At 44.2% G+C, this 72,089-nt stretch overlaps 2 long non-coding RNA genes across 2 annotated transcripts; one reads left to right on the top strand and one right to left on the bottom strand.

Moving 5' to 3' along the window:
• Positions 1 to 39,443: 39,443 nt before the first annotated feature.
• LOC133577462 (uncharacterized) lies at positions 39,444 to 42,286 on the bottom strand. Its single transcript, XR_009811733.2, has 4 exons — positions 41,848 to 42,286; positions 41,731 to 41,769; positions 40,436 to 40,558; positions 39,444 to 40,247 (listed from the first exon to the last, which is right to left on the bottom strand). It is a non-coding gene; the product is annotated as an uncharacterized lncRNA (long non-coding RNA).
• A 3,690-nt stretch (positions 42,287 to 45,976) lies between these two features.
• LOC133577391 (uncharacterized) lies at positions 45,977 to 56,736 on the top strand. Its single transcript, XR_009811725.2, has 6 exons — positions 45,977 to 46,147; positions 47,615 to 47,710; positions 48,077 to 48,316; positions 50,525 to 50,673; positions 50,795 to 51,070; positions 56,219 to 56,736. It is a non-coding gene; the product is annotated as an uncharacterized lncRNA (long non-coding RNA).
• The last annotated feature ends 15,353 nt before the right edge of the window (positions 56,737 to 72,089 follow it).

Genomic DNA, 72,089 nt, shown 5'->3' with positions numbered 1-72,089 from the left:
AATGTATTATTTTGGTTTATTTAATCCGAAAAACTAAAGTCAAAACAACAGAAATTGCATGCATCCGGGCAACTTCTTCCACCCCCGTCCTTGCACGCTACACACCTACAACAAAGATGACGGAGAAAAGACGCTGCCGAAGGTGAGCCACGTAAATAAGACCGCCCACAAAACGGCGCATCCTGAAGCGACTGTCAGAAAGCGACTTGAAGTTGGTCTGTAAAACATAATCTATGCAACATTTTGACCAAGGAACCACCATTACATGTTATGTAGACCACAAGGAAGTGTTTTCAATTTAGAAAAAAAAAATTATTATATGACCCCTTCAATGCGCCCTATAATCCGGTGCGCCTTTTGTATGACAAAAGGTCCGGAAAATACGGTACATGTATGTGTGCATGTCCCTGAATGTATGACAAATTGTTGGGATACAAGGCAACACACACGCACACACGAGTATTGGTGTGTGCAAATCAGAGGGCAAAAAATTATTAGCTAATGTTGCCAGACTGATGATCGATGTTCTAAAAGCCCTGTGCAAAACACACGCCCTGTGCAAAACACACATGCAAAACACACACACACACACACACACACACACACACACACACACACACACACACACACACACACACACACACACACACACACACACACACACACACACACACACACACACACACACACACACACACCACACACTTTCCTTTGCAAAGTCTGTGTTAGGATTTGGTAGAGTGGATCCCAAGGATGCAGAGACGTGTTGTGTACAATTGTTCTTCCTTTTATTTAGGAGGAAGCACAAAGTAGCAAAACAAAGGCGATGGTAGATAACACACAAAACTAAAAGCGCTAGACAAGGCTAGGAAAAATACTTCATGAAAGAAGTTAATATAAGGACAAAGTACAAACTAAAAACGCTAGACAAGGCTAGGAAAACATACTTCATGAAAGAAGTTAATATAAGGACAAAGTACAAACTAAAAACGCTAGACAAGGCTAGGAAAACATACTTCATGAAAGAAGTTTAATATAAGAACAAAGTACAAACTAAAAACGCTAGACAAGGCTAGGAAAAATACAGGCAAACCTTAGATGAATGGCACACGACGAACTAGTGAGTTCTCTGGCAAGATCAACAGGTTTGCAAGCAGTGACAAAGTTCCGGCGCTCACAGGCCGTCAGCAGCCAGGTTAAATAGGCTGCTTCTAATCTAAGTCAGGTGTGTGCTGCTGCCTTGCGCCAGCTGCACTCCATACTGTGGACGAGAGAGAGAGTGAACATGGTGTGCAGACAACAACAGAACTGAGCAAGGAAATTTCAGATTACCACAGTACCCCCCCCTTCAACGGACGCCTCCTGGCGGCCTACCTGGCTTGTCTGGGAATCGAATGTAAAAATCCTTGATCAAGTCTTTGTCAATAATAAGCGATCTTGAAATCCATGACCGCTCCTCCGGGCCGTACCCCTCCCAGTCTACCAGGTATTGGAATCCCCTGCCCCTTCTTCTCACATCCAAGATGGTGTTTACTGTAAACGCTGGGTGACCCTCAACCAGCCTGGGTGGAGGAGGCGGTACCTCAGGAGGACTGAGCGGGCTGGATGCGACAGGCTTGATGCGAGACACGTGAAAGACAGGATGGCATTTGAGAGATCTTGGGAGACGGAGCTTGACTGCAACACGGTTGATGATCTTGACAATGGGGAATGGTCCAATGAACCTGGGAGCCAGTTTCCTAGAGTCGGTGGCCAATGGTAGGTCCCGGGACGACAACCAGACCTTCTGTCCCAACTTGTAGTGTGGGGCTGGTGTGCGATGGCGGTTGGCTAAGAGTTGGTTCCTGGCCGATGTTCTTTTTAACGCCGCCCTGGTGTTGCGCCAAGCCTGGTGAGCCCGACGCAGGTGTGCCGTTACGGATGGTACGTCGGCATTGGGTTGGGTAGAAGGAAAAACTGGGGGTTGGAAACCATAGGCGACGTGAAATGGAGACAGGTTGGTGGCGGAGCTAATGAGGGAATTGTGAGCGTATTCTATCCATGGGAGATTCTCAGACCAGGTTGAGGGTTGCTGATGACAAGTGCACCGGATGGCCGCCTCCAGGTCTTGGTTGGTCCGCTCGGTCTGTCCATTGCTCTGTGGGTGGTAGCCGGAGGATAGGCTAGGGGAGGCCCCCAGAGACTTGCAGAATGCCCTCCAGACAGCCGAGGAAAACTGTGGCCCTCTGTCGGATACCACATCAGTGGGGATGCCGTGCAGCCGGAAAGCGTGGAGCACTAATAGTTGGGCTGTTTCAAGAGCCGAAGGCAGCTTGGGGAGGGCCACGAAGTGGGCCATTTTCGAGAACCGGTCCACAATGGTCAAGACAGTGTCATTTCCTTCGGAGGGGGGAAGTCCTGTGACAAAGTCCACCGCTATGTGTGACCACGGGCGGGAGGGGATGGGTAATGGGTGTAACAGTCCTGCTGGGGCCTGGTGGGATGCCTTGTTCCGGGAGCAGGACCGACATGCTGCCACAAACGCCTTCGTATCTGCCAGAATGGATGGCCACCAAAAACGCTGGGAGAGGACAAAACTGGTGCGACGAATACCTGGATGGCAAGCGATCTTTGACCCATGTGCCCAATCCAGAACGCTGGAACGGAGCCGAGGAACCACAAACAACCGACCTGGTGGGCAGCCCCGAGGAGATGTGTCCGACTTTAGGGCCTCCAAGACTTGCCGCTCGATGTCCCACTGGAGTCCCCCAATGATGTGGGTATGGGGAACAATTGGTTCAGGTGAGGAATCCTCAAGAGACGAAGAGTAGAGACGGGAAAGGGCATTGGGCTTCCCATTCTGAGAACCAGGTCGGAAGTGATGATAAAGTTAAAACGGGTCAGAAAAAGTGCCCACCTGGCTTGGCGGGGGTTCAGTCTCTGTGCGGTCCTTAAGTAGGACAGGTTCTTGTGGTCCGTGAAGATGATGAATGGTAGCTCCGCCCCTTCCAGCCAATGTCTCCACTCCTGAAGGGCCAAGATGACCGCCAGAAGCTCCCTGTTGCCAATGTCATAATTTTTCTCAGCAGGGGATAGGCGACGAGAGAAGAAAGCACAGGGGTGCAACTTCTGGTCGGTGGTAGATTGCTGGGAGAGTACGGCCCCTACACCTGAATCAGAAGCGTCCACCTCAACAAAAAATTGGAGAGAACGGTCAGGGTAACAAAGCACAGGAGCCGAAGTAAACAATCTTTTCAGCCTCAAGAATGCGGAATTGGCTTCGGGTGTCCATTCAAACGGAACTTTAGTAGAGGTTAGCCTTGTAAGTGGCTCAGCGACGCGACTAAAATTGCGAATAAATCGCCGATAAAAATTAGAGAAGCCCAAGAATCTCTGAAGGTGCTTCTTGGACACCGGAGTGGGCCAGTCTACTACTGCTTTGACCTTAGCGAGGTCTGGTCTGAGTCTACCCTCCTCAATGATAAATCCTAAGAAGGGAATGGAGGATGAGTGAAACTCGCATTTTTCCGCCTTGACGAACAGTTTATTTTCGAGCAATCGTTGAAGGACCAACCGAACCTGCTGCACATGTTCGTCAAATGTCGATGAATAAATTAATATATCGTCCAGGTAAACGAAGAGAAACCGACCTGTCATGTCCCGAAAAATATCGTTAATGAAGCCCTGAAAAACGCCAGGTGCATTAGTAAGTCCAAAAGGCATGACAAGATACTCAAAATGTCCGAGAGGAGTGTTGAATGCGGTCTTCCATTCATCCCCCTCTCGGATGCGAACTAGATGGTACGCGTTACGTAGATCGAGTTTAGTAAAAAACTTTGCGGACTGTAAGGGAGTAAACGCAGAATCAAGGAGTGGAAGAGGATACTTATTCTTGACAGTAATCTGATTAAGAGCACGGTAGTCTATACAAGGCCGTAGGGACTTGTCCTTCTTTTCGACGACAAAAAATCCGGCGGCTACCGGTGCGGTCGAAGGGCGAATGAGGCCCGCAGCTATTGATGTGTTTATGTATTCTTCTAGTGCTTTGAGTTCGGTGTTAGACACCTTGTACAAACGGGTCGATGGTAAAGCCGCTCCGGCTAGCAAATCGATACCACAATCGTAGGGTCGGTGGGGGGGAAGTGAGAGTGCTCTATCCTTGCTAAACACCGCTCTTAAGTCATGGTAGTTTGTGGGCACGTTTGTCAAGTCTATGTTCTCTATAACGGCGGTAGGTGGCGGTGTGTGAGATCCTGCTGCGGAACGAAGACAATGTGTGTGGCAGGTCACACTCCAATTAATAATGGCCGAACGAGGCCAGTCTATGTGCGGGTTATGCTTATGTAACCAGGTGATCCCCAGAATGACGGGCGCGGACCGTGATGGCACAATAAAAAAAATTATTTTCTCACAATGATTACCAGACATGCGCAGGTTGATTGGCAGGGTCTGGTGGGTTATGCTGGCTAATAGGCGCCCATCAAGAGAATACACCCTCTTGGGCACATACAGTTTTACAACAGGAATCTTATGGAGTCTCATGAACTCAAAATCCAAAAAGTTATCATCTGCTCCTGAGTCAATGAGAGCGCAAATGTCTATTTGTTGGTTAGGCCAAGAAAGAGTACCTTTTAGTTGCATTCTGCCTGCGGCCAACGAAGGAGAACGGCGACCTCTGGTGGACGTGTCCTCTGGCGAGTGAGGGCGCACTCGTGGCCGTGCGGCGGGGCGCGGTAGTTCCTTGCAGTGGGAGATGAGATGATCAGCGGCCCCACAGTATAGGCAGAGTTTGAGGCGAAAGCGGCGTTCCCTCTCGGCGGTGGTGAGTCGGCGACCTCCCAGTTGCATCGGCTCATCTATCTGCCACGAAGGAGAGGTGTCTTCGGGAACGAGATGCTCCGTCTTGCAGATGGCAGGTCTAGCAGGCGCTGATTGGCTGCTAGGTGGGGCTTGTCTCCCTCGTCGATCCCTCCTCTCCTCCAATAGGCGGAAGTCGATTTGCACCGCCAGCTCGATGAGATCATCCAGATTCGTCGGAAGTGACAGCGGGATCATCATGTGACGAATCTCGTCCGCGAGACCCAGGTAGAAGGCGTCCAACAGTGCCGAGGGACCCCAGTCACAGTCGGCGGCCATGGTGCGGAACTCGATCGCGTAATCTGCGACCCGTCGTGAACCCTGTTGCAGCCGGAAAAGGGATCTAGCTGCCTCTCTACCTGGGAGTTGTCGTTGGAAGATCTGCCTCAAGGATTTGGAAAAGTTTGCATACGTGGAGCTGGAGGCGGTCTGACGGTTCCATTCTGCAGTCGCCCAGGTGCCCGCACGGCCCGACAGGTGGGAGATGACAAACGCTACCTTAGCCCGCTCAGAGGTGAAAGCGGAAGCGTTTAGTTCAAAATGTAGTTCACACTGCGTCAGGAATTGTCTTACATCTTCCTTTTCTCCGGAAAAACGTTCGGGTCGGGATAGCCGCATGTTGCTGGTACTGGCGGGTTGTGTAGGTTGGGTGGATGCCTGGTCTGGCACGGTGGTCGAGGTGGGTACGACGGTGGCTAGCAGCATATTGACTCGCTCCAACATGGTGTCTTGACGCTCCGACAGTCCCTGTAGACCTCGGCTCAGGTGGTCTAGCTGGTCCCCCTGCTGGTTGATTCGTTGAGCCTGGCCTTGCAATGCTCTTTTCCAGGAGTCTGTCTCTGCGGGTTCCATAGTATGGCCGGAACTTTTCTGTTAGGATTTGGTGGAGTGGATCCCAAGGATGCAGAGACGTGTTGTGTACAATTGTTCTTCCTTTTATTTAGGAGGAAGCACAAAGTAGCAAAACAAAGGCGATGGTAGATAACACACAAAACTAAAAGCGCTAGACAAGGCTAGGAAAAATACTTCATGAAAGAAGTTAATATAAGGACAAAGTACAAAGTCAGCAGCCAGGTTAAATAGGCTGCTTCTAATCTAAGTCAGGTGTGTGCTGCTGCCTTGCGCCAGCTGCACTCCATACTGTGGACGAGAAGGAGAGTGAACATGGTGTGCAGACAACAACAGAACTGAGCAAGGAAATTTCAGATTACCACAGTCTGGGTATGTGTCTCCTCTTTTGTCTGTGTTCCTCTACGATCCTGCTACAGTATGTGTCACCCTGCAGGGATAATGATGAGAAGCAGCCTGTAGCTTAAAAAAGGGCAACAACAAACAACACAAGCAGTTATTGTTGTGCCTGAGCGACTGAATTACCGCTTCATTGTGTACATGTTTGATACAAGTTATATAAGTGTGCAGCCTCCATGCAGTATGGTGCCGTTTGTTAATATTAAGCCTACAGTATGTTAGATATGATCACTATGTTAGTTTTTTTGTGTGTGTGTGTGTGTGTGTGTGTGTGTGTGTGTGTGTGTGTGTGTGTGTGTGTGTGTGTGTGTGTTTGTGTGTGTGTGTGTGTGTGTATTGTGCCTCGGGGCTTTTGTTTTGTAGCGGTGCAATAAAAGACACATTAGAGAAAGGGGAGAGATTACAGCAAAAAAAATAATATCAGCCATAAAGGTTATTTTTTTCCCTCCATCATGGGAAGAAAACAATAATGTGTGTGTGTGTGTGTGTGTGTGTGTGTGTGTGTGTGTGTGTGTGTGTGTGTGTGTGTGTGGGTGTGAGAAGTGAACAGGGAAAGTGTTCACATGATCGTGTAATTCTACAGCCATGCGCAATCTTAAAGAAGTGTTTTTAATTCAGTATTACAAAGGTGGCAAGTGTAGAGAAGATGCAGTGGGTGCGTTTTTTCAGGCTTCCATTTACAGCCAGTCAATCACCTGCCACTCTCCATCCACCCTCACCTTCACCCACTGTGCCCTTAGCCTTAAACTACCTGACATGGAACCATCTACATGATGGGGACTAGCCCTCACAAAGGAGGCCAGTCGCAGTCATGTGACCAGATTTACGTGGGGGATCCTCAACAACATGAGTAATACCTGCTGCATTTTATGAGACAGCTCTCACATTCTTCATTGACCTCCGTGTGTCTCCTCTTACCCATGCACCCTTGCTCGTGACTCGTGATGAGGATGGATGACACGGTTTGACCCTGGAACAGATCATTTCTATTTCCATTACTTCCTATGGAAACGATTGAGGACTGAGATAACGAGTGACAAAGAATGGTGTTTCTTTATGTACATAACTGCAAACGCAGAGTCGTGTATAATTAAAGTATGGCCAACTCCATTTCAGGCAATCTTTTCAGTAACAATGTTTCCATGCACTAAATTAGTCGGATTTCTCAGATAGTTCGGTTTTTTGTCTTTTCACACCTATGTGTGAAGTCCAAGTGTCCATGCACCCTCTCTTATGCGACTATTGGTCATATTCAGTGTGCCTCCCGTACACTGGGCGGGGGGGGGGGGGGGGGGGGGGGGGGGGCTTGCTTATGTTGTGATGTTTGCTGTAATATTGACACAGATTAGAAATACTAGGAATCTAATGGCTAATCAATCAATCAATCAATGTTTATTTATATAGCCCTAAATCACAAGTGTCTCAAAGGACTGCACAAGCCACAACGACATCCTCGGTACAGAGTCCACATAAGGGCAAGGAAAAAGAAAAAACCCCAGTGGGACGTCGATGTGAATAACTATGAGAAACCTTGGAGAGGACCGCATATGTGGGTAACCCCCCCCCCCCCCCAAGCAGGAAACCATCCCGAGCGGAGACGGGTCAGCAGCGCAGAGATGTTCCCAACCGATACACAGGCGAGCGGTCCACCGCTGATGTTAAATAGCAGACAGCATCAAGAAATTATCTTGGATTGTGCTACGAACATGACGCTACTACCAACAACGTATCAGAGCGGATGCAGGTCCGAAGTAAAGAAAGTTATGTCCAGGGTGAGTGGAGTGTGTAAATGTAGGAACGGTTCAAATCGGTTGAGAAATGTGGGATATGGGTATATTGCCCATTAATTTTCAATGGAGGGAAATTCCGGGTAATCAGGGAATTTTTAGAACAGGGAAAAATGCTGGCTTGAATGTCCATAGTGAGTGGAGTGTGTGTGAAGGGTGGAATGGTTCAAATTGGATGAGAAATGTGGAATTTGCACTCCGGTATATATTTCCTATCCATGCTCCATGGGGAGAAAATTACCGGGAAAATCGAGAATTTTGGGGAAGGGAAAACATGTTTTGCGTTCGGTATATCGGAAGAGTAGTGTGTGGGAATGGTTGAAATGTCGAAATCGGGTTTAAAAAATGAGAAAATTTAGGGCATTGTAGAACTAGGAATACGTCCCTTCATTTGACGTATTCAAAATTTGGGGATTTCGGGAAAACCGGGAATTTTTCAAAATATTGATACCAGCACAACTGTCCTAGATGATATGAATGGGTTGATGTTGGGATTTTTTGAAAGTGTTGACGTGGTAACAATTTAAATTGGTATTTCGGAATTCCTGGAATTTTGGAAAAAACTTGAATTTGTAGGGAAAAAAATATAACTTTTGTTGTCCCGACTGAGAGGAATGTTTTGAAAGTGGAATGGTGAAAAACAGTTGAAAAATATGTACTTTGAAAACTTTCCAGGAAGCGGTGAAAATAGGGCTTCGGAAAACTGGGAATTCCTGGAATTTTTTTAACTTGGTAGTTTGATTGTCCAAGGAAAACCGGGAATTTGGGGAAAGGAAAAACATGTTTTGCGTTCGATATATCAGAAGAGTAGTGTGTGTGAATGGTTGAAATGTCGGAATTGGGTTCCAAAATTTTTTTTTTAATTTGAGAATTTAAGGCATTGTAGAACTATGAATACGTCCATTCATTTGACGTATTCAAAATTTGGGGATTTCGGGAAAACCGGGAATTTTTGGAAATATTGATACTAGCACAACTGTCCTAGATGATATGAATGGGTTGATGTTGGAATTTTTTGAAATGATTGGAAAGTGTTGACGTGGTAACAATTTAAATTGGTATTTCGGAATTCCTGGAATTTTGGGAAAACCATGAATTTGTAGGGGAAAAAATATAACTTTTGTTGTCCCGACTGAGAGGAATGTTTTGAAAGTGGAATGGTGAAAAACAGTTGAAAAATGTGGACTGTGAAAACTTTCCAGGAAGCGGTGAAAATAGGGCTTCGGAAAACTGGGAATTCCTGGAATTTTTTGAACTTGGTAGTGTGATTGTCCAAGGAAAACCGTGAATTTGGGGAAAGCAAAAACATGTTTTGCGTTCGATATATCGGAAGAGTAATGTGTGTGAATGGTTGAAATGTCGAAATCAGGTTTAAAAAATGAGACTAAATGTCAAAATTTAGGGCATTGTAGAACTATGAATATGTCCATTCATTTGACATATTCAAAATTTGGGGATTTCGGGAAAATCGGGAATTTTTTGAAATTTTGATACTAGCACAACTGTCCTAGATGATATGAATGGGTTGATATTGGAATTTTTTGGAACAGTTGGAAAATGTTGATGTGGTAACAATTTAAATTGGTATTTAGGATTTCCTGGAATTTCGGGAAAATCGTGAATTTGTACGGAAAAAAAAGATACATTTTGTTGTCCCGACTGAGAGGAATGTTTTGAAAGTGGAATGGTGAAAAACGATTGAAAAATGTGGACTGTGAAAACTTTCTAGGAAGCGGTGAAAATAGGGCTTTGGAAAACCGGGAATTCCTGGAATTTTTTTTTTAACTTGGTAGTTTGATTGTCCAAAGAAAACCGGGAATTTGGGGAAAGGAAAAACATGTTTTGCGTTCGATATATCGGAAGAGTAGTGTGTGTGAATGGTTGAAATGTCGAAATCGGGTTTAAAAAATGACACAAAATGTCAAATTTTAGGGCAATGTAGAACTATGAATATATCTATTCATTTGACATATTCAAAATATGGGGATTTCGGGAAAATCGGGAATTTTTGGAAATTTTGATACTAGCAAAACATGTTTTGCGTTCGATATAGCGGAAGAGTAGTGTGTGTGAATGGTTGAAATGTCGGAATCGGGTTTGACAATTTTTAGAATTTAGGGCATTGTAGAAGAACTATGAAAGAATTTTTGCACCAAGATTCATGAAAACAAAACTTTTGAATGTCTCGGAGTTCATTCATAAAGGCAGCAAAGGCTCTGTGGGATGATAAAAGGAGTTTTTAATCCGAAAGAAAAGACTGTTCGTGCCCTGACTGGATACTGGACCAGATGACCTTGGTTGCTATTTTTCTTGACTATCTCGCCAGTTGTGTGAGTTATTGTTAATGAGTTTGTTTGGAAATGCTGCATGAAGAAGTTTGTGTACGCTTTATTATTGTTCTTGTAATTTGTAAGACCTGTCATTCTCTTTCATATTTTGTTCGGGAGTCCAAATTAACATTTCCTTAGTTACCTTATTAATTAAATCTCAGTTGCTCAATTTTACAACCAATTTTTAATTTTTGAAGCAAAAAAACAGTGTCCTCTTCATTACCATTGGTGCTGTTTTTATTGAATGGTATCTGTTTCCGGGTTATATCCACACGAAGGGTCCCCTCAGCCGCATCCCCCCGAGAGATCTGGTTTCCAATCGCATAATCCAGATTTGTTATTCCGACTTTTCAAAAACCGAACACGATCGGATTAAGGTGTTTCCATGGGCTGTAGGAGACTTATATAGCGCCAAACTATTGGAGAAATCGGACTGAATGATTAGTCAAAAACCTACAGGGTGCCATGACTGCTACTAACTTTGAGCTGATGTTATGTGTTTGCAGCGCTTCCTCTATAGTTTTTTGATGTGGATAAATGCCCCGTTGTGCAGCATAGGGCTGCTCCACTCACGAGAATTGTGGAAAGATTTTACATCACTTTCCCCCAAACCCGAAAAGAAGAGAAGTATGGGAAGTGAAGGTCCGCCATCAACACTGGAGAGCCACCAACTACATTGTATTGTGACAGGTAAACACATGACACAACGTCTGCTTTTTGTTCATGAGAGAACACACAGAAGCCAATACAAATAATAACAGAATAAATTATTATATTTAAGAGATGGTTTGACAAAAACAGACTATCTTTGAATCTCAGTAAAACTAAAATGATGTAATTCGATAACAGTAGAAGAGAAAGTCAAACCCAAATACAAATAGATGGACATTGAATAAGTAAGAAAATAAATAATTGGGTGTATTTAGAGTTGAGAAAATTAACTGCAAATCTCATAAAAAATATACAACATAAAGTGGCAAGAAATACATCAATAGTGAATAAAGCAAAATATGTTCTGGACCAAAACTCACTCCATATTCTCTACTGCTCACCAGTGTTACTATATCTGAGTTATTGTGTAAAAATATGGGGAAATAAGTACAAAAGTCACTGTTACAAAAAAGAAACACATACATACTGTACATCCATCCATCCTTCCTTCCATTTTCTACCTCTTGTCCCTTTCGGGGTTGCAGGGGGTCGCTGGAGCCTATCTCAGCTGCATTCGGGCATTCGAGATAGAATACTCGAAGAAAATCAATATGGATACAGAGCTAATGTTTCAACTTCGATGGCTTTAATTGAAATTACAGAAGAAATTACCAATGCTATAGATAATAAAAAATGTGCGGCAGCAGTTTTTATGAATCTGACTAAAGCATTTGACACAATTAATCACAATATTTTAATCAAAAAACTAGAACGATATGGCATAAGAGGGTTAGTCTTAAACTGGATAAGAAGTTATCTAATGAACAGGAAACAATACGTGAAGCTAGGCGAACACACGTCTACAATGCTAAATATATCCTGTGGTGTACCTCAGGGATCAATACTAGGACCTAAATTATTCAATCTCTATATAAATGACATTTGTAAAGTTACAAAAGATTTAAAGTTAGTATTATTTGCGGATGATACAACAGCGTTTTGTTCAGGAGAGTGTTGTGATTAGCTATACACGATAAGTATTATAGGCTAATCTTGATATTAACTGGACACTTAATTCTCAGTTTAGCCCGGGAGCTCTTTATTTATTTTACCTCTTGGTCGAACACCGGCATCTCCTCCACTTCCGGTTAGTGAAGTGCAATACATCCGGGTTACAGCAGTAAGGAACAGACTTTCACAATAAAGGTTTCAGCCGTAAACATTACATCTCCCTTCAACAAAATAAGATGTGTATATGGGGATTATCAGTGGCATGCAAAAAAACGGAGGCATTTAAACACAATTCTGAGCCACAATATTTGAGTCATAGTATACTGTAAATCTTTAGCAGTGCAAGTAACATCGGTACACCATATAACATCAGTATACCCAAAAGTGCTGCAGTATTTAAGTGTGTTACTTCTGGAACAAAATTAACAGCAGTGAACATCTCACCATGTAATCTATTAATGCAGTGCAATGTTACAAATCAGGTTCTTTTTTTTTTTCTCTTTTTTTTTTTTTCAATTTTTTCTTTTTCTTTTTTTTTCTTTTTTTTTTCTTTTTTTTTTTTTAGGGCAGCGATCCGCCTACACCCTTTACAATCAATTATAAGTCGAGGACTTGCCTCGGCCTTATGACACGTCCATACCTTGTGCGTTGGCAAGGCTCGGTGTGAGCAGGTTCACACACCGAACTGGTGTGATGATGTTGCGCACCTGGGTCCTCTGGTGTAGTGTTGGAGTCATCGCTGGCCTCTGGCTGCTGTGTGATGGGTGTGTGGTTGTCTAGCAGGTGTCGTCGGTTGCGTCTGAATGACTGTCCATCACCGGTCTCGATGTGGTAGCTCCGTGGTGTCTCAGCTGGTCGGATGACTGTCGCTGGTTTCCACGTGCCATCGCCCTGCTGGAAACGGATGGGTGCTCCGGCGCGCAGCGTTGACAGCGGTCTGGTAGATCTGTTGTACTGTTGTTTCTGGTGCAGCTGGCAGTTCTCTCTCCTTGCACGTACAGTAGCCTCGGGGGTCACCTGAGGTCGGAGTTGTTGAGTTGTCGTGGGCAGGATGGAGCGCAGTCTGCGGCTCATCAGGATCTGGGCTGGGGATTTTAGTCCGTCAACTGGTGTGTATCTATACTCCAGAAAGCAGAGATAGGGGTCTTTCTTGTCCTCTTTGGCCTTGGTGAGGATTCGCTTTGCAGTTTGAACAGTCTTTTCTGCCAAGCCATTGCTCTGCGGGTAATGCGGGCTCGAGGTGATGTGCTGGAAACCCCATGATTCTGCAAACTGCTTGAATTCACTTGAGTTGTAACATGGCCCATTATCACTGACAACTCGGCGGGCGATTCCTTGCCTCGAAAACACTGCCTTCATCTTGTGAATGACAGCGGCTGTGGTGATGTTATGCAGGCGCTCAATTTCAAAGTATCTGCTGAGGTAGTCACAGATGATGATGTAGTTCTCAGAGTTCCATGTGAATAGATCTGTTACTACAGTCTCCCATGGGGTCTCTGGAATGTCATGTGAGAGCATGGGTTCTTTGGTGTTGGCACTACGATGTGTTTGGCATATGTCACATCTTTGGACTGTTTCCTCAATCTGTTGACCCATGCCAGGCCAAAACATTATGTCTCTTGCCCTGTGTTTGCTCTTCTCAACTCCTAAATGTCCTGTGTGGATGCATTTTAGCATGTGTGGTCTGAGCTTGTATGGAATTATTATTTTCTCACTCTTTAGGAGGATCCCGTCGGCTTCTGTGATCTCGTCACGGTGGTTCCAGTAATCGCTGACGAGTGGGTGACATCGTTTTCGTGTCTCCGGCCAGCCTGACCGGATGACTTGCTTTAGCTTGGAGAGCTGCTCGTCCTGAGCTGTCTCCATTTTGATGTTGTCCAGCCTGTCAGTACTCACCGGGGCTGTGCTAATGACAGTATGCACTTGTGTCTCCATAGCCTCAGATAGAGACTCGTCCTCTTCATCCATGGATTTTCTTGACAGTGTGTCGGCTACAGGGATCTCTTTGCCTGGTCTGTGGGTGAGAGTTATGCTGTATTTTTGCAATGCAAGCATCATGCGCTGTAAACGCGGTGGAGCAAAGGCTAGGGGTTTTCGGAGAATGGTCTCTAGCGGTTTGTGGTCTGATTCCACAGTTATATTTCGCCCATAGAGGTACTCATGGAACCTCTTACACCCATACAGGACTGCATACAGCTCCTTCTCGATTTGGGCATAATTTTGCTCTGTGCTGGTGAGCAGCTTGGATGCATATGCTACAGGTCTTCCTTCCTGCATGATGGTTGCACCCAGGCCGTTTTTTGACGCGTCCACTTGCAGTGTCACTTCTTTTTCAGGATCAAAGTAAGCCAACACTGGCCCTGGCTCCGCTGTGATGATCTCTTTCATCTTCTGAAACGCATTATGATGAATAGTGCCCCATATGAACTCCGTGTCCTGTCTTAGCAGTAGTCTGAGTGGTGCACACACCTCAGCTAGGTTGGGTGCAAATCTCGCTAGGTAGTTGACCATGCCTAGCACGGTTTCGAGCTCTGCCTCATTTGTTGGTGGTGGCATGTCTCTGATGGCTCTCACCTTAAGTGGATCTGGTTTCAAACCGTTGGCTGTGAGCTTATGGCCAAAGTAGCTCACCTCAGAAACACAAATGCGGCATTTATCTGGATTCAGGCGTATGCCTCTCTCTCTGGTGCGGTCGAGCATGGCCCGGAGATTGCTGTTGTGTTCCTGCTTTGTTTTTCCAAACACGACGATGTCGTCAACGATGCCAGCTACTCCTCTCAGGCCTTCGTATGTCTCATCCACCCTCCTCTGGAACTCGTCCTGGGCGGACACGATGCCGAAGGGCAGCCTGAGGAAACGGTATCTTCCGAAAGTAGTGTTAAATGTAGTGAGCAGTGAGGATTCCTCACTTAACTTGATTGCCCAATACCCTGATCTTGCGTCTAGGATGCTGAAATACTTTTCCCCTGCTAACTTGGATGTCACGTCCTCCAGTGTGGGTAGGGGGTAATATGGCCTCATTATTGCCTTGTTTAGGGGTCTTGGGTCTAGGCACACTCTGAGTTTGCGTGTCTTGGGCTTTTCGCACACTACTAGGGCATTAACCCACTGGGTGGGCTCTGTCACCTTGCATATTATTCTGTCCCTTTCCATGTTGTCTAGCTCTATTTTTAGACGGTCTTTAAGAGCAAATGGTACCCTCCGTGGTGGGCAGACAACTGGTGCTACTTTGGGGTCTATTCTGAAATTGCATTCACCTGGGAATGTGCCGATGCCTTTAAAAACATCTGAGTACTCACTTAGGATGTGGTCTGACTGGGTGCTGTTCACTTCGTCACTGTCGACTGCGTACACTACTTTGATGAGTCCCAGGGCCTTGCAGGCTTTGTAGCCTAGGATGGGTGGGCCTTTACAGTTCACTATGTAGAACTTTTCTGTGGTTGACTTAGCTTTGTATGTACTTGCTATTTTGCAGTAGCCGTTCACTTCCAACGCATGTCCGCCGTAGCCTGTTAACTTACGGTCAGCAGTCATTAATTGTGTACTGGGCATTAGTGCATTAAAGTCTTTGGCTGGTATCACACTTGCTTGTGCCCCAGTGTCTAGCTTAAAAGTCAATTTTCTGTTCTGTGGCCCCAATCCAATGGCTGCATATGCACTTTCCTCATCTTCTTTCTCTGTAGTAACAGTGTCCACAAATAGCTCTGAGCTATCATCTTCATTATCTTCACCAACTGTGTGGATTTCTCTGTGCACTGTTCTACCTGGGGTGTGGGACTTAGTTTTGCACACTTTTGCATAGTGATTGAATTTTCGACACTTTAAACATTGTTTACCTTTTGCTGGGCACTCTGTTGATTTATTGTGGTGTCCTCCACACTTGCTGCAGGCATATTCATGCACTTTTGGGCTGTCATGGTGCCTGCTAGCTCCCTTTATGAAATTTGGCCTTCCAGGTTTGCGGTGGATTGCGTGTACTTCGTGGCTACAGTTAGCCATAGCCTTTAGCTGCACTTGTGATAGCTCATGGGAGTGGGCTATATCGATCGTTTTTTCGAGCGTGAGCTCCGGCCCCTGGCTGAGTAATTTTTCACGCACTCTGGGTGAGTTGGTAGCGAAAATTATACGGTCCCTGACCATCTCATCACTGTTTGTGTAGTTGCAGTCTTTAACTAGTAGCTTGAGATCTGTCACAAAGTGCTCAAATGACTCACAGTTTCCTTGCGTCTTCTCCTGGAATTTATATCTTGCAAATATAGGATTTGCTTTCGGGGTGAGGTATTCTGAGAATCTGTCGTAGTATGTTTTTAGCAACTTAGCTTCATCTTCAGTCAGTGTCCACGTGTTGCTGATGTCCCGTCCTTTGTCGCCGATCCACAGCAGAAGAAAGCTGCATTTTTCCTCTTCTGCTCTCTGCTTGAGCAGTCCTGTGAACATGAGTTGTGCATGTTGCTTGAATCTCCACCAGGCATCTGGTAGATTAGATGAATCCCAGTCCATCTTCGGGGTAGGTACGCCAAACGCTTCCATTGTTGACTTCTTCCCCGCCTTTTTTTTTTTTTTTTCTCGACGAGTTTACTTTTTTCTCGCGGGTCCATCGTCTTATTACTTTCACTCTGACACCATGTTGTGATTAGCTATACACGATAAGTATTATAGGCTAATCTTGATATTAACTGGACACTTAATTCTCAGTTTAGCCCGGGAGCTCTTTATTTATTTTACCTCTTGGTCGAACACCGGCATCTCCTCCACTTCCGGTTAGTGAAGTGCAATACATTCGGGTTACAGCAGTAAGGAACAGACTTTCACAATAAAGGTTTCAGCCGTAAACATTACAGAGAGAACACACAGAAGATACTACAAATAATAACAGAAGAAATTAACAAATTAAAAAGATGGTTTGACAAAAACAGACTATCGTTGAATCTCAGTAAAACTAAAATAATGCTATTTGGCAACAGTAGAAGAGAAAGTCAAACACAATTACAAATAGACGGAATAGAAATTGAAAGAGTAAATGAAACCAAATTTCTAGGTATAATGATTGATGATAAATTGAACTGGAAATCTCACGTAAAAAATATACAACATAAAGTAGCAAGAAACACGTCAATAATGAATAAAGCAAAACATGTTTGTGAAGACGTCTCTGTCTCGGGTTCTTCTGGGACCACAGGAAAGGGCACAACACTTTGGGTCGGCGTTTTACAATTCTTTTAATTATATTCTCACACAAGTCTCTGTCGGCTTTTCAGCTCTCCTCCTCCTCACAATGTCTCTCTTTTCGGGCTTTTCAGCACTCTTCCGTGGCTTTTCATCTGCTTTCCAGGTCCCTCTGCTTCATGGTCTCCGACGCTGCTTAATAAAGGAACAGGTGATTAGATAACTCGTTCCAGCTGAGTCATCCACTCACCTGTCTGCTGCTTCATGGCCGGCCTCCGCACACACCCCGCCCGCAGGGAACGCGCAAACCACGCCCCTCTCCACATGCCTCCACCGCCAGATTTGAGGCAGGGCAGCCGTCCGGCCACGCTCACTCCCCCCCACCCCCTATAGCGGGCCGAGAGAGAAAATCGGCCACGGCCATCTGCGCGCCCGGCCTGTGGACCACCCGGAAGTTATAGGGCTGTAATGCCAGATACCACCGGGTGATCCGTGCGTTGACGTCCTTCATGCGGTGGAGCCACTGGAGAGGTTTGTGGTCTGAGCAGAGACTGAAGGCACGCCCCAACAGGTAGTAGCGGAGGGCCCCGACCGCCCACCGGATGGCAAGGCACTCCCTCTCCACCGTGCTGTACCGTGCCTCCCGGTCCGAGAGTTTCCGGCTGATATACAGCACGGGGCGGTCGACGTCCCCCACCCGCTGAGACAGCACCGCCCCCAGTCCCCGGCCCGACGCGTCCGCCTGCAGACAGAAAGGGATGTCAAAATTAGGCATGTGCAGCACCGGCTCCTCGCAGAGTGCTGTTTTTACCTTCTCAAACCCCCGCTGGCACTGCTTCGTCCACTGGACCAGTTCTGGAGCACCCTTTCGGGTGAGGTCAGTCAGTGGGCCGGTTAAGTCTGCAAACCGGGGAATGAACCGCCGGTAATAGCCCGCCAGTCCCAAAAACTGCCTCACCTCTTTTTTTTGTCTTGGGGGGTGGACAGGCCGCGATTGCCGCTGTTTTGTCTACCTGCGGCCGCACCTGTCCCCCTCCCAAGTGGCACCCCAGATACTGTACCTCCCTCCGGCCAACCGCGCACTTCGCCGGGTTGGCGGTGAGCCCTGCCCGCCTCAGGGACTCGAGCACCGCCCCCACCCGCCGCACGTGTTGTTCCCAGCTGCTACTCTGGATGATGACATCATCCAGGTAGGCAGCCGCGTATGCAGCGTGGGGGCGCAGCACTCGGTCCATGAGACGCTGGAACGTGGCGGGCGCACCGAACAAGCCAAACGGAAGTGTCACAAATTGGTACAAACCGTCCGGAGTGCAAAAGGCCGTTTTTTCTCAGGACTCTGGTGACAAGGGAATCTGCCAGTAGCCCTTGGTCAAATCCAGTGTCGTGAAAAATTGAGCAGTGCCTAGCCGATCCAGGAGCTCGTCGATCCGAGGCATTGGGTACGCGTCAAACCGTGATTGTTCATTCACCCTGCGGTAATCCACACAGAACCGCACAGTCCCATCCTTCTTCCCAACCAGAACAATGGGACTGCACCACGCGCTGTGGGATTCTTCTATCACCCCCAACTCAAGCATAGTTTTTAATTCCTCCCGAACTACTTTGCGCTTGTGTTCGGGAAGCCGATATGGCCGAGACCGCACCGTAACCCCCGGGCTGGTCTCAATATGATGTCGGATGAGATCCGTGCGACCGGGCCGCGAGGAGAACACATCAGAGAAGCGCCGCTGTAACTCAGCCACATCCGCCCTCTGCGCTGATGTGAGCTGGTCGTCACAGGACAGCCGGGGGGCCGGGCCAGAGCGCGGGATCTCCGGCCCCAACTCCTCCTCCTCCCCCACTACTGTCACCATGGAACCAGGCTCCGCCTCTTTCCATGCCTTCAGCAGGTTCAAATGGTAGATCTGAGTGTCTCCGCGTCGGTCCGAGCGCCGAACCTCATAATCGACATCACCCACTTGCCGTGCGACCTCAAAGGGTCCCTGCCACTTTGCAAGTAATTTGGAGTTTGAGGTTGGAAGCAATACAAGTACTTTTTCTCCCGGTGTGAATTTGCGTAGTTGGGTCCCCCTGTTATACGTGCGCCGCTGACGTTCTTGGGCACGGAGCAAATTCTCACGTGACAAGTGCCCCACCTTGTGGAGTTTTGCTCGCATGTCCATGACGTATTGAATTTCATTTTTGCTGGAGCTTGGACCCTCCTCCCAGCTTTCTTTAATGACGTCCAGCACTCCGCGAGGCCTCCGGCCGTACAACAACTCTAAAGGTGCAAAACCAACGGAGGCCTGGGGTACCTCCCGCATCGCAAACATTAGGGGGTCCAACCATTTATCCCAATTCTGTTTGTCCTCGTGCATAAACTTACGGACCATGGTTTTCAGCGTTTTATTTAATCTCTCCACCAGCCCATCCGTTTGCGGATGGTATACACTGGTGCGGATCGCTTTAATTCCCAGTAACCCGTAGAGTTCCTTTATCGTGCGCGACATAAAGGACGTGCCTTGGTCAGTCAGAATCTCTTTCGGGATTCCAACTCGGGAGATGACCTGAAACAGCGCTTGCGCAACACTCTTGGCAGAGATGGAGCGCAAAGGTACTGCTTCGGGATAACGCGTTGCGTAATCCACCAGGACTAACACAAAGCGGTATCCCCGTGTGCTCGGGTGAAATGGTCCGATGAGGTCCATCCCAATTCTTTCGAACGGGACCTCCATGAGCGGTAATGGGCGCAAGGGCGCCTTTGGGGTGGCCGCTGGGTTCACCAGCTGGCAGTCCTAGCAGGCAGCGCACCAACGGCGCACGTCTGCCCGGAGGCCTGGCCAATAGAATCGGACCATTACCCGATTAAGTGTTTTATCATACCCTAAGTGGCCAGACATGGGATTAAAATGCGCCGCCTGGAAAACCATTTCCCGGCGGTGTTTTGGCACCAACAACTGGGTGTGTTCCTCCCCGGTTTGAGTGTCACGGCCCACTCTGTATAATCTATCCCTAATAATTGAAAAATGGGGGAATACCCGCGCCCTTCCTAGGCGCACCAGCTGACCGTCAATATAATCCACCTGGTCCCAGGCCTCGCGCAAGGTTTCATCACGGGACTGCTCGAGGGGAAAGTCCTCAGTAGGTTGCCATCGGGGGGCCGGGGGGGCCTCCCGCGAAGCCCCCACCGGTTCCCGCTCGGCAGCACCGGATGAAGCCGCGTCGCCACTGAGAACCGCGCGGATATTCCCCTCGCCGACTGTCCGTGAACGCAACCCCACACATTGTGTCACCAAATGGTTAAATCCCGGCCAATTCGTCCCTAGAATTACGGGGTGCGTAAGTTGCGCGCTTACGGCAACCTTAACCTTATGCTTTTGTTCCTTGTATATAATTTCCACTGGCACCATAGGGTACTCGTGCACATCCCCATGAATACACCTAATTTTCACCCGTGTCGCCTGCCTCAACGCCCCGGGCCAAACCAGGTTTTGGTGGATCATGGACTGTTTGCAGCCCGAATCCACCATCGCCCGATATGTACCCACTTGTACCCTTACCGGGACACAGTACGTCTCCCCCCGATCGGGGGCGGGTGCTGGAGGCCCGACAACCCGCAACACCTGCCCCACCTCCATCAGGGAGCACTCCCGGCGCACGTGCCCGGGCCGTCCGCACCTCCAGCACACCGGCCCTGGGGTTTGCGGTGCCATCTGCGAGGGAAGCCCTCTCCCCGCAGCGTCGGTACCCTGAAATGTACAAACCATAGACATATTATGACCCCGTGTTCCCCCCCTTGTCGTCTGTCTCTGGGTGTGTGTGGGTGCGTATTCTTTTTTTATGTCCGTGTGGTGAACCTGTTCGGTGATTCCGGGTGGCTCAGGCTGGCTTGGTTGCCACTGCGGAGACTCTCCCTCCACCCCCCCCAGAGCGGGGCGAGTCGTCGGCGGGGTGCTGGGGTGGGTCCCTTGGCCATTTTGGTTGTTGTCTCCCTCTGTACCGCCAGGTGTTCCTCCGCCAGTTTCACCGCAGCTTTGACGTCCGGGGGGCTGTGGTACCGTACCCACGCGGAGGTCCTGGCCGGTATTTCCTCCACGAATCGCTCCAGGACGATGGCCTCCAGCATTTTTGGGTCCAGTCCGTTTGGCTGGAGCCAACGGGTTGCTGCGTCTCGAAGTTGAAATGCCAGTACGAAGGGCCGGTCCCCTGGCCCCAACATCATGGCCCGGAACTTCCGGCGATGGTCTTCGGGGCTGCTGCCGACCCGATCCAGTATGGCGCAGCGCAAGTTTGCATACTGCATGCGAGCGGACGCCGGGAGACTCACCGCCGCCCGCTGCGCCTCCCCCACCAGAAGCGGCAGCAGCTTCGCGCCCCATTCCTCCTCCGGCCACCTGCACGATGTCGCCGTGGCCTCAAAGACATCGAGGAATGTCTGGGGGTCCTCCCCCTCCACCATTCGTTTCATGGCGGACATACCTCCCGCCGCCTCTGCTCTGTCCATTAATGCCTGCAGCACCTGTGTCTGCTGCCGGCTTGCCGTTGACACCTCGGCTAACATTTGGCCCAGCGCCTCCAGCGGGGATGTTGTCGACATTTCTGTGTGAAGACGTCTCTGTCTCGGGTTCTTCTGGGACCACAGGAAAGGGCACAACACTTTGGGTCGGCGTTTTACAATTCTTTTAATTATATTCTCACACAAGTCTCTGTCGGCTTTTCAGCTCTCCTCCTCCTCACAATGTCTCTCTTTTTGGGCTTTTCAGCACTCTTCCGTGGCTTTTCATCTGCTTTCCAGGTCCCTCTGCCTCATGCTGCTTAATAAAGGAACAGGTGATTAGATAACTCGTTCCAGCTGAGTCATCCACTCACCTGTCTGCTGCTTCATGGCCGGCCTCCGCACACACCCCGCCCGCAGGGAACGCGCGAACCACGCCCCTCTCCACAATGTTCTAGACAAAAAATCACTTCATATTCTCTACTGCTCACTAGTGTTACCATATCTGAGTTACTGTGTAAAAATATGGGGAAATACTTACAAAAGTACACTTCATTCATTAACGGTGTTACAAAAAAGATCAGTTAGAATAATACATAATGTTGGATATAGAGAACATACAAATCCTTTATTTATTGAATCAAAGATACGGAAATTCTACGACATAGTAAATTTGCAAACAGCTAAAATTATACACAAAGCAAACTATAACCTGCTACCCAAGAATATACAACAATTCTTCTCAAAAAAAAGAGGAGAAATATAATCTTTGAGAGAAATGTAATTTAAAACATTTGTATGCACGTACAACACTTAAGACCTTCAGTATATCAGTATGTGGAATTAAATTATGGAATGGATTAAGCAAAGCGGGGCGTCACGGTGGCAGAGGGGTTAGTGCATCTGCCTCACAATACGAAGGTCCTGAGTAGTCTTGGGTTCAATCCCAGGCTCGGGATCTTTCTGGGTGGAGTTTGCATGTTCTCCCCGTGACTGCGTGGGTTCACTCCGGGTACTCCGGCTTCCTCCCACCTCCAAAGACATGCACCTGGGGATAGGTTGATTGGAAACACTAAATTGGCCCTAGTGTGTGGATGTGAGTGTGAATGTTGTCTGTCTATCTGTGTTGGCCCTGTGATGAGGTAGCGACTTGTCCAGGGTGTACCCCGCCTTCCGCCCGATTGTAGCTGAGATAGGCTCCAGCGCCCCCCGCGACCCCAAAAAAGGGAATAAGCGGTAGAAAATGGATGGATGGATGGATGGATTAAGCAAAGCAATCAAACAATGTACTAATATGATCCACTTCAAGAAACTCTTCAAACTTAAAGTGTTTACAAAGTACAAAGAAGAAGAACCATGATAAACATTCTGAATTTATTTAACTCATCCATTCTTTCATTCTTTCACTCTCAAAATAATCTTACTTATCTCAACATATGAAATGTAACTTACTTCACCAATTATTATTTATTTACTTATTTTTATTGTGATTACTTATGGAGTATATTGTGAATAAATTGAGAACAGGAAGTGAACAAAAGTTTTAGCAACTGTTATTTAAAAGAAAAGGGGTAGGATTAAATAAGCTCTGCTTCTTCCTACTCCTTTTCGAACATGTTGAAAAGAGAAACTGGAGATTGTGATGTATCATGTTGTATGCTTGCATGTTCAAAATAAACTCAAACTCAAACTCAAGGCGGGGTACACCCTGGACAAGTCGCCACCTCATTACAGGGCCAACAGATAGACAGACAACATTCACACTCACATTCACACATTAGGGCCAATTTAGTGTTGCCAATCAACCTATCCCCAGGTGCATGTCTTTTGAGGTGGGAGGAAGCCGCAGTACCCGGAGGGAACCCACGTAGTTACGGGGAGAACATGCAAACTCCCGAGCGCAGGATCAAACCCAGGACCTTCGTATTGTGAGGCAGACGCACTAACCCCTGGTCCACCGTGCTGTCCCAGTGATTACAACTACATGGGAGGCTGCACCACAGTTGACATACTTCACACAAAAGTCGTAATTTCTCAGTGATTGTTGGTCCAAAGCTAATGAAGATTTGGGCAAAATGAGGATAAGTTACTTTTTGGTTGTTTTTTACGTATATTGAGCCGTCGGGTGCGTGTTGGAGTGCCTGCTGGTCACGAAACACTACAGGAATGTAGCAGCAGAGTGCATCAAATACGACAGCAAAATTATAGTTTCACAAAATAAAAGCATGTTTTATTGTAAGTTTATGAGCTGGAGTATGTTTATAACTATATATAGACGTATTATTTTGGTTTGTGCTGTCAGAAAAACTAAAAATTGCATGCATCCCCACAGCCACACATATCCTTGGTAGCAGTCATGGTGTTTAGTTGGCCACACTTGTCAGGTTTTGTTGGTGACAAACCCCAAGATGCAGAGAAGGCGGCAGGCATTGTGCAGGAAGACATGATTTAATGTCCATGAAATAAAGACAAAAAACACAAACCAGAAACTAGGAGGACAAACTGGAAACAGGGAACAGGGATCCAGCAAACAGGGACTATGAACAAAAGCCACAAACAGCTACAGAATATAGCTTACCGCTACCGCATACAGCTACACTGACATCGACACGACAGGTAGGAACGACAATAATCAAGCACTGACTGGAGGGGAAGGCAGGTTTAAATAGCAGCTGGCTGATTGACATCAGGTGTGGCCAGGTGTCAATCAGCCGCAGCTGAGGGGAAGCAGCACTCAGGGAGACAATCAGGAAATAACCAAAATAAGAGCGTTGACAGGAAATGACAGGAAAAACCAAAACATAACTAAACTGTCAGGAACAAGCCTGACAACACTCTCTTTGTACACAACTCTCTGCAAACGACATTTGTAGCGCCCCCTATAGGTTGACATTACGTACGCCTGCGTTAACTAATGCAGTGGTTTTCATTGAGGGCCACATCGCAGTTATGGCTGCCTTAAGAGCAGTGTTGGGACTAACGCGTTACAAAGTTATTTTCGGCGTTAACTAGTAGTCTAACGCGTTATTTTTTATATTCAGTAACTCAGTTACCGTTACTACATGATGCGTTACTGCGTTATTTTACGTTATTTTTTTAATATAGTATCGGCTACAAACTGAGAAGATCTGAGTGTGTTTTATTGGCGTACTTGCCAACCCTCCCGGATTTTCCTGGAGACTCCCGAAATACAGCGCCTCTCCTGAAAACCTCCCGGGACAAATTTTCTCCCGAAAATCTCCCGAAATTCAGGCCAAGCTGGAGGCCACGCCTCCTCCAGCTCCATGCGGACCTGACCTGTTTTCACGTCCGCTTTCCCACAATATAAACAGCGTGCCTGCCCAATCACGTTATAACTGTAGAATGATCGAGGGCAAGTTCTTGATTTCTTAAGTGGGTTTATTGTTAGGCAGTTTCATTAACGTCCTCCCAGCGCGGTAACAACACACAACAACAGCAGTCACGTTTTCGTCTACCGTAAAGCAGTTCGTCTGCCGTAAACAGCAATGTTGTGACACTCTTAAACAGGACAATACTGCCATCTACTGTACATACATATGTGACAATAACATCTACAGCTTTTAGAGAGTGCAGTGCACAACTGCGCACACAACAAGGAGACGAAGCAGAAGAACGAGGAAGATACAGCCGTGGCGACGCCGACGACGAGTAAGATGAAGAAATACGCTTGTAAGTTCCAAGCCGCAGCTGCGATTGGACCTGGATAGCCTCCGGGAAGAAGTAGTGGACTACCAAGTGCTTGGCAGTGAAGATATTTCTCAGGAAGCAAAGATTGACCGGTTTTGGGCCATGCTAGGGAGAGATGGAAGATTCCAGACTCTAGCGCATTTGATGAAAGCACTTTTGTGCGTGCCACACAGCAATGCATCATCAGAGAGGGTGTTCAGCATGGTTAGAAAAATAGTGACAGAGAATAGAACAAGGATGGACAATTCAACCCTTAACTCAACAATGAGTAGATGAGTGTTATGTGTGTGTATATGTGTAAATAAATGAACACTGAAATTCAAGTATTTCTTTTATATATATATATATATATATATATATATATATATATATATATATATATATATATATATATATATAATAAAAAAAAAAAAAAAAAAAAAAAAAAAAAATATATATATATATATATAGCTGGAATTCACTGAAAGTCAAGTATTTCTTTTATATATATATATATATATATTTATATATATTTTTTAATATATATATATATATATATATATATATATATATATATATATATCTTCTCCAAAGACATGCACCTGGGGATAAGTTGATTGGCAACACTAAATTGGCCCTAGTGTGTGAATGTGAGTGTGAATGTTGTCTGTCTATCTGTGTTGGCCCTGCGATGAGGTGGCGACTTGTCCAGGGTGTACCCGCCTTCCGCCCGATTGTAGCTGAGATAGGCTCCAGCGCCCCCCGCGACCCCAAAGGGAATAAGCGGTAGAAAATGGATGGATGGATATATATATATGTATATGTATATGTATATGTGTGTATATATATATATATATATGAAATACCTGACTTGGTGAATTCTAGCTGTAAATATCCTCCTCCCCTCTTAACCACGCCCCCAACCACGCCCCCGCCCCGACCACGCCCCCCCAGCCCCAATATGTGCTGTATATAGTGACATGACATATAATCATGTCATGTGTGCCTTCTAGAGATGCGCGGATAGGCAATTTATTTCATCCGCAACCGCGTCAGAAAGTCGTCAACCATCCGCCATCCACCCGATGTAACGTTTGATCAGAACTGCACCCGCCCGCCATCCGCCCGTTGTTATATATCTAATATTAATTAAAAAAAAAAAAAAGGGTGAAAACTACGCGAATTGCACCTTGTGCAGACAAGATTTTTCGATCGGACATGAAGGAATTAGCGATGTAAAAGACCACGTTGGGACAAAAAAACACAAGTCTAATGCCGTTGCTAGCGATACAAGTGGAAAACTTTCAACGTTTTTCGTCGCCCAAACAGATTCTTTGGATGTGATAAATGCCGAAGTTTTATTTACGGAGGCAATAATTGAGCATGGACTTCCAATCGCACTGGCTGATCACATGGGACAGTTAATAATGTAATGCAACCTTTAAAAATCATTACGCGGTGATCGCGATCCCAAAAATAAACTTTTCTTGCATGATAATGTCCAGAAAAATTCGCTTTATATTACTATAGAATCCTTTTAACGAATGAGTTTGATGGTTTATCACAAACCTTAAATGAAAGAAGTCCTTTGTTCTCCTGCACCATGGCCTTGCTTCGTGTTTGGTGCGCAATCCTGTCGGCTGTATTTCACAGCACGACATACTGTTAAAAGTGTTTATACTATTTATGCTTTCAAGTCCAAGTTGAAGAAATCTTGTTAAATGTTGACAGCATAACTACCAAAATACAGAAGTATGTCCTTAATATTTTTGCAGTGCTATTTCTGTTGAAAAGTTCAAATGATTACATTAGAGATGTGATGTGCCACTTTTCAAGTGTCTGATGGCTTAAATTAATTTTCATTAATTTTTCATATTTTGAATTCTTTTGAAAGGCTTACAAAAAAACTACATTTGAATTGTAATTCCATGCTATTGACAGGACTATTAATTTTAATGAAGTTAGCTTACCATGTTTACAGTATGATAATTGTGATAGAAATGTGAATTTTAGGCACAGAATATTTTTTACAATTGAACAAGGCAGTAGATTATACAAGCTTGGACAGAAAGTTAATAATGACACCAATTTTTTTTTAATGGAATTGTTTAGTACTGTTTTACCATTTGTTTACTGTAAAAAGTGTTTATACTGTTTATACTTTCAATTAACAAATTGAAGTCTTGTGAAAGGTTGACAGGATAACTGGCATTAACTGTCAAAATAATTTCAAACTATTGAAGTTAGCTTACAGAATAAACATGTCAATCAACCCATATGATTTTTGCTGTAATATTTTTGTTTTGAAAAGTCACTGTGACTGATAGAAAAGTGATGGTTTTAGCAACATTTTAACCTGTCTGAATGCTAATAATCATTTTGCGTCGGGGGGCGAAGCCCTGAACCCTCCACCAGGACTTTGTCATGGACCTACCGGGGCCTGCGGCCCTTGGACCCTGGCTACTAGGTTTTTCTGATTTAAAAGTTGGCAGGTATGGTGAGGTTATAAAGCTTTTGCCTGTTAAAGAAAGGAGACTGATCCAATGCAGCACAGACTTGCGCGTGCCACGCTGTCACGACCCAGATGCACACCAGTGTGCAATCATATGGGAGCCGCGCTGAGCGCACCTCCAAGCGCGTCTCACTGCCGGCGACGGCCAGGTATGGGCCCACGCTCCAGCGCCATCCATTTTCAGGGCTAGTTGATTCGGCAGGTGGGTTGTTACACACTCCTTAGCGGGTTCTGACTTCCATGGCCACCGTCCTGCTCTCTATATCAACCAGGGTGAGCACCACCCCTTTCGTGAGCGCACTGCGCGCGGAGTGACCCCTGTTACGCGCCCCCGGAAACAGGGGTGGTGGGCAGGTAAGCTGCGCGGGCGGAGCGCGCGGAGTGACCCATGTTACGAGCCCCCGGCCACGGGGGTGGCGGGCAGGTAAGCTGCTTACCTGCTGCGCGTGACGCCGGCCGCGGCGAAAGCGGACGAGGCGGGGTGTCGGTGCGGTGGGCGCGGTAGTGACCCTGGACGTGCGTCGGGCCCTTCTTGCGGATCGCCTCAGCTACGGCTCCCGGTGGGGCCCTCTCGGGGGAAGGGGCCTCGGTCCCGGACCCCGGCGAGGCGTCCCTTCTCCGCTCCGTAAAAGTGTCCATCTCTTTTCTTTTTTTTTCTTCTGTTGTGGCATATGCAGCAGGTGCCTGCTCGTTTTTCGTATGTGGGTAACAACATTTAACTATGTATATATATTTCCGAATTGGTTTAACTGCCACCCGCAAAAAAAAAAATAAAAAAAAAAATAAAATAAAATATCTAATTAATCCGCCCGACCCGACCCGCGCGCGGATAAAATCTTATTTTTTTAAATTTCATCCGCCCGATCCGCGGATAATCCACGGACTCCGCGGTTGTGTCCGCAAACCGCGCATCTCTAGTGCCTTCCTTGGGTGAAGCCAGGTTTACAGCTATGTTTTTTGATTGATTGATTGAAACTTTTATCAATACATAGCACAGTACAGTACATATTCCGTACAATTGACCACTAAATGGTAGCACCCAAATAAGTTTTTCAACTTGTTTAAGTCGAGGTCCACGTTAATCAATTCATGGTAAATGTTGTGACATGTTATTATGCGGTTTGTTACTTATGTATGTTATGTTGCAGCTATTTAAAATAGTTTTGTCAATTTGTTCTGGCCCGAAATAAATTGGCCCTTTAAAACATATCTTTGTCTTTGTGTGTTTTATGTAGACCAAATTGCTTAGCAGAGTTCAGTGATGCAAATGCATTTAAGTTGATCAACAGATTGTATTATTCTCCAGTGCAATAACAGTACTGAAATGAAGGCTAAAAGGGTATTAATGTGAGCCTTAAATAAAAAAAATAAAAAAATTAAAAAAAGTAACTAAATACTTTTCACTGTAACACATTACTTTTTGGTGTAAGTAACTGAGTTAGTAACTGAGTTACTTTTGAAATAAAGTAACAAGTAACCGTAACTAGTTACTGGTTCTCAGTAACTAACCCAACACTGCTTAAGAGGGTCGTGTGTAACAGTGAATAAAATATGAATATAGATGTATAAAGATTTCCTAATGATATTGTTACACAATTGCCAATGCATTATATTTTTATATTTTTTAATGTATACTGAACAAAAAAAACATCTATTATTTTGGGGGGGAAAACTGGCAGCTCAGTCAAAAGATTATTACTGTAAAATTTACAGTGGTTTTTACATCATATTACTGTAAATGGAAAAACTGTACCAATGTTTTTTACGTTAAAATTCTGGCGACTGAGCTGCCAGAGCTACTGGTAATGGGTCAGGATTTTAGTTTTTTTTAATTTGTCGCGATTGAGCTGCCACTTTTTTTTTACCGTAAAATCTATTTTCCTTTTTCAGTGTACAATTTTATGGAATAACTTATTTTGAAATCATTAGACCAGCAGATATTTTAGTAGCCTATTTTTTTTAATTCTCACAAAAAAGTTGTATTTTGTGTATTTTTCTGTCTGTCATAATGGAAAAAAGGAATACATTTAGAGAGAAAATATAAAGTACTTTATTGACACGCATTATTTCCAGACTTTCGCTTGAGTTTGACATCTGTTTTTTTATTGAGTATGACAGCAAAATAAGCTACCACAGGGCCAAAGGAAGTTGCAACTTTGATAAAGAAGGTAAGAATGACTTCCACAACACTATACTACTACTATGTATTCATTGTTTTCTTCATGTAAAACTATAATTATTCTCTATATAATGTGTTTTGTGTTAAAACCATTGAGTGTCTTGAATAATTGAATTTACATTATTTCTCATGTGTAAAATTGCCTACGTTTTTGTACGATTCGGTTTTTGTCAGACCTTTTGGAAGTAATTGCTATTAAATACCACTGTAGTGTACGCACAATAACAAAAATATTGCATCTTGGAAATTATATAGGTGTTTTAGAACACCTCATTTATAGCAATAAGTACATTCAAACATTTCAGTAGTTCCGTTTTTTATGATTTTGCCTTTACCACAATTAATTAGACATCAACAAATCAATACTTAAATCAGCATGCGGTTTAACTGCAGACACTCAAATTTAATTAGAGTTGTGAAAAGTGTGTTACAGTACAGTATAGCATTGCATGTGCACACTAAAAATATAAAGCACGATTTTAAAACTTGGATGAAAACTATTGAGTCTACAGACATCATTCAATTATGAGTATTAAACAAGGTAAATATATTTACAATAATGTTAGTTGATTACTAAAAATATAATTTATATGTTCTACTTAATGTACCTGTAGTTGTCATTCCTAAATGATAAATGCCCAATTTTTTGTCTAACCTCCTGAATTCAAGTTGGAACTCAACACTTCAATCACATACTGATTTTGTCACGGCGCGGGCGTAAACCCGCATGTCATCTGCTGCAAGTGCAGCTGGCACCTCTGCTAGAAGCGGGCCGGGACACGCCTCTGCTCGCTCTTCCCGCATCGCGGCCATGCACCTACACGGCTGCAGACAATCAACAATCAGCGCACCTGGGTCTGATGAGGGCAGACGGAATAAAGACCAGCGGACCCGAAGATCCAGTGCCGGAACGTAGTTAACTCCTCGTAGTAAGCATCCCGTCTCTGGCTTCCCTCCTCATCGTTGCTTTCTCTGTGCTTTCCCTGTGCCCGTGTCTTATGTCCCCTGTGTTCCACGCAGTGTTCCCTCTGTTTCCCGTGATCGAGCTGTGTGCCTCCATCCCACTGGATTCTGGACTGCCTGCCTCAATCCTCGACCCCTGCTTGGACACGGACCTCGTTGCCTCACTTCAGCCCCCCGATCTCTCGCTTGGACAAATTTATTGCACGGCTGAGTACAGAGGAGACATGTGAGTAAACACTATCACAGGAGCCATCTGCACAAGGAGGTCATCAGACCATCGCCACCAGGACGCTGACACAAAAGCGCCCCCACAAGCACGGCCGACAACCCCTAAGGCAGATGGCTCATCTGAGGAACATTGGAAAAATAAAAATAATACAACTTGTAAAATAGTAAGAACCATGAGTGGAGATAAAGAATAAAATACAAGACATATAAAGATTAATCGAAAAAAATAAATTAATATACAGTAAATAAATCATAAATAAATAGAACTAAATATAATCTTGCATAACTAATAGGATACAAAGTAAAATACAAATTACTTCAATAAAATAATTAATAATATTAATATAATAATAGCACAGGCAACACGTAGAGGTGCATGTTTTGACAAATGTTCACCCTTTTTGAGTGCAGCTGTTCTTGGGAAGTAGAACTAGCTTACAGCAGGGATATTCAACTAAATTGTTTTAGGGACCAAATTTTCAGAAAGGGGGCGGACTTGTCCCTCTACTATTTTCACTGTTGTATATTCTGTAGAACCAGCGTCCTCTACAGTAGACATCTGATTTTGGTCTATTTATTTTGTCAGAGTTTCAGGAGCGCTTTGCTGTTGTTAAGGACCTTCTACAAAAAAGAGAATCAAATATAATCTATTTGACAGCATCCTAGTGTTTGTAAGAATCTGCTGAAAAAGAGTGAGTCTCATAAAGTTTTTTTTAATTGTACTCGCAGGCCATCAGCTGAATAGCACAAAAGATAAAAAGAGAGGTCCTAAAATAGAACCTTGAGGGACACCGTTAGCATAACTAAAGAAGTTGAACAAATGACTACTGACTGCATCTGAAGAAAACAAAGTACAGCAACACCTATAAATCACACTATGATATCTTTGCAGTCTATTCAATTGAATATAGGTTGAAAAGGATTTGCAAATCATTGTATTCTGTTTTTATTTATGATTTACACGACGTGCCAACTTCACTGGTTTTGGGTTTTGTAAATCACAAGTTTAGACTACAGTGTTCTATGTTTGCTAGCAAGGTTAAAATATCAATTTGAGGATCTGCCAATGCGTTTACAATAAGTAAATGTCCATTCACTAAAATAGTCTGATTTCTCAAATAGATTGACTCTAAATAAGCATCCTACAACCCATTGAAACACTTTAATCCCATTGTGTTCGGTTTTTGACAAACCGGCCTAACACACCTGGATTATGCCATTGAAAATCAGATCTCTCAAGGGAGTGTGTGCAGCCGGAAGGGACCCTGCGTATCGTGCATGTGCCCGTCATACTTGCCAACCTTGAGACCTCCAAATTCGGGAGATTTGGTGGGCGGGGCCGGGGGCAGGGTTAAGGGGGAGGAGTATATTTATAGCTAGAATTCACTGAAATTCAAGTATTTATATAAATAAAATAAATACTTGACTTTCAGTGAATTCTAGCTATATATATATGTATTTTATTATATATATATATATATACATATAAATTAAATAAATACTTGAATTTCAGTGTTCATTTATTTACACATAACACTCCTCTCTACTCATTGTTGTATTTGAAAGTGCAATGCTTTGCAGCCAGTAGCACAGCCTTTGAAGGAGCATAGGTATGGGCAGTGTAATATTCTGGGTTGGAGTCAATAACCAGGCGAGGTGATGAAGTTACGTCTCTTTACTTCATACTTCAGAATCGATTCCCATACTTGCCGTCAGGGTGCGCAATACAACGTAAACCGTTGGCCAACCAAAATGTAACCACAGAACACTATACGGTCTGTGGTTACTTTTTGGTTGGCCAAGCGGATGTGACGAAAGGCTATCCTCACTCAGGTCCGCACGGACCTGGAGGGGGGCGTGCCTTATGTCCGGCTGGAAATCGGGAAAAATTTGTGAGAATGGTTGTCCCGGGAGATTTTCGGGAGAGGCACTGAAATTCGAGAGTCTCCCGGAAAATTCGGGAGGGTTGACAAGTATGGTGCCCGTCTCAAGGCGCGATATTCAATAAAAGAAGCAGATACCATTCAATAAAAACAGGCAACAAATGGAATTAAGAGGACACTTTGTTTCACAAATTAAATGAACGGAGCATTTTGAAGTGCATCGATAGAAAAATATATATATATATATATTTTTTTTTTCAAGAAGATAACTCAGATAACTCAAACTCCCGAACAATAGTGAGTGGGATGGAAGAGAAGCAGGTATATTGAAGTCAAAAAATTAAGTGTACACAAACCTCCTCAGGCTGCTTATGTGCACTCAAAACTGATTAGCAACTCTGTATGCCACACAACTGGACAGCTCATCCACAGCAATAGCTGTGGATGAGCTATTCAGATTTGAAACTCCTTCCATCAATCCACAGCGCCTTCTGAGTAAACTCCGAGACATTTGAAAGTTTTGTTTCCATGATTCTCCGTCCGAAAATTATTTTTGAAAGAATCTCCCCCCAGTCTTTATTTGCTTCAGGTCTGCATTTGTCCCGAGACCTTCTCAGTGGTGGCCCGTTAGGGCCAGCAAGGTCTGACATAACCAGAAATCCTGATTATAATTAAAGACAAAAGTAATTTTTAATTTACTTTTCCTAAATATCTAAAAGTATTCATATTCTCTTCATGTCATATTATGCTCCTTCCAATGCTACTGTTTTTAGATTAGTGTTTATATCCAATCAGAATTCAGCGAGTTTATGTTGCCATGCTGTACGAAATCTGCCTTGGGCCTTCAGAATCAACAATGCAGGCGTCTGTATACTGTAAGTGAACGGAGTTGACAATTGCGATAGCCAATCAGACTACGAGTTGTTGTCAGTAAGGCATTCTAACTGGCATTACGCTGTGATTGGATACTCACTTGGGAGTCCCAAGTGAGTATCCAATCACAAGTTGCGAAAATAGGAAGTGGCACCGGAGCCATACGAGCCATTGAAAGACACAGAAAACTCACCGGTACTCACAAAGAAGGAGAGCAAAATGAGACGAACGAAGAACGCCCCTCTTCTTCTGCCAGCTGCCCAAGTCCCAGCTACAGTGGCGGTGACGCCGGTGAGTAACTAACGTTAACTGTTGCCGGTTAATTTCCATATCTGCTCACTTGTAGTAACGTTACCTCTTATGTCAACCAAGACTGCAGTAATGTTAGCAAGACTAACGTTACCTAAGCATAGTCAGTGACTAACGGTAATGTTAACGTGAACCTTTTTGTATGTATCTGATAACGTTAACGTTATCTTGTAGCCTCCCATAGCAAAGCAAAATTGAAGATGAGATCTCATGTATGTCTTATATACATCTCCTAGACATAAAAGAGCACGAATCGAGACCAAAGTAGTTTTCTCATTCTTCTCAGATGTATCTCCTGAGAAATAAGGCTCACAGTGAGCACTGTGAGAGATCTCAAAGTTGTCTAACAGTTATCTCTTTTCCCGATTTCAACTAAGAGCAAAATGAGAGATGAATGAGCTGGTCTCCAATATGTCTCAATTATGTCTCAGTGAGAGATATACATGGTTTTGTTTCTCACTACTCACTGTTTGAGTTCTCAGATGTCTCTTTTCTATTTCGGCAAAAATAAAATAGATGAGTATTGGTTTCAATATGTCTCAATGATGTCTCAGTGAGAGATATACTTGGTTTTGTCTCTCACTGCTCACCATTTGAGTTGTCAGATATGCCTCTTTTCTATCTTAGGAAAAATAAATTAAAAATACATTTTAATTGGCACAATTTAATTATACCTCAATCATACTCCAGTTTATCTCATGCCAATATTTGGAGTAAATAATTAATTCAGGCAATATGGATATATGGTCTGTAATCTATATGGTTTAATGCATAATGTTCTACTTAATTTGTTGATTTCTTATACACACGCCATGTGCAGTAACTCCATCCATCCATCCATCCATCCATCTTCTTCCGCTTATCCGAGGTCGGGTCGCGGGGGCAGCAGCTTAAGCAGGGAAGCCCAGACTTCCCTCTCCCCAGCCACTTCGTCCAGCTCCTCCCGGGGGATTCCGAGGCGTTCCCAGGCCAGCCGGGAGAGATAGTCTTCCCAGCGTGTCCTGGGTCTTCCCCGTGGCCTCCTACCGGTCGGACGTGCCCGAAACACCTTCCTAGGGAGGCGTTCGGGTGGCATCCTGACCAGATGCCCGAACCACCTCATCTGGCTCCTCTCGATGTGGAGGAGCAGCGGCTTTACTTTGAGCTCCCCCCGAATGACAGAGCTTCTCACCCTATCTCTAAGGGAGAGCCCCGCCACTCGGCGTAGGAAACTCATTTCGGCCGCTTGTACCCGTGATCTTGTCCTTTCGGTCATGACCCAAAGCTCATGACCATAGGTGAGGATGGGAACGTAGATCGACCGGTAAATCGAGAGCTTTGCCTTCCGGCTCAGCTCCTTCTTCACCACAACGGATCGATACAGCGTCCGCATTACTGAAGACGCCGCACTGAGCCGCCTGTCGATCTCACGATCCACTCTTCCCCCACTCGTGAACAAGACTCCGAGGTACTTGAACTCCTCCACTTGGGGCAAGATCTCCTCCCCAACCCGGAGATGGCACTCCACCCTTTTCCGGGAGAGAACCATGGACTCGGACTTGGAGGTGCTGATTCCCATCCCAGTCGCTTCACACTCGGCTGCGAAACGATCCAGTGGGAGCTGAAGATCTTGGCCGGAGGAAGCCATCAGGACCACATCATCTGCAAATAGCAGTGACCTAATCCTGCAGCCACCAAACCAGATCCCCTCAATGCCCTGACTGCGCCTAGAAATTCTGTCCATAAAGGTTATGAACAGAATCGGTGACAAAGGGCAGCCTTGGCGGAGTCCAACCCTCACTGGAAACGTGTCCGACTTACTGCCGGCAATGCGGACCAAGCTCTGACACTGATTATACAGGGAGCGAACTGCCACAATAAGACAGTCCGTTACCCCATACTCTCTGAGCACTCCCCACAGGACTTCCCGGGGTACACGGTCGAATGCCTTCTCCAAGTCCACAAAGCACATGTAGACTGGTTGGGCAAACTCCCATGCACCCTCAAGGACCCTGCCGAGAGTATAGAGCTGGTCCACAGTTCCACGACCAGGACGAAAACCACACTGTTCCTCCTGAATCCGAGGTTCGACTATCCGGCGTAGCCTCCTCTCCAGTACACCTGAATAGACCTTACCGGGAAGGCTGAGGAGTGTGATCCCACGATAGTTGGAACACACCCTCCGGTTCCCCTTCTTAAAGAGAGGAACCACCACCCCGGTCTGCCAATCCAGAGGTACCGCCCCCGATGTCCACGCGATGTTGCAGAGTCTTGTCAACCAAGACAGCCCCACAACATCCAGAGCCTTAAGGAACTCCGGGCGGATCTCATCCACCCCCGGGGCCTTGCCACCGAGGAGCTTTTTAACTACCTCGGCAACCTCAGCCCCAGAAATAGGAGAGCCCACCACAGATTCCCCAGGCTCTGCTTCCTTATAGGAAGACGTGCTGGTAGGATTGAGGAGGTCTTCGAAGTATTCCCTCCACCGATCCACAACATCCGCAGTCGAGGTCAGCAGAGCACCATCCCCACCATACACGGTGTTGACACTGCACTGCTTCCCCTTCCTGAGGCGGCGGATGGTGGTCCAGAATTGCTTCGAAGCCGTCCGGAAGTCTTTTTCCATGGCCTCCCCGAACTCCTCCCATGTCCGAGTTTTTGCCTCCGCAACCGCTGAAGCCGCACACCGCTTGGCCTGTCGGTACCTGTCTGCTGCCTCAGGAGTCCCATGAGCCAAAAGAACCCGATAGGACTCCTTCTTCAGCCTGACGGCATCCCTCACCGCCGGCGTCCACCAACGGGTTCTAGGATTACCGCCACGACAGGCACCAACTACCTTGCGGCCACACCTCCAATCGGCCGCCTCGACAATAGAGGTACGGAACATTGTCCACTCGGACTCAATGTCCAGCACCTCCCTCGTGACATGTTCAAAGTTCTTCCGGAGGTGGGAATTGAAACTCTCTCTGACAGGAGACTCTGCCAGGCGTTCCCAGCAAACCCTCACAATGCGTTTGGGCCTGCCAGGTCTGTCCGGCATCCTCCCCTACCATCGCAGCCAACTCACCACCAGGTGGTGATCGGTAGAAAGCTCCGCCCCTCTCTTCACCCGAGTGTCCAAAACATGAGGCCGCAAATCTGATGACACAACTACAAAGTCGATCATGGAACTGCAGCCTAGGGTGTCCTGGTGCCAAGTGCACATATGGACACCCTTATGTTTGAACATGGTGTTTGTTATCGACAATCTGTGACGAGCACAAAAGTCCAATAACAGAACACCACTCGGGTTCAGATCCGGGCGGCCATTCTTCCCAATCACACCTCTCCAGGTTTCACTGTCGCTGCCAACATGAGCGTTGAAGTCCCCCAGTAGAACGAGGGAATCACCCGGGGGAGCACTCTCCAGTACTCCCTCGAGTGAATCCAAAAAGGGTGGGTACTCTGAGCTGCTGTTTGGCGCGTAAACGCAAACAACAGTCAGGACCCGTCCCCCACCCGAAAGCGGAGGGAAGCTACCCTCTCGTTCACCGGGTTGAACTCCAACGTGCAGGCTTTGAGCCGAGGGGCAACAAGAATTGCCACCACAGCCCGTCGCCTCTCACTGCCGGCAACGCCAGAGTGGAAGAGAGTCCAGCCCCTCTCAAGAGAAGTGGTTCCAGAGCCCTTGCTGTGCGTCGAAGTGAGTCCGACTATATCTAGCCGGAACTTCTCAACCTCACGCACTAGCTCAGCCTCCTTCCCCCCCAGCGAAGTGACGTTCCACGTCCCAAGAGCCAGCTTATGTAGCCGAGGATCGGACCGCCAAGTGCCCTGCCCTCGGCTGCCGCCCAGCTCACACTGCACCCGACCTCTATGGCCCCTGCTATGGGTGGTGAGCCCATTGGAGGGGGGACCCACGTTGCCTCTTCGGGCTGTGCCCGGCCGGGCCCCATGGGGACAGGCCCGGCCACCAGGCGCTCGCCATCGTGCCCCACCTCCGGGCCTGGCTCCAGAGGGGGGCCCCGGTGAACCGCGTCCGGGCGAGGGAAATCTGGGTCCTTGGTTTGTGTTCTTCATCGAGGTCTTCGAGCTGCTCTTTGTCTGATCCCTCACCTAGGACCAGTTTGCCTTGGGAGACCCTACCAGGGGGCATAGAAACCCCCGGACAACACAGCTCCTAGGATCATTGGGACACGCAAACTCCTCTACCACGGTAAGGTGGCAGCTCAGAGAGGAGTGCAGTAACTCAGTGACTACAATTGTGAGATTTAAAACTGAACCCAAACAATACTGTTATGATCACAAGACACTTTTTAAGACCTTTTAACATTAGTGAACTTTCTAGAGCAGTGATTCTCAAACTCTTTTCACAAAGTACCACTTCAGAAAACCTTTGGCTCTCCAACCACCATGATAAGGACTAATATTAAAATACAGTAGCGTAGTAGGCCTAAATATTCATGAAAAAAGACAGTGGTTTTATTTAACAAGTACATTTTAATATATTGGCCACTGAAATATTACAGACAATGCAAAAACTTAATCAACAATGATACTCCATATACAGTACATATTTACAGACTTTTACAGCATCCACGGCAACATCTCATCGGTGTGTATTTTCAGAGCATTTATAAAAATGATCAAATATTTGATTTGTGACTTCTTAGGCCAGTTGAGTTCTTAATTAGTTAAAACTTTTCAAGTGTGTTTGGGAAATGAACTGCAAACACAATGCCAGGCACAGATGTGAAGTCAAGGAAAACAACTTTACCCAATATGTCATCCAATCATACTACTGTATTGGCAGAGGTTTCCAATAGGGGAATAACATGACTTCATGTACCATTTGTTACACTATCTTGCAGCAAAGAAAACCCTGCATGTTTGAATTCACGAAGGAGGGCCCATTTGGCACATGATTGTGCTATGATAAAGAAGAAATCAATCTGTCCATACTTTGTTTGTCCGTCATTTGAAAAAAAAACTGTAAAATTGTTTCTTCTATTACCTTTACCATTGTGTTTTGATGTGAGATAATTTCTCTTAACTTGTGCCCTGTGAAAGATGCTTACTGTTCCAGAATTGATGCAGTGACCCGCATGTATTTGCAATGCAGAGAGGTGAACTGTGTCCAATAGAAGTTCACTAGGTGCTCCATATAGTTTAATCCTAGACAAATATTTGTTTTCCTGACAGAAACTATCATCTTTAGTCATATGTCTGTAAAATTCAGCTATGACATTCCCTGGTTGAATAGTTTGTGAAATAACAGGAATAGACTGCACAAGTTTGACTACATTTACCATCTGCATAGGTATATTTTGAGTACCATGTATGAGCCTTAACAAATATTAATTTTTGTCTTCATCGGTGTTCCAAGTGAGATGTTTTTAGGGTCACTAAGAGGACCACCCCTATCGACAAGCTGTTTGTAAACTTCTGCATCATATATATCTTCAATGTTGTTAGCATCTGCCTTCTTTCTGCTTAATCTGAAGTTAAGCTTCTCCTGAAAACCTGGCTTGAGGAACAATGACCTTATGTGAGCCTTAATTGGAACCTCTATAAAGGATGAGGATCTTTCTTCTGACACACTGGTCCCACAAGACAGACATTTTATTTGTTTACTTTCTAATGGCCCAAAACAATTACTGCAGTATTTATGTAATAAAATAGGCGATGATGCAGAGCGGGATAAAAGAAAGTTTTTGAACTTCTGCACACTGTTTAAGCAGTCTGCATTCAGACTATCGGGACAAAGCAACTTGAACATTTTCAGCAAATCGCTTATAGGGCCTTATCAGTGACTTTATGACAGTTTTCATAAGCCATGATGATCAGAAGGCACTCTGCCACGGTTACTGATGCATTGTCATATAATGGTTTGTCTGTTGTGTCCTTGATATTTGACTCTTCTGCACACTCCTCACTCAAACTATCTTCAAATCCTTCATTAAACATATGTCCGTCATTGTACATCCAATCCCCCATATCAGGGAGAGATTCCTCAAATGATTGAGATGGATCATACTCAGCATCGACATGTAGTTCAGTTGTTAGGCCATCAGGAGGATCTATGAGGGCTGATCTGGAAAATGGTTTTCCATTGTCTTTGATAGAGTCAAAAGTAGAAATATTTTCATGTGCTGAAATTAAAATAGAATAAAAATCATTAAAGGTTTTTTATAACATTTTGTCACAAGGCAAAACGTATAACATCTCAGCATATCGCTCACATTCTTACACTCAAAAGTTTGGCATATTTTAGCAGGATATGCTTTGTGACAAAATTCACAGCAAAACATTAGTTAGACACAGAAGACGGTGGGTGTACCTGGCTGGTAGGGAGAGGCTTGGTGTTCCAGAGTGGTACATCCTGCATGGACACCTGGAGGTTGGATGTGTTCCATATGAAGAGCAGTGTTTTGGGCTCCTTCTGTTCCCCTGCTGCTACCTTCTGACACAAAGAAGAGGAACCAAAAAACTCTAAAAATTAAAATAATTAAAAGAAAAGAAGAAAATTGCAAAACAAGAAGCAAGTTGACATAAATTGAACACATTATACAAATCTAGCTAATGGAATGCATTTACTTTTTTCCCACATCTTGATCGCATTGTAGTTCATGTTTATGTATCTTCTGTGTTTGTGGTAACACATAATCCACAGTATTAAATGTAACTCATCGCAATACAACACGCACTATAAAAAGAAAGTGTGGAACTTCAGTGATAAACAATGCCAATGATTAGTAAATACACAGCAGCAAACCAAACCTATGAGAAAGGATCTTGACGAGGGATGCAACATTATTGTAAATATTGCGTTATTTTGGTTTCAAAATTCTCACAATAATGCCGTGATGTGTGACGCTATCAAACGAGAACTCCCGTCAGTGTGTTTTTTTCTGACAATATTAAGTGGGCTGATCTGAGAAGTAAACTCGATCTCCCATGATAACCCGCGCAGTGTGGGACAACAAAGTTCAAACAGGGGACATTATATAGGGGCGAAAAAGAGGAACTGTGCAGGAGTGACGGGAACGTTTGTGCTTCGTAGCTTGGAGGAATTGTTGCTGTGAAATATTTCTGTGCCTATAACTGCTGTGTTAGATTAAACTAAAATATGTGTGTTACTTGAAATTCTGGATGATTTTGCACCATTCCTTTGCACTTAAAATACCTGTTTATAATAATAAATAGGACTACAACATATGAACATTATGTTTGTATTCAATTACAGTAAGTGTGTTTATCCTAAACATTCCTGCCACTTCATTTAACACACGTTGACATGTTTGTAACAATATCTTACCGTGGCTTTAACACTGTGACGATATAATACCATGACATTTTGATATTGTTACATCCCTAATCATGACTTGATGTTACCTACCAGCCTTAACTTGAAGATGAAAGGTTCAAAGAAGATTAATTACACATGCTGAGATAACTCATATTTCAAGTTTCATTCTTCATATATGTGCTACTGTAATCAGAGTAAAAGACAGCAATATTTCCATGCTTGTTCCTGACGAACTGTGGACAGCTTTTTATCCATCTATCTGGTCTGTAAATCCCAATCAGAACTAATTCACATAAACAAAGAACACGCATATACATATAACTTACTTAGACATTGCTCATCAGTCTCCACATTCACATTGGTGGCTGCAGGAAGAAAAATAAAGTATCACATATTATATCTGCTTCCAGTTTAATGCACCACCACTATGCCAGTCTACTCACCAATTGTACAGTCCTTCTTGATCGTTTATTTGAGTCGACTTCTTTACCGGTTCTTCTCCATCGTTTTGCAGGTTTTTGTTTTGTCATTTTGACACTCCAATACTATGTGAATACAGACAAAGGTTGCTGGAATACACAGTGGAACTTCTTGTAAATGTAAAACTCTATATTATGTTGAAGCAGTGTATGTTCAGTAATTTATATTGTTCCACTTCCAATGTTCTCTGTACATTTATGTCTATCATTGTTATTTCACTATGGGATGTATAAAGTGTATCTTATCACTTGCGATGCCTCGGTGGAGGTAAGTATCATAGCTTCGAGCAAGGTGGTTGCGCCGTTGAATGCGGCATTTATAGCTCTATTTTCGTAACACAGTGACGTTACATTAGTTTGATGAATAATAACTCGTGTGTGTTAAAGTAATTTAAATACCAAAACAAAAACAATAAATGCTCTCTGAGCTGCCACCTTACCGTGGTAGAGGAGTTTGCGTGTCCCAATGATCCTAGGAGCTATGTTGTCCGGGGGCTTTATGCCCCCTGGTAGGGTCTCCCAAGACAAACAGGTCCTAGGTGAGGGATCGGACAAAGAGCAGCTCGAAGACTTCTATGGAAATGCAAGAACCGAGACTCAGATTTCCCTCGCCCGGACGCGGGTCACCGGGGCCCCCCTCCGGAGCCAGGCCCGGAGTTGGGGCACGATGGCGAGCGCCTGGTGGCCGGGCCTGTCCCCATGGGGCCCGGCCGGGCACAGCCCGAAGAGGCAACGTGGGTCCCCCCTCCAATGGGCTCACCACCCATAGCAGGGGCCATAGAGGTCGGGTGCAATGTGAGCTGGGCGGCAGCCGAAGGCAGGGCACTTGGCGGTCCGATCCTCGGCTACAGAAGCTAGCTCTTGGGACGTGGAACGTCACCTCGCTGGGGGGGAAGGAGCCTGAGCTAGTGCGAGAGGTAGAGAAGTTCCGGTTGGATATAGTCGGACTCACCTCAACGCACAGCAAGGGCTCCGGAACCAGTTCTCTCGAGAGGGGCTGGACTCTCTTCCACTCTGGCGTTTCCAGCAGTGAGAGGCGACGGGCTGGGGTGGAAATTCTTGTTTCCCCCCGGCTCAGAGCCTGCACGTTGGAGTTCAACCCGGTGGACGAGAGGGTAGCTTCCCTCCGCCTTCGGGTGGGGGGACGGGTCCTGACTGTTGTTTGCGCTTACGCGCCAAACAGCAGCTCAGAGTACCCACCCTTTTTGGATTCACTCGAGGGAGTACTTGAGGGTGCTCCCCCGGGTGATTCCCTCGTTCTACTGGGGGACTTCAACGCTCATATTGGCAACGACAGTGAAACCTGGAGAGGCGTGATTGGGAAGAATGTCCGCCCGGATCTGAACCCGAGTGGTGTTTTGTTATTGGACTTTTGTGCCCGTCACGGATTGTCCATAACGAACACCATGTTCAAGCATAAGGGTGTCCATATGTGCACTTGGCACCAGGACACCCTAGGCCGCAGTTCTATGATCGACTTTGTAGTTGTGTCATCGGATTTGCGGCCTCATGTTTTGGACACTCGGGTGAAGAGAGGGGCGGAGCTTTCTACCGATCACCACTTGGTGGTGAGTTGGCTGCGATGGTGGGGGAGGATGCCGGACAGACCTGGCAGGCCCAAACGCATTGTGAGGGTTTGCTGGGAACGTCTGGCAGAGTCTCCTGTCAGAGAGAGTTTCAATTCCCACCTCCGGAAGAACTTTGAACATGTCACGAGAGAGATGCTGGACATTGAGTCCGAGTGGACCATGTTCCGCACCTCTATTGTCGAGGCGGCCGATTGGAGCTGTGGCCGCAAGGTAGTTGGTGCTTGTCGTGGCGGTAATCCTAGAACCCGTTGGTGGACACCGGCGGTGAGGGATGCCGTCAAGCTGAAGAAGGAGTCCTATCGGGTTCTTTTGGCTCATGGGACTCCTGAGGCAGCGGACAGGTACCGACAGGCCAAGCGGTGTGCGGCTTCAGCGGTCGCGGAGGCAAAAACTCGGACATGGGAGGAGTTTGGGGAAGCCATGGAAAACGACTTCCGGACGGCTTCGAAGCGATTCTGGACCACCATCCGCCGCCTCAGGAAGGGGAAGCAGTGCACTACCAACACCGTGTATGGTGCGGATGGTGTTCTGCTGACCTCGACTGCGGAAGTTGTGGATCGGTGGAGGGAATACTTCGAAGACCTCCTCAATCCCACCAACACGTCTTCCTATGAGGAAGCAGTGCCTGGGGAATCTGTGGTGGGCTCTCCTATTTCTGGGGCTGAGGTTGCTGAGGTAGTTAAAAAGCTCCTCGGTGGCAAGGCCCCGGGGGTGGATGAGATCCGCCCGGAGTTCCTTAAGGCTCTGGATGCTGTGGGGCTGTCTTGGTTGACAAGACTCTGCAGCATCGTGTGGATATCGGGGGCAGTACCTTTGGATTGGCAGATTGGTTCCTCTCTTTAAAAAGGGGAACCGGAGGGTGTGTTCTAACTATTGTGGGATCACACTCCTCAGCCTTCCCGGTAAGGTCTATTCAGGTGTACTGGAGAGGAGGCTACGCCGGATAGTCGAACCTCGGATTCAGGAGGAACAGTGTGGTTTTCGTCCTGGTCGTGGAACTGTGGACCAGCTCTATACTCTCGGCAGGGTCCTTGAGGGTGCATGGGAGTTTGCCCAACCAGTCTACATGTGCTTTGTGGACTTGGAGAAGGCATTCGACCATGTCCCTCGGGAAGTCCTGTGGGGAGTGCTCAGAGAATATGGGGTTTCGGACTGTCTGATTGTGGCGGTCCGCTCCCTGTATGATCAGTGTCAGAGCTTGGTTCGCATTGCCGGCAGTAAGTCGGACACGTTTCCGGTGAGGGTTGGACTCCGCCAAGGCTGCCCTTTGTCACCGATTCTGTTCATAACTTTTATGGACAGAATTTCTAGGCGCAGTCAAGGCGTTGAGGGGATCCGGTTTGGTGGCTGCAGGATTAGGTCTCTGCTTTTTGCAGATGATGTGGTCCTGATGGCTTCATCTAGCCAGGATCTTCAGCTCTCACTGGATCGGTTCGCAGCTGAGTGTGAAGCGACTGGGATGAGAATCAGCACCTCCAAGTCCGAGTCCATGGTTCTCGCCCGGAAAAGGGTGGAGTGTCATCTCCGGGCTGGGGAGGAGATCTTGCCCCAAGTGGAGGAGTTCAAGTACCTCGGAGTCTTGTTCACGAGTGAGGGAAGAGTGGATCGTGAGATCGACAGGCGGATCGGTGCGGCGTCTTCAGTAATGCGGACGCTGTATCGATCCGTTGTGGTGAAGAAGGAGCTGAGCCGGAAGGCAAAGCTCTCAATTTACCGGTCGATCTACGTTCCCATCCCCACCTATGGTCATGAGCTTTGGGTTATGACCGAAAGGACAAGATCACGGGTACAAGCGGCCGAAATGAGTTTCCTCCGCCGGGTGGCGGGGCTCTCCCTTAGAGATAGGGTGAGAAGCTCTGTCATCCGGGGGGAGCTCAAAGTAAAGCCGCTGCTCCTCCACATCGAGAGGAGCCAGATGAGGTGGTTCGGGCATCTAGTCAGGATGCCACCCAAGCGCCTCCCTAGGGAGTTGTTTAGGGCACGTCCGACCGGTAGGAGGCCACGAGGAAGACCCAGGACACGTTGGGAAGACTATGTCTCCCGGCTGGCCTGGGAACGCCTCGGGATCCCCCGGGAGGAGCTGGACGAAGTGGCTGGGGAGAGGGAAGTCTGGGCTTCCCTGCTTAGGCTGCTGCCCCCGCGACCCGACCTCGGATAAGCGGAAGAAGATGGATGGATGGATGGATGGTATTACTTACTTTCAGTCGTTATTCCTTCGATGCTGAATTGTTTCCTCCAATCGATACAAGTCACATTCGCCCACTAAATGCGCATGCGTGTTTTCCAGGAAGCGCAAATATGATTGGACAGATTCATGGGGCGCCGTGCCAAATCTCGCGAGAATGTTGATGAGACAGATCCACATCTCAAAATTTAGATAAAGTTGATTTTCTCCTTGTATGTCCATCTGAAAATAGCCATTTTTGGCTATGTGTAACTTTCAAAGGAAGGCAATTCAGAAAATTCACACCTTCTATCAGACAGCGGCGGACATGACGCGTTGTTTGCCATCAACGTCAGAAGAAGAAGAAGCGGGAAAACAGTAGGTGGCGTAACATTTTAACGTTGTGTGCGCCGACCTCGAACGAAAACGAGGAAGAAGAAGAAAGAGAAGAAGAAGCGGGAACGTTTTTGGAAACGACAACCGCAACGCTTGTGACAGAAGACTTGGAGAGGTAAGTATCCTAATATTTTTTAGTTGGTTAACCATGTAATGTTGTGAAGTGAAAATATTTAACTGTTGTGACAACGAGTGGTCCTTTGAGAGGTTGCGGTAACGCTAATGGCGTCTGCCCTGCAAGTAATGTTAGTATACATAATGACCTTCACAATTAGATTATACAGTGCATATTAATTTGGGGGTTTGACTTTAAACATTTTTATAATACTGTTGTAGGTAAAGTAACAATCGACAAAGAAGGTCCGGGCTCCATTTTATTGGTATGGCTGGCTAGTTGTAATAAATAAGAGATGACATCCAAAAGTGTTCAATGATTGACAAATGTGCCCCGCCATTTTGAAAGCAGCAGTACATTTGCTTACTAGCTGGCAGTGGCCAGTATGTATTGTATCACGCTGTTGATCATATAAACTGCATATATATTGGAAAATAAAGTAGCTATGTGTGTAAAATTTGAAACATTCATTCATTTAAATGAAACTAGCATTATCAGACAGGTCTTGTTAAGACTAGTTAGACTTAGACTTCCTTTTTATTGTCATTCAAATTTGAACTTTACAGTACAAATAGGAAGGAAATTGTGTTACATAAGCTAATGGTAGTGCGGGATAAAAAAGCAATAAGGTGCATATATAAATAAATAAATAGGTTACTGTACAGATAAATATATTGCACTTTTTCACATGCGTCCACGTTTATGGATGTATGTTATATTGTCTTTTTTATTCCAGCGAGTTAATCCATTTTGGGGGAGTTGAGGGGATAATTTCATTGTGATGCGTTCAAGAGCCTTACGGCCTGAGGGAAGAAGCTGTTACAGAACCTGGAGGTTCTGCTTCGGAGGCTGCGGAACCTCTTACGAGTTATGTAATATAAGAATAATTTTCCTGTGATACATGTTTAAAAAGTTATGATTGTCTTAACCTGGTCAAAATGCACTAATTTATGGTCAACCTCTTCAATACAAAGTCATTGGGGCTCAATATTTTATTCATGACCTTTTTTGTTAAAAATGCCATAACTTTATTAATATGTACCCTATTATAAAAAGGTGCCATCAAGCCCCCCGCATCCCAAAATAGATAAGAATTAAACTGTCCGGGTTGAGTTTTTTTTTACTATAGCCAGAACGATCATAAACAATCATTTTGTTTACTTGTTTTTGACAGAAGTTAAATATGATTTACCCAAAAAGTTAACATCCATATGAAGTGACCCCATATATGTAAATACTTTCCATTTATATTATAATTCCATCCATCTATCTATTTTCTACTGCTTTTCCCTTCTGTGTCGTGGGGGGTGCTGGAGCCTATCCCAACTGCGCTAGGGCGGAAGGCGGGGTACACCCTGGACAAGTCAACACAGATCGACAGACTACATTCACACACTCGCGTCAATTTAGTGTTGCCAATCAACCTATCCCCAGTTTGTGATACAAAATTTATTTTTTCATTAACAGGATGGACAAAAAGAAAATGACAACATAAGAGGTTAAGAGTTCCCACAAAGAAAATGAAGGACCTGCATAATTCTCCTCCCCCAAATGAGTAATCTGGTAAGTCTCTGTATGTGTGGCAAAGCGGACTACGGTTAAGCCAAATTGCCGTGTTACATGTAGCTAACAAACTGGGAAAAGGACTTTATTAGTTTGTTTAGTATTTAAAGAACAGCTGAGAATGCCACCTTGGGAAAGTCGCCCCAAGAAGGTTAGTAACAGTACCCTAATTGTAATGAGGCCACACACCTCTAAGACAGCGATGGGCAAGCTCACCCTACTGCATATGCTTTAAAATGCATATAGGGATGGGGAGAGGGAATAATCATAACATTGTTGTCCAAATGAGGTGACAAATACCAGTCCAAATTTTTATACTCAAATGAAAAATGTTAAACACTTTCTCTTTTGCACTCTCTCTTTCAGGGTGTTTGGCCTTCATCAGATGGGAGGACGGTTATACCGGCAAAATCTTTACTGGAGCAGACATTTTGTCAAGAGATGAAGCTCCTGTGCAGATCTTAGATCTTAGAACAGGAGATTCTGTTTTAGCAAAGTGGTCAGATGGTAAATTTTATAGGGCAACTGTTGAATATATTTCAGGACAAGTGACGGGGGACTTGTAACAGGCAGCAACACTGTTGGACCATCACCACCACCCTATGGGTAAGATTGACATTTATTACCTCATGCCTATGGGGCTACAAGTTCAAAACTTTTCATCTTTATAAAATCAAATTTGGTGAATTTCCAAACCAAAAAAACAGCATTAACTGAAATATTATTTTATCTGCCATCAAATAATTGTTTCAGTAAATAGTATGTGAATGACAAATACAAATATTTAATGTATTTCATTGCCAAAACCCCAACATCTGTATCCACTTTGATTTCAGGATTAAAAGTTCTGAACTTGTGGATCCTGAAAACAATTATTTGCCATCATTTTATTACTTTTTAATCATGGTCAAAATGTTCATAGAGTGTAAATATCCACTCTACAATCTCATGTGTCAAAACTAGGGAGTAAAAAAATTAACATTTCATGTCATGGTTACAATTGTTATCACAGTATTGATAAATGTGCTCAAGAAGTACTTGAACACACACTGAAATCTTATAAACAAGTTTTATTGAGGAAAAAAAATAGTTACACAATATATACTTTCTTAACAGAAGAAATCTACGTTTTTTAACATTCAGTCTCACGTCAAAATATAAATTCCGCATTTTTAAAAATTAAATATAAATTAAAATATATAAAAATATAAATAAAAGTTGTGTAAGGATGGGGGTTGAAGGATGAGTGTCAAAAAACAGAGCTAACTTTGCTTTCTTATCAGCAATCGAGCATTAACTAAACACCCGTGGGTTCTCAGAGCAACACACAACACCAGAAATGTGTCCCGTGAAAACCTGTCCGATCCGGAGCTTTCAACAATAACAAAAGTTCCATGGATGAATTAAGTAAACAATATCAAAAAATAGGATCCAAACAAAATTTATGGAACGCTCGCCTCGGCCGCAGGTACTTGCTGTTGCTCTTACCTAAACGCCGCACTGAATTTCAGGACAGGGAAACCAAAACAAGCTTGCTAGTTAGCATAATTAGCATCATCGAGCTAGCTTACTTGTTGTTGATACTGTTACGTGATTGGCTGTTGGCGTATCCCTTCCATTGCTCAGTAAATACCGTTAACTGATTGTCTGTTATAGCATGTCCCTCCCATTGCTCAGTGACACTTCCTGTTTTCTGTTTCCTGGGTTCCCAAAGCGCGAGTGACCTCATGCAGCGAATCTTGCTTGCTCAAATATTTTATCGAACACATTTAATATTTATATCATTATGTGTCTATTGCGATATATATTTATTGTTTTATTGGCCCAGGGCTATGTAGTATTGATTCTTAAAAAAATATTTTCGGGGCTTGCGTGGGAGCACTACGTGCAGATAGAAATGTTCCTCTTTTTTGTAAATTTTCCTCTTTTGTCAAAGGGTGCTCACATGCCTGTACTTCCTGTGTGAAAGAAAGTAGTTAAGGCGGAAATCTCAATATGCCATAGTTTAAAAACATTTTTTAATCCAAATATAAGTACTGGTTTGACAGTTTATACTTAATTGTACATTTCATAAATAATCCTGAGATATATAAAGTAATAACTTTTTGGGGATAGTCAATGTTATGTATAACTTAATATTGTAAAATCTGTCATAATCTGTTGGTATTGTTGACTAAGTGAGTTGTCTATTTCCTTGCAGTCAAGAAGATTTCATCTTCAGTATTGGTCCAGTTCCTTTGTCTTTGATGTGAAATGTTTTTGTTTAGGAGTACTGTACAGAATGATTGTAGATATGGTCAATTTTGGTCATGGTACATTTATTTTCATTATTGGTACCGTCCATCATAGAGTGAGGAGAACAAATCATTTATACACTGCTGATTTTGTAGTTTGAGGTCTGTTACTTTTATTATTATTATTATTATTATTATTATTATTATTATTATTATTATTATCATTATAGGTACACTTCAATTGTAAGTGATAGAATCCAAAACAAAAATCCATAAAATCACATTGTATGAATTTTTTTCAAAGTAATTAATGTGCATCTTTTTGCATGATATCCATATTTGATACTTCAAATATACTCCCAATAGAGGTTTCTAGGTGATCAATTCCATGGGAAAAAAAATGCAAATTACCTGAAAACATACAATGTGATTTTTTGTTTTGTTTTATATTTTGCAGTCTATTAAATACTTGTTCTCCTCGCTGTACATAGACTAAGGTCCACTTTGGCCGCTGGAGGTTAAAATGTGGGTCATTTCAGTAATTTTTTTGTAGTTCAGTATTTCTCATCTCTTTTGACAGGAGAGATGCAGGCAACCCATCTGTCGAGGACACTATCTCATATCGACCGCAGGCAGAAAAATCATGGATGCCATGTGATGGATGTTGGGAGGAGTTTGAAAAAATCCTGCGAGAAAAGCAACAAATCGAAGAAGTCCTCTTGAAAATAGGCAAGTAATTAATGCTAATTTATTCATGATGTAATTATTTTGTTTACGTAAATTTGTTATTTGGCCTTGAACACATTATTTTCTCATTCGGGTATTGTTTGTGCTATTTTTTCCCTTTCAGATCCGGACCAAGTCAGAGTACTCCAAACTCTCTGCGACCTCGTTAGTGACAAATACAGCGACGGCCCTCCTCAACAATCGGGCCAGCAGGAGCTCTTTCCTGAGAGCGGCGTATTCATGTCCTCGTTCCGCCTTGCTGCCATGAGTCATGCTTCAAAGCCCAATTGCATGCGTTTATTCCACGCACTTTTTGACCACTTTTTTACAGTTGAGGAGTGTCAAAATGCAGGAACAGGAAAGCGCATCCTTGACCGGAAAAAAGTTGAAGAAATCCTAAGTAAGTTTTCCCAAACTGAGGGTGTTTTGAGGCCAAAATTGTGTAACAATAATTAAATAGAAGTTCAATACGAGAAAGTTTGATCCCTTATCGATTATAGCACACGAGAAGCATAACTGAATGTTACATAATTACAGTTTGTGATTGGCCAAAAAACTAGCATTGTGATAAGCAATATAGTGTTATGTCCATCAACTTGAAGTGTGGTTGTGTGTATTAATGTACTGTATGTGCAGGGTTTCCACAAGGCATGAAGTCATTAAATGGATTTTGTGTAAATTAAGGCCTTAAATGGCAATAAAAAGCATTAAAAGCGTTGTCCAGAGGCATTTAAAAAATGTAATACAATTGTAGGACATGGCCGATAGTCAATATGTCAAACGGAAAAAAAAAAATTAAAATTAAAATTAACTTAAGAACCTCGAAATTGCTACATCTGTCTGTGTCTGAAGCTGCCAAACTGCATACAAGAGGTATTGTAAGGTGGGAACGCGACAAAAGCACTGCCTCAATACGGCACAATGAAACAGCTCTGGGGGCCTAAACTTTTCCATTCTTTGGTCACTGTAGGCGTGTAGTCCTTAACTGGGACATCATGTCAGGATAATGGGGAAGCTGAGCTTTTTTCATACACGACTCGTTTATTTCAATCACCTCCACTTCAACACATATGAGCTAACTTGGCTAACATTAGCAACTGTCGTGACACAGGCGCCTCAAGTTATGGCTTAGGATGGACAAACAAGGCAATTTTCACAGTAGACCACAACTCTTTTATTCTCTGACGTTCCCACAATAAATTAATAAAAGTTCCTTCAGCTGCTGGATACTTGATACATAACTTGCTATTTACTGTAAACATTTTAAACAACAGAGAGGGTGTAAAATACAATATATTCAATATCGGCAAATTAATATAATTGACATAGCTTTTTTTTAATGCATTTTATTGGCATTTTTCCAAATACCGTTCTGTATTTTTCTAAAATGTTTAAATGGATCATCCATGTCCAAACACATGCATAATTTGCAATCCTAGTATGATGTTCATTTATTATTCTATAAAACCTTTGAACTATTTTAAAACAAATTGTAATTGTAAAATGGTATCCTCCAGTTTGTGGCTATTATAAGACATTTTCAGAGGATATATATATATTTACAGCATGTTTTAAACAGACACAACTAAGAAAATGGCTTATGGGTATATTATATTGATCATCTGATGCAGAATTGGATGTTTGTTTAGAGGGCTTAAGTGCAGTTCTCCTTTAAATTTTTTGATGGACGGAACCTTTTAATTGGCCATTCTACGGCCATGCACACAGTCAAAACACTATATGCTACTCAAGAAAAATAAATAAATAAAAATACATTCTCCAATTAAACAGTTTTGTAAGCCAATTCTAATACACGAGAGAGTAACAGTTAATCTAAACTTCCATCCATCCATCCATCTTCTTCCGCTTATCCGAGGTCGGGTCGCGGGGGCAGCAGCCTAAGCAGGGAAGCCCAGACTTCCCTCTCCCCAGCCACTTCGTCCAGCTCCTCCCGGGGGATCCCGAGGCGTTCCCAGGCCAGCCGGGAGACATAGTCTTCCCAACGTGTCCTGGGTCTTCCTCGTGGCCTCCTACCGGTCGGACATGCCCTAAACACCTCCTTAGGGAGGCGCTCGGGTGGCATCCTGACCAGATGCCCGAACCACCTCATCTGGCTCCTCTCGATGCGGAGGAGCAGCGGCTTTACTTTGAGCTCCCCCCGGATGACAGAGCTTCTCACCCTATCTCTAAGGGAGAGCCCCGCCACCCGGCGGAGGAAACTCATTTCGGCCGCTTGTACCCGTGATCTTGTCCTTTCGGTCATAACCCAAAGCTCATGACCATAGGTGAGGATGGGAACGTAGATCGACCGGTAAATTGAGAGCTTTGCCTTCCGGCTCAGCTCCTTCTTCACCACAACGGATCGATACAGCGTCCGCATTACTGAAGACGCCGCACCGATCCGCCTGTCGATCTCACGATCCACTCTTCCCTCACTCGTGAACAAGACTCCGAGGTACTTGAACTCCTCCACTTGGGGCAAGATCTCCTCCCCAACCCGGAGATGGCACTCCACCCTTTTCCGGGCGAGAACCATGGACTCGGACTTGGAGGTGCTGATTCTCATCCCAGTCGCTTCACACTCAGCTGCGAACCGATCCAGTGAGAGCTGAAGATCCTGGCCAGATGAAGCCATCAGGACCAAATCATCTGCAAAAAGCAGAGACCTAATCCTGCAGCCACCAAACCGGATCCCCTCAACGCCTTGACTGCGCCTAGAAATTCTGTCCATAAAAGTTATGAACAGAATCGGTGACAAAGGGCAGCCTTGGCGGAGTCCAACCCTCACCGGAAACGTGTCCGACTTACTGCCGGCAATGCGAACCAAGCTCTGACACTGATCATACAGGGAGCGGACCGCCACAATCAGACAGTCCGAAACCCCATACTCTCTGAGCACTCCCCACAGGACTTCCCGAGGGACACGGTCGAATGCCTTCTCCAAGTCCACAAAGCACATGTAGACTGGTTGGGCAAACTCCCATGCACCCTCAAGGACCCTGCCGAGAGTATAGAGCTGGTCCACAGTTCCACGACCAGGACGAAAACCACACTGTTCCTCCTGAATCCGAGGTTCGACTATCCGGCGTAGCCTCTTCTCCAGTACACCTGAATAGACCTTACCGGGAAGGCTGAGGAGTGTGATCCCACGATAGTTAGAACACACCCTCCGGTTCCCCTTTTTAAAGAGAGGAACCACCACCCCGGTCTGCCAATCCAGAGGCACTGCCCCCGATGTCCACGCGATGCTGCAGAGTCTTGTCAACCAAGACAGCCCTACAGCATCCAGAGCCTTAAGGAACTCCGGGCGGATCTCATCCACCCCCGGGGCCTTGCCACCGAGGAGCTTTTTAACTACCTCAGCAACCTCAGCCCCAGAAATAGGAGAGCCCACCACAGATTCCTCAGGCACTGCTTCCTCATAGGAAGACGTGTTGGTGGGATTGAGGAGGTCTTCGAAGTATTCCCTCCACCGATCCACAACTTCCGCAGTCGAGGTCAGCAGAACACCATCCGCACCATACACGGTGTTGGTAGTGCACTGCTTCCCCTTCCTGAGGCGGTGGATGGTGGTCCAGAATCGCTTCGAAGCCGTCCGGAAGTCGTTTTCCATGGCTTCCCCGAACTCCTCCCATGTCCGAGTTTTTGCCTCCGCGACCGCTGAAGCCGCACACCGCTTGGCCTGTCGGTACCTGTCCGCTGCCTCAGGAGTCCCATGAGCCAAAAGAACCCGATAGGACTCCTTCTTCAGCTTGACGGCATCCCTCACCGCCGGTGTCCACCAACGGGTTCTAGGATTACCGCCACGACAGGCACCAACTACCTTGCGGCCACAGCTCCAATCAGCCGCCTCGACAATAGAGGTGCGGAACATGGTCCACTCGGACTCAATGTCCAGCACCTCCCTCGTGACATGTTCAAAGTTCTTCCGGAGGTGGGAATTGAAACTCTCTCTGACAGGAGACTCTGCCAGACGTTCTTCAGCTTGACGGCATCCCTCACCGCCGGTGTCCACCAACGGGTTCTAGGATTACCGCCACGACAGGCACCAACTACCTTGCGGCCACAGCTCCAATCAGCCGCCTCGACAATAGAGGTGCGGAACATGGTCCACTCGGACTCAATGTCCAGCACCTCCCTCGTGACATGTTCAAAGTTGTTCCGGAGGTGGGAATTGAAACTCTCTCTGACAGGAGACTCTGCCAGACGTTCCCAGCAAACCCTCACAATGCGTTTGGGCCTGCCAGGTCTGTCCGGCATCCTCCCCCACCATCGCAGCCAACTCACCACCAGGTGGTGATCGGTAGAAAGCTCCGCCCCTCTCTTCACCCGAGTGTCCAAAACATGAGGCCGCAAATCCGATGACACAACTACAAAGTCGATCATAGAACTGCGGCCTAGGGTGTCCTGGTGCCAAGTGCACATATGGACACCCTTATGCTTGAACATGGTGTTCGTTATGGACAATCCGTGACGGGCACAAAAGTCCAATAACAAAACACGACTTGGGTTCAGATCCGGGCGGCCATTCTTCCCAATCACGCCTCTCCAGGTTTCACTGTCGTTGCCAATATGAGCGTTGAAGTCCCCCAGTAGAACGAGGGAATCACCCGGGGGAGCACTCTCAAGTACTCCCTCGAGTGAATCCAAAAAGGGTGGGTACTCTGAGCTGCTGTTTGGCGCGTAAGCGCAAACAACAGTCAGGACCCGTCCCCCCACCCGAAGGCGGAGGGAAGCTACCCTCTCGTCCACCGGGTTGAACTCCAACATGCAGGCTCTGAGCCGGGGGGCAACAAGAATTGCCACCCCAGCCCGTCGCCTCTCACTGCTGGCAACGCCAGAGTGGAAGAGAGTCCAGCCCCTCTCGAGAGAACTGGTTCCAGAGCCCTTGCTGTGCGTCGAGGTGAGTCCGACTATATCCAACCGGAACTTCTCTACCTCGCGCACTAGCTCAGGCTCCTTCCCCCCCAGAGAGGTGACGTTCCACGTCCCAAGAGCTAGCTTCTGTAGCCGAGGATCGGACCGCCAAGTGCCCTGCCTTCGGCCACCGCCCAGCTCACATTGCACCCGACCTCTATGGCCCCTGCTATGGGTGGTGAGCCCATTGGAGGGGGGACCCACGTTGCCTCTTCGGGCTGTGCCCGGCCGGGCCCCATGGGGACAGGCCCGGCCACCAGGCGCTCGCCATCGTGCCCCAACTCCGGGCCTGGCTCCGGAGGGGGGCCCCGGTGACCCGCGTCCGGGCGAGGGAAATCTGAGTCTCGGTTCTTGCATTTCCATAGAAGTAATCTAAACTTTTCAACTAATTAACTTGTCTAATGCTTACAACTGTGTGTATACAGATAATTGTAGGCTTTTGACTATATATAATAACTATATGCAGTCGCACATGGGCATTACATTTTTATAAGTACCAAAAAAATGGCGTTAAAAAGCATTAAATTAGATTTGCATTATTATTATTATTGCATTGCATAGATTTGATATCTGTAGAAACTCGGATGTGGCAAAATTACGAATGCCTGATTATTATGTTCTTGCCTTACAGCGTATGTCCTGAGATGCGGTACCCTTCCTGATTGGGACAATATTGAGGAGGCCAAGCTCAAGCAAGCTTTGGTAAACAAATGTTGGGCAAGAGCAGGTTTTAAGTAGGCCCTTGTACCTGCCAAGTTCATTCTGGGGTAGGATGTTTCCTTTGTAAACATGTTGATATTTTGGTCTGGGGTTGCGCAGTATATATTGTATAAAAATGCCCTATGATGTAGCTTTTAGTACCACGTTATACTGTGACAATGCATATTGAGCTGTGCTGTGTCTCGCAAATTTGGCACTGATGCAACCTCACTAACAAGCTAGCGGCTAATATCCCTTCACAGTACAAAGCTGTTTCCAAATAAAAAACGGAAATGACGCAGTATGTTACTGCTTACATAATCAGGTATATTAGTAGCTTTTGTAACCAATTTCAAAATGTTTTAATGATCATTTATGTACCAAATGTTATATTGTTATCGCAGGAGGCTGTTCTATTGTTTACAACAGTGTTTCTTAATCATAGGGCTGGGGCCCACTGTTGGGCTGCGAATACCCTTGGGGGCCGCCAATAAATATCTGTTTCTTAGCTGTGGTCCGTCCATATGGGCCGCAATGGTACTCAGTTGTAATACACTTTAGTGTAAGATGACTAATTCAGTGTTTGTATTTGAGTGGGTCCCAGACCCCTCTGTAGTGGAAAAGTTGGTCGGGCCCTGAGGTAAAAAATGTTAAGTATCCTTGGTGTTCAATGTGTGATTATTTTTTATATGTAGACCAGTTCCAAACACCACGGTTACAATTTTATAAATGTATTTCAGTTTTTCCTTGGAATATTTCCAAAATGGAAATTTAGTCATTTACTCACCCTCTTACTGAGATTAAGTCAGGTGTTTTTTTTTAACTACGGTACATGGTTTGCTCAACAAGGAGTTAAAAAAAACTACACCGGACTTTTTCACAACAAAGTGAGTACTTAATGTTAAATTCATTTAGTTTTGTATTTGTTTTATTTTTTGTATATTGTTTTCTATGTTGTTTTAATTATTGTGAATGTCAATATGTACATTATGTATGTATTAATTAACTACATTTAAATTGTTGTATTTAATCTATGTTCATATCTTATATTTTGTATTTGTGTGTAGCCAAATAAAGTGATACACCGCTCAATATTTGAGTATTTTTTTAGTGTTATTTCTAATTAAGTCAGATAACGCATATTTAAATTGCACTCTCAATTTGTTCTCATTATTCTCAAATTTGAGATATGATGGCTTTGTTAAGACATTTAAGAGAAATAATCAAGACATGAAAGAGACATACATAAGATCTCTTTTATTGCTCATACATCTCCTTTCTTTCTCTTTAATTCTCCTTCAAAATAAATGAGACATAATTGAGATCAGTGGCATACAAATATGAGCTCTCCTCAGTGTATCCCACTTCTCAAATATTGCTCAAATGGTTGTCTCAACTCAACCTCCTTTGTCTCAGTGATGTCTTGTCTCTTTTTAGCTTATTTATTGCTCCTAAGGGTCCCCTAGGAGCAATAAAAGAGAAATAATTGATCACAGAATTAGACAGATATGAGAAGCTCAAAATGTTCTCAAGATACGAGATCAAGCAACAGATGAGCAAGCACATTTTTGCTATGGGCTACACCACGACAGAGTTTGCAAGTCTGTCTAATAAACTAGTGCTTTCTTTATTTCTTTAGTTTATTTGGAACATGAACACACTTACAGTATAATACAACACAGTTTCATATAATTTCACTTTACAGGAGTAGGAAGAAGTAAAGCTTATTTAATCCTACCCCTTTCCCACTTCACAGCGTTTACAAATATATACATCATTTACTGACCTTTTTATAATAAAATATCTGTGAATTAGTATATACAACAGTTTTGTATTATGTAATTAATTAATTCAGTCATTATTAATATACTGAGATGAAGAATATCTTATTTTCAATAAGGTTGAAAGTATTTCTCATAATTCTTCTTCTTTGTACTTTGTAAGCACTATTCATTTGAACAACCACTTTAACTTCTTTACTTAATCCATTCAATCTTTTAATTCCACATCATTTTAGCTGTTTGCAATATTACCAAATCATTGAACTTTAATATTTTTGACACAATAAATAAAGTGTTTGTATGTTCTCTATATCCAACATTATGTATCAGTCTAATTGATTTTTTTTGTAACACGGTTAACGAATGTAGCGCACATTTGTAGTTATTTCCCCACATTTCTGCACAATAACTCAGATATGGTAATACTATAGTAGCGAGCAGTAGAGAATGCGAAGTGATTTGTTAAACCAAATATTGTGTGTTTTTTTCCCATATACAACAACCTATTTGGACTCGATAAGAGAATCGATAAGGAATCGGTTCGATAAGAGGATTCGATAATAGGCTCGAACTCGATAATTTCTTATCAAACATCATCCCTAGTACCACGTAAGATATGTTTTAATTGCTGAAGCACCACTGGACCTTCTTGATTTTACCGTCATGTTCATGGGGCAGTCTTATGATAATTTCTCGATTGATTATTGCTATTTAAAATCAGCATAGCCTTTAGAGACGGGATACCATATATATACATATATATATATATATATATATATATATATATATATATATATATATATATATATATATATATAGATATATATATATATATATATATATATATATATATATATATATATATATATATATATATATATATATATATATATACATATATATATATATATACGTATATATATGGTAAATTGTAAATGGGTTATACTTATATAGCGCTTTTCTACCTTCAAGGTACTCAAAGCGCTTTGACACTATTTCCACATTCACCCATTCACACACACATTCACACACAGCTGCCATGCAAGGCCCTAACCACGACCCATATAACAGGGGTGAAGTGTCTTGCTCAAGGACACAACAGATATGACGATAGAAGGTGGGGATCGAACCAGGAACCCTCAGGTTGCTGGCACGGCCACTCTCCCAACTGCACCACGCATATATATTAAAGAGGACATTGGGTACAGCAGAGCCAAGCTGTTTTGGTGTGACGTCATAGTTAACCGGAAAAGCATTACATTAATCCGCGCTAAAAGGAAATAAGCGCCCCCCAGTGTCACAAAGCGTATGACCAATATTCACATTAGAGAGTGTGCATGGACACTGGGACTTCACATGTCGGTGTGAAATACAAAAAAACAAACTATTTGAGAAATTAGACTAATTTAGTGCATGGAAACGTAGCGACTGGTCCAGTTCCTCTACACAAAAAGAGCACTGCAGTGTTTTAGACATTTGCAGCAAAAATGTTTGTCTCCCAAGTTTTGAACTGAACTCGGGGCCACGTATGCCGTTATTACTGGGCTGGATTTGGCCCCCAAGCCACCAGTTAAATAGCCCTGGCTTACACAAATACAGATAATTGAGAAAAATTAGGACACACCAGCTAAAAAAACACAGATTTGTGAGGCTGGATTAGGAGGGAGAAGAGATAGAGAGTATGAGGACAGTAACAACAGAGGACAGACTGAAGTCCTTCAAGCTCTTCTTCCCCCTGAATAATCACAGATTGGCCCAAATGTCGCTCAAGTGGAACATCCAGTCCTTGACGTGAGCCACAAAGTCACAGCAAACTCTGAATGATTTCCTCCCCCCATAGAGAAATCGATGCTTCTCTGTTCATCCCCGGAACAACTCCAAGCTGATTCCGTCCGACAGTCTACGATGCACAATTTAGGGGAAAAAATACGAGAGGCATGATGGCGTTGGTGAGTATAGATCGGGCTCTACTACTGTGTCTTTAGGTGAAATGAGCGCTCACTCTGCTCTCTAATGGAACCAGGAACATGAGCTCATCGACTCAAGGAAGATGATGTTCTATTGGTTCGCTATCGGTTTCCCACAACATACTTGCCACGCCGATATAGTCATTCGTAACCGTTTAGTTTAAACTGTATGAAAGCAGAGTACTCTACATTATTATTGTTGGTATATTATTGGTTTCATTTTTCGGGTCAATCAAAACACTTAATTGGGTAACCTCAATGTTTAATGCTTTTATTTTGAAGAACCACTAAATGCAATGTTTTGGTCGCCGTACAATTTCAGTTTAGTTTCAGCTTATTTCGAACATGCATTCTGTCATGTCTGTATGATCATGTTTTGTTTTGGTTATGTTCGGTTGGTTTTTGGACTCTTTGTGCAGTCTTGTTTGTTTTGTTTCCATGACAACCCATTAGTTTTCACCTCTCCTCATGTCACGCACCTGATTCATTTGGACACACACACCTGTCATTAATCATGTCCAAGACTATTTAAGCCGATAGTTGCCAGGAAGTCAGCCTGGCGACATCTACTCTGTTTGACTCCTGCTACTCATGTTACCCATGCTACCATAGTTCCATGCCAAGTGAGTTTTGTCTATTGTCCATAGTTTTGCCTTTGTAGTAGTTTTTGTTTCTTAGCCAAGTTTATCTCCGCCTTGAGCACGCTTTTTGTTTGTACCCTTTTTGTAGTTAGTGTTAAAATAAAATGATGTCCTTACCTTCACGCCATGTCCACTTCTATTCTTGCATCTCGGGAAAACAAACACCCCATAGTCCACGTTATGAAACATACGATATAATGTAATGCATCACATATTTCCAGTTGTTCCATTACAGCATGTCCGAAAAAGGAGTAGGAAGAAACTGATCTTATTTAATCCTACCCCTTTTCATACCACAGCAATCTTATCCCATTTCCTTATTCCCTGTAACAGAACAGTGAATAAATAAATACTAAATAAATAATATACCATAGTAAGGTATTGCACCTTGAGTTGAGTTGAACTGTGCTTGAAAAATTAACTGACGGAATCATTTTAAGGAGCAAAAAATATGTAAAAGTACCATATTTTCTGAACCATAGGGCGCACCGGATTATCTATTTTCGATCTTTTTTCATATATAAGGCGAACCGGATTATAGGATGCATTAAAGGAGTCATATTATTATTATTTTTTTTTTCTGAATGGAAAACACTTCCTTATGGTCTACATAACATGTAATGATGGTTCTTTGGTCAAAATGTTGCATGGATTATGTTTTACAGATCATCTTCAAGCCGCTTTCTGACAGTCGCTTCCGGATACGCCGTTTTGTGGGCGGTTTTATTTACGTGGCTCACCTTTGGCAGCGTCTTCTCCCCGCCATTTTTGTTGTACCGGTGTAGCGTGTAAGGACGGGATTGGAAGAAGTGTCAAAAGATGGAGCTAACTGTTTTAATGACATTCAGACTTTACTTAAATCAATAACGGCGCAGCACCTCCTCATTAGAAAACAACAACACCGCCAGAAATGTGTCCCGTGAAAAACTCTCTAATAACTAAAGTTTCTTGGGTGAATAATGTAAACTCACTACACCGGTATGTTTTAGCGCTTTCATGGCGAGTTTACTGACTGATATAAGTAAGAACTTTACACTACTTTGCATTAGAAATGGCAACAGCGCAGGATGACTGTCCCATAACAAGAAGATAGAGAAAAAGAAGAAACTTATCGACTACGGTGTCGGCACGGACTACAAAGGCCGACGCACGCAATTTTTTAGGATTCATGCAGATCCCAAATACAGATCAGCAGGTACCAGAAGGTAGAAAAAGTTGCTTTTGAATAATATTGCGAAATAAAAAACGCCAGATAATATGTCTTATCTTATACACACACACCATCATAATACTCGTATGTTGAAGCACAGTACAATCCATCAAGCGGTGTGGCTTCACATTTTGATAGATTTTTGAGCTCCGTATGTAATGTTCTACATTTTCAATGGAACATATAAAATGTTGGTGTTGTTTACTTGAGTCATATTGCCATCATATTGCAGTCTACACGTATCTCTAATGTTTGACTACCATTCACTGGTCACACTTATCATTACACCATGTACCAAATAAAATTGCTTCGAGGTCGGTAAGCAAAACCAGAATTATTCCGTACATTAGGCGCACCAGGTTATAAGGCGTACTGTCGAGTTTTGAGATTTTTTTTTTTTTTTAAGTGAGCCTTATAGTCCGGAAAATACGGTAACTTGTTAGTGACATTTTGATCATCTGATTGCTATTAGTCCTCTAAACATATACAGGTATTTCCTTTATTAGGGACACCACTCGCTATTTTGCCTCCTTTGCAATTCCCCAAAACTGACAAAACACAAAAATAATCTAATTGCTAAATTAAATGTTTCTGTGCTTTGTAGAGTGCGAAATGTTGATACAGCCGAGCAGATTGTTCGACTGTCTTCGGCGTCTATTCAAGGACAGTGACAAGGATAGTCAAAGGCACTTTTTTATCTCAGCACAATTTACGTCGCTGGATTTTTTTGTGGGCAACCACAGCAGGTAGTCACGGCTCTAATTAGCTAGTAAGTTTTGAAGCAATTAAAAGAGACAGCTTCCAAGAAGTATGTCTGTTCAGGAAATCTTGTGTAAAATTTGGAGCAGTGAAATCTTCAGACACATAGCGCCAACTGAATTATTGAGTACATTTTTTATTGTCCAATAAAAATAAGAAAGCAGCGGAAAAGACTATAAATAATTGTGTAAGGTTCTTATCATCAAACTAACTGATATTGGATACCACGAGTATAGAAAGATACCGGTACACAAAAAAGCTGAGCTACATGAGACTTAGACCAGTAACATGTGGTGAGGTTCATACTTGGCAAGGCAGTGACCTTTTTGAAATATTGTGTTGTACTCAATATTAAAAGATAAGGAGAAAAATTTAGTTTTCAAATATTTCTTAATCCCATTAAAACTGAAAAACATATTGAAGTCCATGCGCTTCATTTTCTTCAAGAAGGAGCTGTTAATTTGTTTGAAAATGGCCTCATTATTTTCTTTTAGTTTTAAATGTCTGTCAGCCAGTTTAGTTGGGGAAATTGTTTTGTAGTAAGGTCTCGACCACGGTAGCTGCACCTCAGAGCTAGTTCAAGTACGCCCCAACTTACTAAGACTATAAATAGACCAACAGTGGACATATATATATATATCAGTGACGTGCGGTGAGGTTGATGGCTGGTGAGGCACTGACTTCATCACAGTCAGATTTACAAACATATGAACCCTAAAGAGTATCTTATTCACCATTTGATTGGCAGCAGTTAATGGGTTATTTTTAAAAGCTCATACCAGCATTCTTCCCTGCTTGGCACTCAGCATCAAGGGTTGGAATTGGGGGTTAAATCATCAAAAATTATTCCCGGGCGCGGCGCCACTGCTGCCCACTGCTCCCCTCACCTCCCAGGGGGTGATCAAGGGATGGGTCAAATGCAGAGGACAAATTCCACCACACCTAGTGTGTGTGTGTGACAATCATTGGTACTTTAAATTAACTTTAACTTTACACATACAAACTGTAGCACACAAAAAAGCACATTTAATTAAAAAAACTTTATTATGGTCTTACCTTTACTTATAAGTGCGGGAACAGTGGTGTTCGTGTTGGAGGAGTTGTGAATGAATGAAATATGAAATCCGTGCTGCAGTCTGCAGGTGTACCTAATGTTGTGTCCCTGCAGTCGTTCACGGCGCGAGCATTGTTGTTTTTGCGCTTTTTGGCTTCTTGTTAAGTGACTTTTTTTGGGTGGATTCGGACTAGCACGTGGAGGGTTTGGGTGTGGGCTTTGGTTGGTGTGGCGCTCCCGTCGGGGGGTGCATTCTGCGGCGGGGGTGCATTAACCGGCACCAGGAGGCGGGATTACTGCGAGCCTCACACAGTAAGTCTTCGCAGCAGTTTTATGATTGCTCAGCACAAGAAACACTTTACACACATACAGTTGTTGACAAAATACACTGTACATTATATACCTCAGCTAACTAAACTATGGAAATGTATAATATAGTTCATATAGCAATACGGTCTCACTGCACAACAGGCCAGTCCGAGTCCGCAATTCATGGTGAGGCACAACTGAGTGACGTGCCTCAACTGGCTGCTGATCACCGCACCGTCTCTTCTCAGTATTTGAACGGCAAATGTGAAAATTCAGCGATTTTGAATAAAAATAATCTAAAACTGGTGAAGTTAAATGGAAAATAACTTTATAGTATAATCACTGAATACATGTAACAATTTAGTTAATTTTTTTTCTTTTTATATTTTTTTTCTTTCCATGATGGCAGGTGAGGCCCTGCCTCACCGGCCTCTAGTGACCGCACGTCACTGATATATATATATATATATATATATATATATATATATATATATATATATATATATATATATATATATATATATATATATATATGTATATATATATATATAAACATATATATATATATATATATATATATATGTATATGCACATACATATATGTATACAGTATATATATATATATATATATATATATATATATATATATATATATATATATATATATATATATATATATATATATATGTATATGCACATATATATATATATATATATGTATATATACATATATATTTATGTATATGCACATATATATAAAAAAAAAAAAATATATATATATATATATATATATATATATATAGTCGAGATTTCTGTGGTTTATCCGTTATACAGTGCTCAATACCGGGGTAGAACGGAATTGTCGCATCGAGCTCACCATACAACAGTGCAGCTAAAAGATGTAACCTGTGCTTGAAATATATATATTTTTTATTATAAACCACCCCAGTATGTCCACTTTTAACAAACGCAACGAACTGGTCTCATCATGCCGACACAGAAGCAAGTCGCTACTGTGCAACAATGGCCCTATGTATCCATCCATCTTCTTCCGCTTATCCGAGGTTGGGTCGCGGGGGCAGCAGCCCAAGCAGGGAAGCCCAGACTTCCCTCTCCCCAGCCACTTCGTCCAGCTCTTCCTGTGGGACCCCGAGGCGTTCCCAGGCCAGCCGGGAGACATAGTCTTCCCAACGTGTCCTGGGTCTTCTCCGCGGCCTCCTACCGGTCGGACGTGCCCTAAACACCTCCCTAGGAAGGCGTTCGGGTGGCATCCTGACCAGATGCCCGAACCACCTCATCTGGCTCCTCTCGATGTGGAGGAGCAGCGGCTTTACTTTGAGCTCCCCCCGGATGGCAGAGCTTCTCACCCTATCTCTAAGGGAGGGCCCCATGTAATGTACCCTATATATACAAACCCCGTTTCCATATGAGTTGGGAAATTGTTTTAGATGTAAATATAAACAGAATACAATGATTTGCAAATCCTTTTCAACCCATATTCAATTGAATGCACTACAAAGACAAGATATTTGATGTTCAAACTCATAAACTTTATTTTTGTTTTGCAAATAATAATTAACTTAGAATTTCATGGCTGCAACACGTGCCAAAGTAGTTGGGAAAGGGCATGTTCACCACTGTGTTACACCACCTTTTCTTTTAACAACACTCAATAAACGATTGGGAACTGAGGAAACTAATTGTTGAAGCTTTGAAAGTGGAATTCTTTCCCATTCTTGTTTTATGTAGAGCTTCAGTCGTTCAACAGTCCGGGGTTTTCGCTGTCGTATTTTACGCTTCAGAATGCGCCACACATTTTCGATGGGAGACAGGTCTGGACTGCAGGCAGACCAGGAAAGTACCCGCACTCTTTTTTTACGAAGCCATGTAACACGTGCTGAATGTGGCTTGGCATTGTCTTGCTGAAATAAGCAGGGGCGTCCATGAAAAAGACGGTGCTTAGATGGCAGCATATGTTGTTCCAAAACCTGTATGTACCTTTCAGCATTAATGGTGCCTACACAGATGTGTAAGTTACCCATGCCTTGGGCACTAATGCACCCCCATACCATCACAGATGCTGGCTTTTGAACTTTGCGTCGATAACAGTCTGGATGGTTCGCTTCCCCTTTGGTTCGGATGACACAATGTCGAATATTTCCAAAAACAATTTGAAATGTGGACTCGTCAGACCACAGAACACTTTTCCACTTTGCATGAGTCCATCTTAGATGATCTCGGGCCCAGAGAAGCCGGCGGCGTTTCTGGATGTTGTTGATAAATGGCTTTCGCTTTGCATAGTAGAGCTTTAACTTGCACTTACAGATGTAGCGACGAACTGTATTTAGTGACGGTAGTTTTCTGAAGTGTTCCTGAGCCCATGTGGTGATATCCTTTAGAGATTGATGTCGGTTTTTGATACAGTGTCGTCTGAGGGATCGAAGGTCATGGTCATTCAATGCCGCTTACGTGGAGTGATTTCTCCAGATTCTCTGAACCTTTTGATGATATTATGGACCGTCGATGTTGAAATTCCTAAATTTCTTGCAATTGCACTTTGAGAAACGTTGTTCTTAAACTGTTTGACTATTTGCTCACGCAATTGTGGACAAAAGGGTGTACCTCGCCCCATCCTTACTTGTGAAAGATTTTTTGGGAAGCTGTTTTTATACCCAATCATGGCACCCACCTGTTCCCAATTAGCCTGCACACCTGTGGGATGTTCCAAATAAGTGTTTGATGAACATTCCTCAACTTTATCGGTATTTATTGCCACCTTTCCCAACTTCTTTGTCACGTGTTGCTGGCATCAAATTCTAAAGTTAATGATTATTTGCAAAAAAAAATGTTTTATCAGTTTGAACATCAAATATGTTCAACTGAATATGGGTTGAAAATGATTTGCAAATCATTGTATTCCGTTTATATTTACATCGAACACAATTTCCCAACTCATATGGAAACAGGGTTTGTACATGTAACAGCCACAGACATTTCAATAAAATGGGAAACCTGCGAAACAGGCTTGTAGGGACAATATAGTCTCAGTGTTTTTTCCTGACCTAACGTGTATATATATATATATATAAATATATATATATATATAGCTTGACGGCCCCCTATACCTGTGGTATCCACCATCGGATTCAGGGGTTGCCGCCATGACAAGCACCAACCGTTTTGCAACCACAGCTCTGATCAGCAGCAGCAGCAGCAATGAAGGTATGGAACACTGCCCATTCGGACTCAATGTGCCCCACCTCCATTGGAATGCAGTTGAAAATCTGCCGGAGGTGCAAGTTGAAAACTGGTGGACAGGAGCCATTGCCAAACGTTCTCAGCTTACCCTCACTAAACGTTTGGGCCTGTCCGGCATCCTCCCCCGCCACATTATCCAACTCACCACTAGGTGGTTATCAGTTGACAGCTCAGCACCTCTCTTCACCCAAGTGTCCAAGACATGCGGTGGCATATCTGATGAAACGACCACAAAGTCGATCATCAAACTGCAACCAAGTGTGTCCTGGTGACACGCGCACTTGTGGGCACACTTGTGCTTGAACATGGTGTTTGTTATGGACAAACTGTGGCTAGCACAGAAGTCCAATAACAGAACATCACTCTGATTCAGTTCGGGGAGGCCGTTTTTCCTAACCACGCCCTCTCAAGTTTCGCTGTCGCTGCCAACGTGGGCGTTGAAGTCACCCAGTAGAATGACGGATGCCCTGCAGCACTCCTTCCAGGGTCCCCAAAAAGTACTTCGAACAGCCATCTGGCGCATACGCGCAAACCACATCAGAGCCCGTCCTCCGACTCAAAAGGCGCAGAGAAATAGCCCTCTCAACTCCAACACACAGGGGCCGATCCGGGGAGCTAATAATAAGCCCATACCCGCTTGCCGCCTGGCAGAAACTCCAGCAAAAGGTCCAACCCCTCTCAATTAGTGTGGTTCCAGAGCCTATGCTGTGCGTTGAAGTGAGCCCGACTATATTTAGACGGTAGCCTATGAAGGCAAATGCCTCAGCGACCCGGTCCTTGGTTGCCATATCCGGTTGTCGGGACATGGAACGTCACCTCTCTGTGCATGAGGTCGAGAGGTATCTCTCGACCTCATGCACAGAGAAAGGTATCTCTCGACCTCATGCACAGAGAGGTGACGTTCCATGTCCCGACAACCAGATTTGGCAACCAAGGACCGGGTCGCCGATGCATTTGCCTTCAAATGCTACCCAGTACTTGACTCTCATTGATCCCCCTGCAGGTGGTGGGTCTGCGGGGGGGGTTCCACGTCTCCCTTTTGGGCTGTGCCTGGTGGCAGAGGAAGTCCCTGCCACCAGGCGCTCGCTGACGGACCCTGGCCTGGACCTGGCTTTTGAACCTGTATTAGTTTTACCCATCACCTCGGACCAGTTTGCCTTGGGAAACCCTACCAGGGGCATGTAGCCCCCGACAACAAGCTCCTTGAATCATTCGGGTACTCAAACTCCTCCACCACATTAAGGTGGCGGTTCATGGAGGGCACTTTCTTTAGCCATTTTATTTATTGTTTTGATTGTGTATATTTCATGGTCCCCCAACCCTCCTGAACGGAGACAGAACCCATTTTATTGCTATTAGTTGTGAATCAAGTGCAAAATTTTGCGAACACACATGGTATATTTTATTTTCAGTATTTGTTTCATCTAACTTGGACATTTAAAAGTTTACATTGTAACAATGGTAAATATATGAAAAATACACGTTTATTGCAATTGAAAGGGTATACTTGCATTGTTATTATGTACTAATATTTAATCAGTGGTTAATTAGGTCTCAAAATATTGTTTACAATAACATGGTTTATCGGCAATAATTTGTTGGTCAATCTATCTCCAAGCAAAATTTGTTATCGACCCAGGCCTAATTGAGGAGGCTGCTACCGACGCTGCTGCATTAATTTATCTTTCACAACCCTTAGTACCCACGGGATTCGGTCGGTGCCTATAAAAGAACCAATTTCGGCACCCATCCCTGTTTGTAACACAGTTTAATGAACATATTGTCACGGGTCGTCACACCAGGCCGTGCATTATTTTGAGTTTGTTGGTATTTTCCTGTGTTTGATGATTTAGTTCTGGTCTAGCGCTCTTATTTTGTTTTTCTCTTCCTGTTTTAGTAAGTCCTTCCTGAAGCGACTTGACTCCTACCTTCTTTCCCGCCTCACCGTAATTGTAGCCTCTTTTTGAGTTTCGGTATACCGTAGTCTTTTTGTGCGCTCCTAACTGCACTAGTGTTCTGTTTCTTCATGTACACCCCTGCACAAGAGTGTTTAGAGTTTGACTACTGGTGTTATTAAATATTATTTTACCTACAAGCTGCATTCATGCATTCTAGTTGCATCTCGAAATCACGACAACTACCGCTAACATGTGGCCCCACAAGCGTGACACATATATTGGTATGTCCCTGACTTTGACCATATTCAAATACAGCGCAAAATAGCCTGCAGCATTGCCCTTTGAAAAAAGTCCATTGCAACAAACTCAATTTGTTTGGAACTTTTAGAAAAACTAATGCCATAAAATGAATCACTTCCGGGTAAACTTTTGTCATCACAAACCTTGACTGACTATTATGGATGGGAATCTTACAACAACTCACAATTTGATTCTGAATGGGGTGACGATTCGATTCAAACTCGATTCCCGATTCAACAGGATTCTAGAAATATATTGTACAACCCCTGGCAAAAATTATGGAATCATCCGTCTTGGAGGATGTTCATTCAATTGTTTAATTTTGTAGCAAAAAACAAAACAGATAACAGACATGACACAAAACTACTGTATAGTCATTTAAAATGGCAACTTTCTGGCTTTAAGAAAATAGAATTTTCAAATTTTACACCTGCATTAGATTCAATCTGTTCACTTGTATGCAGTTAAAAAGTAGTGTTCACACCCCGGAGAGCTGTTGCACCATGTATGTTGACATGAATCACGGCTCTAACACGAGTTGTTAATTGAAACAAAGGAGAACATTATCAAATTTCTTCAAAAAGATAAATTATCACACAATTTTAAATCATCATGCAACGTTGCAAAATATGTTGATTATTCACAGTCAACTGTGTCTAAAATCGGAACCAAGAGCAAACAACACGGGGAAGTTGAAAAAGGAAAGCATACTGGTATTATACCATCAAATGAAAGGACGTTAGGGGATGATGACATCAATTTTCAAGATGATAATGCATCTTGCCATGAGGCAAAAACTGTAATAGTTTCCTTTGAAGAATGATACATAAGGTCAATGCTGTGGCCTGCAAATGTCTGGATCTCAATCTCAATAAAAATCTGTGGTGGAAATGTAAGAAAATGCAAAGCTGAACTGACAACAGTAATCAGAGAATGTTGGAGCAAGATTGATGAAGAGTACTGTTTGTCACTCATTAAGTCCATGCCTTAGAGACTGCAAGGCAGAGGTGGCGCAACAACGTACCGGTGCGTTGTAGTGTTTTTTGTTTCATGATTCCATCTTTTTTTCCCTCAGAATTGAGTGATTCAATCATTTTATCCACTCTGCTTGGTCTAAGAAATAAACAGTTATGGACTACCACAATTAATTAGTAATTTCTAAAGCCAAAAATGACTATATTTTTGTCTCATGTCTGTGAACTGTTTTTTTTTTTTTTCTTCTTCAAAATTTAACAACTGAACGAACATCTTCCAAGTCAGCGGATGACATTATTTTTGCCAGAGGTTGTATTAATTTGGTATGAAATAAAAGTAAAGCAAAAGACCTAAACACATCTTTCCTGCAAAAAATCGTATTGATGTAAATTATACCGTATATAATTTTCTTATATGATTGTGAGCTAGCATGTCTTTGTATTTGGTCACAGTATTCTACGAAGGAAATATGCCCTTAGATAACTTCAAAGGTGCACATGTCCATCACAAACTCTTCAGAGAGTGATGGCTTTTGCCCCCAGGACATTGTAATCCTACAGGAATGCAGGTACAGAGTTCAGGAGTGATAACATTAGCAACATCTGGTAGGAAGCCCCCACAGGTAGGAGTAGAGGATAGGGGTCGGAGGTCAACCGACTCAAACTGATCAGAGGAATAATGCCAAGGAAAGATTGACTGGCCCCACTGACCGGCTCCAAGGCTAGAACTACAAAGAGTAAGGGTCTTTGTGTAAAAGGTATTTAAGGACAGTTGTCCAAGAAGACAGCAGAAGAGTAATCCGGCCCATACTCATTCTACTGGAGCTGCAGTTCCAGTCTGAGGCTCGCTGAAACAAATAAAAACTTTTTGTTCGACGATTTCTCGTTGGCGTCTCCTCGGCTCATCACCCATCACACAACCAACAAAAATACAACAGTATTTTCACTAGTAATCCTTTGTTTTACTTTCTTTGTGTCACAAAGTGCAAAAAGAAGTTACAACACACAAGAAGAACATTAGAAATTGACCAGTGAGAAAACCTGACAATGTGATGCTATGAATTAAAGTTAAAGTTAAAGTACCAATGATTGTCACACACACACTAGGTGTGGTGAAATTTGTCCTATGCATTTGACCCATCCCCTTGTTCACCCCCTGGGAGGTGAGGGGAGTAGTGAGCAGCAGCAGTGGCTGCGCCCGGGAATCATTTAGGTGATTTAACCCCAATTCCAACCCTTGATGCTGAGTGCCAAGCAGGGAGGTAATGGGTCCCATTTTTACAGTCTTTGGTACGACTCGGCCGGGGTTTGAACTCACAACCTACCGATCTCAGGGCGGACACTCTAACCACAAGGCCACTGAGCAGGTTAGATGATGGCAGGTCCATCTTATTGGGTGAAGTACTGCATAAAGTCAAAGAGAAAGTAAATAAATGAGCCCCGAGTCAATCTTTCGATGAACGATTTGCATGGTGGCATGCTTCAAAGCCAAATTTTATTGAACCAATCCCTACTAACCTGTGAAAATGTACGTCACCATTGCTGGTGATACTGTAACAGCTAATATTTCCTTGCATGTGAATACTTTAAAAGTGCATCAGTAGGAGGGCCATAAAAATTGTACTCATGGCAATAAAATGAAAGTCTCTCTC

Source organism: Nerophis lumbriciformis, linkage group LG37 (assembly GCF_033978685.3).
Source record: "Nerophis lumbriciformis linkage group LG37, RoL_Nlum_v2.1, whole genome shotgun sequence".
Taxonomy (NCBI): Eukaryota; Metazoa; Chordata; class Actinopteri; order Syngnathiformes; family Syngnathidae; genus Nerophis; species Nerophis lumbriciformis.
Note: the sequence above shows the minus strand (reverse complement) of the source record. Positions and strands in the feature narration are given on the sequence as shown.